The sequence below is a fragment of the Salmo trutta genome, chromosome 3, assembly GCF_901001165.1.
Source record: "Salmo trutta chromosome 3, fSalTru1.1, whole genome shotgun sequence".
Lineage (NCBI taxonomy): Eukaryota > Metazoa > Chordata > Actinopteri > Salmoniformes > Salmonidae > Salmo > Salmo trutta.
This window is the reverse complement of record NC_042959.1, coordinates 64,058,669-64,130,757: the sequence shown is the minus strand read 5'-3', so window position 1 is coordinate 64,130,757 and position 72,089 is coordinate 64,058,669. Positions and strand designations below refer to the sequence as shown.

The 72,089-nt window shown below is 43.7% G+C and overlaps 3 protein-coding genes, 1 long non-coding RNA gene and 1 pseudogene across 4 annotated transcripts; all 5 read left to right on the top strand.

Annotated features, from left to right (window-relative positions):
• Positions 1-233: 233 nt before the first annotated feature.
• LOC115183186 (apolipoprotein A-IV-like) lies at positions 234-1,650 on the top strand (annotated as a pseudogene).
• A 19,698-nt stretch (positions 1,651-21,348) lies between these two features.
• On the top strand, positions 21,349-25,002 carry LOC115183176 (apolipoprotein Eb). Its single transcript, XM_029744519.1, has 5 exons — positions 21,349-21,437; positions 22,007-22,072; positions 22,725-22,878; positions 23,280-23,567; positions 23,690-25,002. Exons 2-5 carry the CDS (start codon positions 22,030-22,032, stop codon positions 24,030-24,032), a joined length of 828 nt encoding a protein of 275 aa, XP_029600379.1. The 5' UTR covers positions 21,349-21,437; positions 22,007-22,029; the 3' UTR covers positions 24,033-25,002.
• Positions 25,003-46,981: 21,979 nt separating this feature from the next.
• LOC115183152 (uncharacterized) lies at positions 46,982-50,228 on the top strand. Its single transcript, XR_003873972.1, has 3 exons — positions 46,982-47,114; positions 47,590-47,652; positions 49,624-50,228. It is a non-coding gene; the product is annotated as an uncharacterized LOC115183152 (long non-coding RNA).
• A 1,780-nt stretch (positions 50,229-52,008) lies between these two features.
• LOC115183141 (apolipoprotein C-II) lies at positions 52,009-54,144 on the top strand. The gene is made up of 4 exons (XM_029744472.1): positions 52,009-52,159; positions 53,012-53,074; positions 53,364-53,565; positions 53,655-54,144. Exons 2-4 carry the CDS (start codon positions 53,026-53,028, stop codon positions 53,740-53,742), a joined length of 339 nt encoding a protein of 112 aa, XP_029600332.1. The 5' UTR covers positions 52,009-52,159; positions 53,012-53,025; the 3' UTR covers positions 53,743-54,144.
• A 1,539-nt stretch (positions 54,145-55,683) lies between these two features.
• LOC115165039 (trypsinogen-like protein 3) lies at positions 55,684-57,455 on the top strand. Its single transcript, XM_029718070.1, has 5 exons — positions 55,684-55,786; positions 56,208-56,382; positions 56,518-56,774; positions 56,885-57,018; positions 57,234-57,455. The coding sequence occupies exons 1-5, from the start codon at positions 55,744-55,746 to the stop codon at positions 57,417-57,419; spliced, it is 795 nt and encodes a 264-aa protein (XP_029573930.1). The 5' UTR covers positions 55,684-55,743; the 3' UTR covers positions 57,420-57,455.
• The last annotated feature ends 14,634 nt before the right edge of the window (positions 57,456-72,089 follow it).

The following is a 72,089-nucleotide window of genomic DNA, read 5'->3' as shown; positions in this document are numbered from 1 at the left end:
GAGGCACTGGCTCTTGGACTTTGTGTTCCTTACTGCCCTGCTCACTGTATATACAGGCCAGGACACGGCTGAAACTAGTCACTGCAGACTGGACTCAGAGATACACCAACACACTCATACACAAAGACGGTAAACTGGATTCTACAAGTCCATGATATTATTTGATAGGATTCTATATTGGTTTTTATCTGGTGGATTACAATGTTTTAAGTGATTGTTGCTTTATTTCACAGAATCTGATTGAGAGTCATGAAGGTCATTGTGGTCCTCGCTCTGGCTGTATTCACTGGTGAGTGGGATACAAGAATATTTCAGATTATAAGTGAAATTTATAGAGCTGAAGTACAGCAACATAATACATCCCATCAATCTACCAAATTAATTTTAAGTCAATAGTCAATAATAACAACCATAGCAGAGGGAGTATAATTTTCTAGATACCTTAATGCCGCCAACAGGCTGCCATGCATAACTAGTTGTTTCACCACAACAAACTCTTCTGCTACACCCCAACAGGCTGCCACGCTAACCTGTTCTACGCTGATGAGCCTAAGCCACAGCTGGAGCAGCTTACAGATGCCTTCTGGGACTACGTCACCAAGGCAACGCAAACGGCCGACGACACCGTCCAGATGATCAGGAAGTCTCAGCTGGGACAGGATGTCAAGTAAGTAATGTGATCTGTGATGTAGTTGTCATAACGTGTGGAATGTCTATAGTCGAATCGCTCATATTACTAGGATGGGGACCTGAACTGACCCCCCTCTCCTCTCCTCTTCTGCAGTGACCGTATCACAGAGAGTGCTGATGTGGCCAGCCAATACGCCATCTCCCTGCAGGAGCAGCTTCCCCCTGCAGCCAAGGACCTGATGACCAAGATTACCCAGGAAGCTGAGGTGCTGAGAGAGCATCTGGAGCAGGACCTGGGCAGCGTCAAGGGGAAACTGGAGCCCTACGCGGAGGAGATCAAGACACAAGTCCAGCAGAGAGTGGAGCAGCTGAAATAGGATCTGGCCCCTTACGCAGAGTCCCTGGACTCCGAGGCCCTGAGGGCCACCCTGCTCCAGAAGAGTGAGGAGCTGAAGGGGAGTCTGGAGCAGAGTGTGAAGGAGATGCAGTCCCAGCTGGGTCCCTACACAGATGAGCTGAAGCAGAAAGTGGACCTGCGCCTGCAGGACTTCCAGAAGAGTGTGGCCCCCCTGGCCGAGAACCTCCAGAGCCAGCTGACCACCAGAGCTCAGATGGTGCAGCAGAGCCTAGCCCCCTATGCTGAGGACCTGAAGGACAAGCTGGACCCCTACGCCCAGGACCTGAAGGCCCAGCTTACTGCCCTCTACCAGGCCTTCACCAACACCAACTAAATCACAAACACTTTCCTCCAACGGACTACTCTTGCCCTTTTGAAGACTGTATTCTCCCTTCAAAGCCTTAGAACATGCCACCATTGCCAATAGAATGAGGGAGAGTTTACAAAGATGAACTTGGTAATGCAGATGAGGTCCATTCTGTATTTTGTATGAACTGAATTGGCTCTGATGAGTCAATGACATCTTTGTATTTTGTTTGTTTGTTATCTGAAGGTTGGTCATTGACTGTGCCATATTGGTGTTGTATTCTTAATTTATAGAAATAAAAAGCAAAACTAAACATTACTTAAATGTATTGTGTCTGATGTATCATGTCTACGATGCTAATTTAAATAATTTAAGCTGCTTCCCCAAAGTATAATGTGGTGATAAGGGTATGAGGTGGAAAGTCATATTAGGACATACAAATAATACATTGTCCAATAAGACTGGTTGCATGTAGATTTTTGTCATTTAGCAGACACTCTTATCCAGAGCAACTTACAGTTGTGAATGCATACATTTCATGCATTTTTTTTTTTTGTACTGGCCCCCCATGGGAATCAAACCCACAACCCTGGCATTGCACACACCATGCTCTACCAACTGAGCCACAGGGAAGACTGTATGCCACTGATCCAGTCATCTCTACTCAAAATACGCATATGCCCCTGCTGGTTAAAAAGAGGTACAAGTATAGCCTCAGATACCAGAAATAAATGTGTATCACAGCATAAACAAATCTTGAAGATGTTTAAATATTACATTTACCTTTTAGTCATTTAGCAGACGCTCTTATCCAGAGCGATTTACAATTAGTGCATTCATCTTAAGATAGCTAGGTGGGACAATCACATATCTCAGTCATAGTAAGTACATTTCTTCTCATTAAAGAAGCTAAATATCTTACTCAAAGGGAGAGTAAAAGCTATTAGGATTATAGACTGCAGTGTTTGTCTTCAAAGTGGAAGCCATAATTACAACCTCTGTGTTGTAAAAATTGTGTTGTTTGCTCTATAACCTGTTAGTTCATATGCCTTGACACCGTGATATACAATATAGGCCTAAGGCCGAGACAATAGAACACACAATGGCAGAATAAATTCAACCACACCTTTGTTTCATCACAAAACCGGAGAGCCACATATGTCCGGTGTAGTCCACAAAACATATTACCTTAAATAAACAGTTACATGACCTACAGCATGGTCAATCAAGTTAATATTTCGGACATTTTCGAACTACTGAACAACTATTGATTTAGAACAGCGGAGAGTTACTGCAGGTCCCAGAGAAAACAGGAACTGCCTCCACTATTCCAGCACCACTTCAACATTTCAACATCATCAAATCACCTATGCTTACAGTTTTTTCCAATTGCTAACACACTAAAATGACATGTACAGCACAATTATTTAAACTGACACACAGAGAGCAAAACCTCTTCTCAAGTCTCCAAAAGTCTAAACACATTTTCTGCTTTACACACATTTTGCAATTCAAAATGGCACTTTTTAAATCCACTGCACACGGTTCTCTGCATAAGACACAACAATCTGACATAAAGTCACGTTTGCCATTTCAAAACACTGCCATTCAAAATGACACTACATGAGATAATTGGCCAATACATGTGCCACCTGGCCAAACACCTCAATGGTTAATTGTTACCACTTCAATCAGGAAGTAAGCACTATGAAAAGACCACAGGTGAGCACCTTTTGTTTTACAACAACAATGGAAGCTGTTGCAGAGAGAGGAAGAGGAAGAGTGAGGGTGAGAATGAGAGGGGGAGGAAGAGTGAGAGGTAGGGGTAGAGCTGGTAGAGGTAGAGCTGGTAGAGGAGTTCATGGCCAAAGAAGACAACAACTTTCAAATGAAATCAGAGCCACCTTAGTTGATCATATCATCAACCATGGGCTGACAATGCGAGAGGCTGGACAGAATGTGCAGCCCAACTTGAGCTGTTTTACTGTCGCCTGTGTCATCCGGACATTTAGACTGGAGTACAGGTATGTAACCAAAATGTATTTCACACTATGTAGTACACCCCATGTCATATTGTATCAGTTGGGTGACACCTGTTTACTTCATGAATGGCTGATGTCATACACTAACTGCACAAATTTCCTGTAGAATTTACTCTACTGTGGGGGAAATATCTTTAGGCTGCATTGTCCAAGCCCTATATTTTTGTTTTTTTGTTTTTCTAAAGGACTGAGAGACACAACCATGGTGGAGGAAGGGGCCAAATGTTCACCGGGTTACAGGAAGCTGCCATTGTAAACTTGGTTTTGGAAAATAATGAAATCAGATTACGAGAAATTCAAAGCCACATCATCCAAGACAACACCATATTCAACAACATTCAACGAGTCAGTCTGTCCACATTGGCTCGCATTCTCAAGCGAAACCAAATCAGAATGAAACAACTTTATAAGGTGCCGTTTGAGAGAAACTCTCAAAGAAACAAAGAGGTCAGACGAGCATATGTGGATGTAAGTACAATATTGACTGCAGTACACTACACGCAACATTGTTTCCCAGTGTACTGGATAACACCATATTGACTGCTTTTGTTCTTTGTTTTCAGGGAGTACTGGAAATGGATGCTCATGCAATCCCACGAGTTCATCTTTATAGATGAGGCTGGGTTCAACCTAGCAAAGACCAGAAGAAGGGGGAGAAACGTCATTGGCCACAGAGCCTTTATAGATGTTCCTGGCCAACGTGGTGGGAACATCACAATGTGCACTGCCATCTCCAATACGCATGGTGTCCTCCACCGTCATGCCAACCTTGGACCATACAACACAGCCCATATTCTCACATTTCTGGACAGACTCCACAACATTCTCATACCACCAGAGTGTATGAATGATGCAGACCATCAAAGAACCCGGTACTTTGTAGTATGGGACAACGTGAGCTTTCATCGTGCAGCCCCAGCCCTTCTTCCCTCGATGTCTGGCAAGGGAAGATAATGCCTGTGATGTGGATGAGGCGTTGTGGCCAGACCCAGCTGTGTGGCAAGATGCTGCCTAATAATAACAAAATCACACAAAAATAATCAATGGAAATCCAATTTATCAACCCATGGAGGTCTGTATTTGGAGTCACACTCAAAATTAAAGTGGAAAACCACACTACAGGCTGATCCAACTTTGATGTAATGTCCTTAAAGAAGTCAAAATGAGGCTCAGTAGTGTGTGGCCTCCACGTGCCTGTATGAGGTGGCGGATGGTCTCCTGAAGGATCTCCTCCCAGACCTGGACTAAAGCATCCGCCAACTCCTGGACAGTCTGTGGTGCAACGTGGCGTTGGTGGATGGAACGAGACATGATGTCCCAGATGTGCTCAATTGGATTCAGGTCTGGGGAACGGGCGGGCCAGTCCATAGCATCAATGCCTTCCTCTTGCAGGAACTGCTGACACACTCCAGCCACATGAGGTCTAGCATTGTCTTGCATTAGGAGGAACCCAGGGCCAACCGCACCAGCATATGGTCTCACAAGGGGTCTGAGGATCTCATCTCGGTACCTAATGGCAGTCAGGCTACCTCTGGCGAGCACATGGAGGGCTGTGCATCCCCCCAAAGAAATGCCACCCCACACCATGACTGACCCACCGCCAAACCGGTCATGCTGGAGGATGTTGCAGGCAGCAGAACGTTCTCCACGGCGTCTCCAGACTCTGTCACGTCTGTCACATGTGCTCAGTATGAACCTGCTTTCATCTGTGAAGAGCACAGGGCGCCAGTGGCGAATTTACCAATCTTGGTGTTCTCTGGCAAATGCCAAACGGCCTGCACGGTGTTGGGCTGTAAGCACAACCCCCACCTGTGGACGTCGGGCCCTCATACCACCCTCATGGAGTCTGTTTCTGACCGTTTGAGCAGACACATGCACATTTGTGGCCTGCTGGAGGTCATTTTGCAGGGCTCTGGCAGTGCTCCTCCTTGCACAAAGGCGGAGGTAGCAGTCCTGCTGCTGGGTTGTTGCCCTCCTACGGCCTCCTCCACATCTCCTGATGTACTGGCCTGTCTCCTGGTAGCGCCTCCATGCTCTGGACACTATGCTGACAGACAAAGCAAACCTTCTTGCCACTGCTCGCATTGATGTGCCATCCTGGATGAGCTGCACTACCTGAGCCACTTGTGTGGGTTGTAGACTCCGTCTCATGCTACCACTAGAGTGAAAGCACCGCCAGCATTCAAAAGTGACCAAAACATCAGCCAGGAAGCATAGGAACTGAGAAGTGGTCTGTGGTCCCCACCTGCAGAACCACTCCTTTATTGGGGGTGTCTTGCTAATTGCCTGTAATTTCCACCTGTTGTCTATTCCATTTGCACAACAGCATTTGAAATTTATTGTCAATCAGTGTTGCTTCCTAAGTGGACAGTTTGATTTCACAGAAGTGTGATTGACTTGGAGTTACATTGTGTTGTTTAAGTGTTCCCTTTATTTTTTTGAGCAGTGTATATATTTTTTCTACACATTTTGTCTGCAATTTTCTTTTTCAGTTCACTGTTTTTTTGTGAGCATATTTTTGTTCAGTCCAATGTAAATATATATGTTGTGCATATGTTGCACTGACTTGTTTGGTGAAAAATAAAAAATAAAATGTTTCAACAGCATGTGTGTATCTGCAAATATTTCTGTGCATCTGAAGAATTTTTTACAATTTGAACTATTTTAGTATTATGGTAAAGCATAGTAAAGATGAGAGTGCTTTTCATTATGCCCAACAGTGTGTAGTTTGTTAGATAAAAATCTGGTAATATGAATGAAGTGTGTGCCATTTCGTGCAAACGTTTGATTTTGATAATGCTATATGTAGTTTTGGTTGCAGTGCCTCATTTTGCAGGATATATGAGGTATTTTGCAGTTTGGGTGTGTGGTTTTGTGAATTGTGTTAAGTATTTTGATAAAACCAGCCTAGTTTGCAAAATTGTGTTTTAGCAATTGGGAAAAACTGTAATCTAATACAGTTACAACTAAAAGATTCTCGGAACAATTTAGTCCAATCAACGTAAGCTAAATATCATGTGGCTGTCCATGGTACTGATTTCTGTGTGTGTAGAAAAAACATGCTGACTCACCCTACTTGAAGAGAAGCACCAATGTCATCCTCCTCTCTTTCATGTTGACGAAACAGTCTATGACTGTCATACAGTACACGCTTTTCGTTTTTATTGTCCTAGGCTACTGGGCTAAAATGCTTGCTCGCTAGCCTAACTTCCTTTCATGGGCAACGATTAGCCAGTTAGTTAACATTAGCCTACTACATCTCCTGAGTGGTGCAGCTGTCATCTCCTGAGTGGCACAGCGGTCTAAGGCAATGTAAGAGGCGTCACTACAGTCCCTGGTTCGATTCCAGGCTGTATCACATCCGGCCATGATTGGGAGTCCCATAGGGCGGTGCACAATTGGCCCAGTGTCATCCGGGTTTGGCCGGGGTAGGCCGTCATTGTAAATAAGTATTTCTTCTTAACTGACTTGACTAGTTAAATGAAGGTTAAAAAAAATGTCAAAAAATAAAAACATCTACTGTAGCTATATATTGAACTTCCATCCTGGCCAGGGGCACAATGTATGAATTAACGTTTGGATCCAAATCCCTATCTCCATCCATGGCTAATTTTGGATAAGGCCACCGGAGGACAACAATACAACGAGATGCAACAATTCAAGTTTTTTGTTTATTTTGATGTGATGTGGTTGGTGTGAATCCAAATCCAAACTGGCTTCAATAAACACTTTTTTTTGGTGCACCAGGACCATTCACAGTTGAGTTCACTCAGTTTAGCTCAAAATATATAAATTATTGTATATGTTATATTCTTTTTTATTGGTACATTTTGGGGGGAAGCCTGGCTTCCCTTGGCATCCATGAATACACCCTACTGGCAATAACTTGCTTTCTCCTTCAACATAGTTTTAGAATGAATTCCATCTAGTGGCAGTTCATTGTCAATTCAGGGAATTATAAAGCCCTGTGCAATGATGGTGATTTACTGACCTCTTCACAGAAATCAGAAAATAACCGCATATACAATGACCTGACAAACAGTCATGTACAGCTCTCTCTACCTCACCCCCCCTCCCTCTCTCCCTATCTCTCTGAATTACTTGTAAAAACAACACAGTCCTGTAACACTATCTGAAATCCTATCACACCCCACAATCCCAAACCCCCTCCAGAGGTGTGTATGGAGCATGTTCAGAGCTGTCTCTGCATGTCTGATGATGTACCTGTATCACCCATCCTCCCCCTCTCACCCCCCGGCTCTGCCAGGGCTCTCCCATGCTGCCTCACCCAGAGGTAAACAAAATTCCTTGGCTCTGCCCCAAACTGCCACTAGCACCAGTAACCGTTAATCCTGCTGGGTTAGCCATGTACTTCCTTTGTTCAACATCATTACACTATCAACCTAATATAAATGACCTGTCAAATGCGTTCTACTGGCCGAACTGTTAACCCTCCAAACACTGTTAGACAAGCATATTATTTGTTTACTGTTACCTGCATTGGGTAGCAGAACGTATGTCCATAAAACAACTCTGTGAGAACAGGGAACATGACAACTCAACATAAACCAAAAGTGGATGTTGATTTAGATCTTTGCCTGGTAGTAAGACTGTAAAACAAATATCTGAGATCTGCCTTATGCCACAGGGGTTCTGTAATGATAGACTAAATAAAGGGCCCGCATCTAAGCCTATAATGAACTGGCAAAAGGTCAATAGATAAGAAGAAGAGACAAGAGACAAGTACGGAAATAGTCCTTACAGTGTTCCTTATGTTCCTTGGAGCAGCATTTTTACATAGTGAACTGTGTTTGATTTATGGTCCTTGTTGTTTGCTAGTGAACAGACACTGTATTTCTATGTAAAAAGGACATTGGAGGTGAGGTCAACCTATTGTTCGGTGCAAGTTGCCACCAGTCAGCTACGTAAGCAAAATCAGTGAGTCAGAAGCAGATGACTGACCACACACACACGGAGAATAGAATCAAACCTAGTTTCAAAACTCGGCCCAGCTGAGCGTCCTTTGGCCCAGGCACAGCCAGTTGTGGTGACATCACAGACTCATGTGAAGTTAGAGGTGAGAGGTCTCACTCTGACCAGAGGTGACCAACTAACCACAGACCACAGTCCTCCAGCTCCCGTCACACCACTCCTGACTCCAAGATGAGCTGGCTGGGGTTATGAGAGTTCACTGCTAACCGACAACCTCTCACACACTGCCCTGGTAGACGCATATTACCACATCACCCATCCTTACAATGAGAGGGAACAAAGAAGTATATATTTTTAGGACAAGAGGAAGAGTCTTCTGTTACAAAACTCTGTAGAAGTCTGTCGGTATGTCTGTCTACAGCTACTTATACCGTACCATCATTCTTCTTATTCTCTCTCTCACTTCCCTCTCATTCTCTCTCCCTGTTTCTATGACCCCAATGTTCATGCCTTGAAAGCCATTACAAAAGCTCTACTGCACTACTTTTCATAACAGCTGTGCTGCTATCCCTGTCCCTTGTGGTCCCAGCTTTAGTAGGACATGTCTATCTGTCCCAGCAGGGAGAGCAGCAGTGGGTAGGGTATTGAGTTCAGCTCAGGCTGAGACATTTAAATAAAAAGAGTGAACCAAATTACAATCAAATCAAATTGTATTTGTCACATGCTTCATAAACAACAGGTGTAGTCTAACAGTGAAATGTGAAAAAAATAGAAAACATTCTAGAAAAATAATAACACAAGGAATAAATACACAATGAGTAACGATGTGCAAGGGTAGCAGGTAATTAAGGTAGATATGTACATATAGGTAGGGATGAAGTTAGTCAACAGGACAGATAATAAACAGTAGCAGCAGTGTATGTGATGAGTCAAAAGAGTTTAATGCAGATAACCTGGGTAGCTATTTGGTTAACTATTTAACTATTTAGCAGAGAGAACAGTCTATGACTTGGGTGGCTGAAGTCTTCGACAATTTCTAGGGCCTTCCTCTGACACTGCCTGGTATAGAGGTCCTGGATGGCAGGGAGATCGGCCCCAATGATATACTGGGGCGTCCGCACTACCCTCTGTATCGCCTTGGGGTCAGATGCCAAGCAGTTGCCATATCAAGCGGTGATGAAGCCAGTCAATATGCTCTCAATGGTGCAGCTGTACAACGTTTTGAGGATCTGAGGGCCCATGCCAAATCTTTTCAGCCTTGTGAGGGGGGAAAGGCTTTCTTTACAAATGTCTTGGTGTGTGTGGACCATGATAATTCCTTAGTAATGTGGACACCGAGGAACTAGAAGCTCTCGACCCGCTCCAATACGGCTCCATCGATGTGGATGGGGGCATGCTCGGCCTTCCATTTCCTGTAGCCCACGCTCAGCTACTTTGTCTTTCTGACATTGAGGAAGAGGTTGTTGTCCTGGCACCACACTGCCAGGTCACTGACCTCCTCCCTACAGGCTGTCTTATTGTCGTCGGTGATCAGGCTGTTGTGTCGTCTGCAAACTTAATGATGGTGTTGGAGTCTTGCGTGGCAATGCAGTCATGGGTGAACAGGGAGAACAGGAGGGGACTAAGCCTGCACTCCTGAGGGGCCCCCGTGTTGAGGGTCAGCATGGCAGATGTGATGTTGCCTACACTCACCACCTGGCGACGGCCCATCAGGAAGTCCAGGATCCAGATGAAGTTACAATAGAGATTCTGTCTTCTGTGGATCTCTTGGGGCGGTATGAGAATTGGAGTGGGTCCAGGGTGTCTGGGATTACAGTGTTGATGTGAGCCATGACCAGCCTTTCAAAGCATTTCATGGCTTACAGAAGTGAGTGCTACTGGGAAATAGTCAGACAGGTTACCTTGGCATTCTTGGGCATAGTGACTTTGGTGGTCCTGTGTGGCTCAGTTGGTAGAGCATGGTGTTTGCAATGCCAGGGTTGTGGGTTTGATTCCCACGGGGGACCAGTATGGAAGAAAAAAAACGTATGAAATGTATGCATTCACTACTGTAAGTCGCTCTGGATAAGAGCGTCTGCTAAATGACTAAAATGTAAATGTAAATTAAACGTGTAGGTATTAGATAATGGGTCAGAGAGAGATTACAAATGTCAGTGAAGATACTTGCCAGCTGTTCAGCGCATATTTTGAGTACATGTCCTGGTAATTCGTCTGACCCTTGTAAATGTTAACCGGTTTAAAAGGTCTTACTCACATTGGCTACGAGAGCGAGATCACACAGTAGTCCAGAACAGCTGGTGCTCTCATGCATGGTTCAGCGTTGCTTGCCTCGAAGCAGGCATAGAAGGAATTTAGCTGGTCTGGTAAGCTCGAGTCACTGGGCAGCTCGTGACTGGGTTTTCCTTTGTATCCAACAATCTTAGGAACCTGTAGGAACAACTATAAAAACCCAATTCAATGCTGTTCGCACATTAAATGTGGGAGAAAAATAACTAATAACAGAGGCCGGTCAGATATCACAAAAGGATTTGTGTGACAACAGATTGTGAAGATGTTTGAATTCAATTACTTCAGTAATCCTCTGACTGTGTGCTGAACAGGACTGGACTTGACATGCTGCTGAATGCCCACTTTTCCCATGTGACACACCCATACTGTGACATAGAGTAGAGGAAGCATGTGTAGTTCTATGCATCAAACTGAGAGACATTGTAAACACCTGATTGGTCATTTGATTTTATTTCGATTTTTTATCCAGTCAAGTAATGTGTAAACTAAGATGGTAAAATTGTTTTTAAAAATGTGTCCTCAAACTGCTTGTAGTCAGAAGAGAGCACATGCACTGCAGTGGCTGTACATCTCAAGATATGCTAGCTGGCTAGATAAATACACTACCGTTCAAAGGTTTGGGGTCACTTAGAAATGTCCATGTTTTTTTCCATTAAAATAACATCAAATTGATCAGAAATACAGTGTAGACATTGCTAATGTTCCAATTGACTATTGTAGCTGGAAACGGCAGATTTTTCATGGAATATCTACATAGGCGTACAGAGGCCCATTATCGGCAACCATCACTCCTGTGTTCCAATGGCATGTTGTGTTAGCTAATCCAAGTTTATCATTTTAAACGCTGTGTACAACGCTGTGTACTACTCCCTTCACAGAACAGCGCAAACTGACTCTAACCAGAGTAGAAAGAGGAGTGGGAGGCCACGGTGCACAACTGAGCGAGAGGACAAGCACATTAGAGTGTCTAGTTTGAGAAACAGACGCCTCACAAGTCCTCAACTGGCAGCTTCATAAAATACAGTGGCTTGTGAAAGTATTCACCCCCTTGACATTTTTCCTATTTTGTTGCCTTACAACCTGGAATTAAAATGGACTTTTAGGGTGGTTGTATCATTTGATATACACAACATGCCTACCACTTTCAAGTTGCAAAATATTATTTATTGCGAAACAAACAAGAAATAAGACAAAATAAATGAAAACTGGAGCGTGCAGACACTGGACAACTCTGCTTAGAAGGCCAGCATTCCGGAGTCGCCTCTTCACTGTTGATGTTCAGACTGGTGTTTTGCGGGTACTATTTAATGAAGCTGCCAGTTGAGAACTTGTGAGATGTCTGTTTCTCCACCAAGACACTCTAATGTACTTGTCCTCTTGCTCAGTTGTGCACCGGGGCCTCCCACTCCTCTTTCTACTCTGGTTAGTGCCAGTTTGTACGAGATCTTCAGTTTCTTGGCAATTTCTCGCATGGAATAGCCTTCATTTCAAAAGAAAGTCTTTGTTTCTGGACATTTTGAACCTGTAATCGACTAGTCTAAAGAAGGCCAGTTGTATTGCTTCTTTAATAAGAAAAACAGTTTTCAGAAGTGCTAACATAATTGCAAAAGGGTTTTCTAATGATCAATTAGCCTTTTAAAATGATAAACTTGGATTAGCTAACACAACATGCCATTGGAACACAGGAGTGATGGTTGCTGATAATGGGCCTCTGTACGCCTATGTAGATATTCCATAAAAACGGTGCCCTTTCCAGCTTCAATAGTCATTTAGAACATTAACAATGTCTACACTGTATTTCAGATCAATTTGATGTTATTTTAATGGACAAAATATTAGCTTTTCTTTCAAAAACAAGGACATTTCTAAGTGACCCCAAACTTTTGAACGTTAGTGTACATATCCATTCCGACCAATCAGTGAAGAGATAGAAGTTCACTCCTGGAGTTTATCTCATACTATCAGGCTCTGAACAAACCAATCAATTCCAGTTTGTGTTTCTTGGGAGAAGGCTTCTTGTGATTACCACACAGAGAGGAATGTCTAGTATTGACAGCAGAGGTAGCGTGCCTGCTGGACCATTCTCGGTAAAGGCCATCGGTACTGCTGGAATCTGTAGTGGTGCTGATAACAAGGCCTATATATGGCCAGCATTGCACATATATAGACTTTCATTTCCTGAGTATAACAATGACTCATCAGAAGATTACTCATTATGAAAGCTCTGTTGTTGTATCACTGGGGCTTTCCAGAACTCATTACAAGACCCAAGATGTTAACTTTCACCATACAACACCATCACACTTTTACTCAAGTAGCATTTTACTGGCTGACTCACTTATACTTGAGTGTCACGTCTACTCCCGCTCCCCCTCTCTGGCGCTCGACATTGCCGGTCTACTAACCACGGGTCCTGGCAACCCTTCATTACGCACACCTGGCAACCCTCATTATGCACACCTATGCCCCATCATGAGGCACAGCTGGACTCCATCACTCCCCTGATTACTTCCCCTTTATCGAGTACTCCTTTGTTATCCCACACCAGGCAATATTGTTTATGTTTCCATGTTAGATGCTTCTCTTGTATCGTTCCATGTTATTCGTCATTAAACTCACTAACTGCACTTGCTTTCTGACTACCTGTGTCTATGTTACAGAATATTGCCTCGGCGAACAAGGAGACCTACTTCGTCAACACCACGGTCACCTGGCGCAACTGGGGACGGCGATAGATGAGGTCTTCCGCGTTCTTCAACGTCTAGATCTTCCCCAAGGGGTGACACCCCCAACGAGCGAAGGATCCTCTGCCATGAATCGACCCAGTGAGCCAGCACCCCAGCCCATTCAACAGCCTGCCTAGGTCAGTGATGCCCGTTTGTCCCTTTCAGACAAATATGACAGGACTCCATCCAAATGTCATGTCATGTCTTCCTCCTCCAGTGCTCTCTCATCAAACGGGAGCCCCCACCACCAAGAGGTCCAAAGTTGCCACGGTTATTTCCCTGTTGACCGGCGGGCGTGGGAGAGAGGAGAGGAGGAGCTGTGTTCCTATGGGAGGTTCATGGCACTGTTCAGAGGAGTTTGATCATCCACCGGAGGACAGAGAGGTGGGTGAGTGCCTACTCCAACTATGGCAGGAGAACCAGACTGCTGCGGAGTACGCCCTCATCTTTTGTACGGTGGCAGCATCCAGCGGGTGGAATGAGCCGACACTCCGCACCTTAGTCAGAAGAGGATTGCGTGAGGAGGGCCAGACAGAGCTGGCATGCCGAGACAACACCCTCTCATTGGAAGCACTCATCACGATGGCCATCCATCTGGATAACCTCCTTCGGGAGCGTTGGCACTCCCATTGCCTCTCTCTCTTCTTCATTGACTGATCTGAGTCAGAGTCTGAACCCAAAGAGCTAGGGGCCACACGCCTCCCTGCGTCTGGAGACAGCTGAGGCTCTGTCCCTATTGTCCCTATTGTGGCCAGGAGGGACACCAGCTTACACAGTGTCCGCTACGTTCTAACCCAAGAGTCACTAGATCAAAGAGACGGTCCAGTGATCATCCGTCTCCTGGGGTAGGTGTGAGTATTCCATCTTCACTCTCCACCAAAACCTTTTTAGTACTAATTTCACTAGCTGGCTGTCCCTCATGTTTTGTTTCCACAGCTCTATGTGGACTCTGGTGCCGCTGGGATTTTTATTGACCAGGCCCTTGCCACCTCTCTGAACATAATGTCATACCCTCTCTCCTCTCAGTTTCCAGTTCAAGCGCTGGATAACCTACCACTTGGATCTGGCACAGTCACACACATCACAGCACCACTCACCATCACTGTGGGACCCCTGCACCAGGAAAGCCTCCCCTTCCTCATCATCCAGGCATCCGTATACAGTCGTCCTCGGCCTCCCTGGCCAAGGATGGTGGCTACGGCCTGGGCACCTGGATGCCGGAAGACCTGCTTTCCTTTACACTGTGGTTCCACGTCAGTTGAGAGTCCTGTGGTTGCCCTCCAGGCCGACATCCCGGAGGTTTACCAGGATCTCCGGGAGGTTTTCTCTAAGACTCGCGCCACCTGTCTCCCTCCTCATTGCCCCTGGGACTGTGCCATCGACCTGCTAACAGACTCTGCGCCTCCATCCAGGAAGCTCTCCTACAGGGCTTCATTCCCCCATCCACCTCCCCTGCATCAGCTGGTTTCTTCTTCGTGGCCAAGAAGCAGGGGGGTCTTCGTCCGTGTATTGAGGACAGAGGTCTCAATGCCATCAACATCAAGCACCGCTACCCCCTCCCGTTGGTGACGGCCGCCACTGAACAGCTCCGTGGGGCCCAGTTATTTTTTACCAAGCTGGACCTGCGGAGTGCCTACAATTTGATCTACATCCGGGAGGGGGATGAATGGAAGACGGACTTCAGCACAGTGTCTGGGCACTACGAGTACTTGGTGATGCCTTATGGTTTAGCCAATTCTCCGTCGGTGTTCCAGGCATTCGTGAACGAGGTGTTTCGGGACATCCTTGGGCGCCAGGTGGTTGTGTATATCGATGACATCCTGAACTACTCGGCCACCTTGGAGGAGTATACCGCCCACGTCAGGGTAGTCCTGGGATGCCTCCTGGAAAACCATCTGTACGTCAAAGCGGAGAAGTGCCAGTTCCATTGGGTCTCCTTTTTGGAATATAGGAACAGCCCGCAGGGAGTGGTTCTGGAGGAAAGGAAAGTAGATGCGGTCAGGTCATGGCCAGTCCCAAATACCATAAAGGGACTACAACAGTTTTTTGGTTTGCCAACTTTTACCACCGCTTCATCAGGAACTTCAGTGCCATCGCCTCTCCTCTCACCTCTCTCCTCAAAGGTGGTCCCCGTAAGTTGGTGTGGAATCCTACGGCTGATGAGGCCTTCCGCCTGTTGAAGGGGCATTTCACCTCTACCCCATTGCTGAAACACCCAAACCATATGCTGCCCGTCGTGGTGGAGGTGGACTCCTCAGAAGTGGGCGTGTGGGCCGTCCTGTCACAACATCAAGGTAATCCACAAAAACTGTATCCATGAGCATACTACTCTAAAACACTTTCCCCTGCATAGAGGAACTATGACGTCGGTGATCGGGAGCTCCTGGTGGTGAAGTTGGCAGTGGAGACACTGGCTGGAGGGCGCCACAAACCAAAGTTATTTGGGCCCTTGTCACGCCCTGACCTGAGAGAGCCTTTTTATGTCTCTATTTAGGTTGGTCAGGGTGTGATTTGGGTGGGCATTCTATGTCCTTTTTTCTATGCTTTGTATTTCTTTGTTTTGGCCTGGTATGGCTCTCAATCAGGGACAGCTGTACATCGTTGTCGCTGATTGGGAGTCATACTTAGGCAGCCTGTTTTCCTTTGGGGTTTGTGGGTAGTTAATTTCTGTTTAGTGTGTTAGGATACCTGACAGGACTGTTTGGCTGTCATTTGTTTTTTCTTTGTGAAGTGCCTTTTTCATCCAAAATAAAAGATGAACAAATTCCACGCTGCACCTTGGTCCTCTTCTTCCAAAGACAGCCGTTACAGAACTACCCACCTACAACGGACCAAGCAGCATGGTAAGGAGGAGCAGAGGGTTCAGGACTCCTGGACTTGGGAAGAGATACTGGACGGAAAGGGACCCTGGAGACAGGCTGGAGAATACCGCCGCCTGCCGGAGGAGATAGAGGCAGCGAAGGCAGAACGGCGTTTCTGGGAGGATCAGCTGGCACGGCAAGAGGAGGAGAGGCAGCCCCAAGATTTTTTTGGGGGGGGGGCACACGGGAAGGTCGGCGGTGCCGAGGATGGAACCAGAGCCAGTCGGGGTGAAGTTAGAGGGGAGAGAAGCAGAGACAGTGAAGGAGTTGATGGGGAGATTGGAGGAGAGAGATAGGAGAGAGCTGCTGTGTTGGTGCATGAGGCACGACATTCGCCCTACGGAGCGTGTCCTCGAATTCATGTCACCTGAGTCAGCTCTCCATACTCGTCTTGAGGTGCGTGCTAGCTGTCTGGTGAAGACTGTTCCAGCCCCACGCACCAGGCCTCCTGTCCACCTCCCCAGCCCTGCACGTCTTGTGCCTGCGCCCAGAGCCAAGCCTCCTGCATGTCTCCCCAGCCTGGTGAGTCCTGTGCCTGCTCCCAGAGCCAGGCCTCCTGCAAGTCTCCCCAGCCTGGTGCGTCCTGTGCCTGCTCCCAGAGCCAGGCCTCCTGCATATCTCCCCAGCCTGGTGGATCCTGTGCCTGCTCCCAGAGCCAGGCCTCCTGCATGTCTCCCCAGCCTGGTGCGTCCTGTGCCTGATCCCAGAGCCAGGCCTCCTGCATGTCTCCCCAGCCTGGTGGATCCTGTGCCTGCTCCCAGAGCCAGGCCTCCTGCATGTCTCCCCAGCCTGGTGAGTCCTGTGCCTGCTCCCAGAGCCAGGCCTCCTGCATGTCTCCCCAGCCTGGTGAGTCCTGTGCCTGCTCCCAGAGCCAGGCCTCCTGCAAGTCTCCCCAGCCTGGTGAGTCCTGTGCCTGCGCCCACAGCCAGGCCTCCTGCATGTCTCCCCATCCTGGTGAGTCCTGTGCCTGCGCCCAGAGCCAGGCCTGCTGCAAGTCCCACCAGTCCGGCGCAGCCAGAGTCGCCCGCCTGTCCTCCGGCGCAGCCAGAGTCACCCTCTAGTCCGGGGCCCGCGGCGAGGGACCCCGCTTTAGAGGCGCCACCAAAGTGAGGTGAGCCAGTGGTGGAGCGGGGTCTGCGTCCCGCTCCAGAGCCGCCACCGCGGAGAAATGCCCACCCAGACCCTCCCCTATAGGTTCAGGTTTTGCACCCGGAGTCCGCACCTTTGGGGGGGGGTACTGTCACGCCCTGACCTGAGAGAGACTTTTTTATGTCTCTATTTAGGTTGGTCAGGGTGTGATTTGTGTGGGCATTCTATGTCCTTTTTTCTATGCTTTGTATTTCTTTGTTTTGGCCTGGTATGGCTCTCAATCAGGGACAGCTGTACATTGTTGTCGCTGATTGGGAGTCATACTGTTTTCCTTTGGGGTTTGTGGGTAGTTAATTTCTGTTTAATGTGTTAGGATACCTGTCAGGACTGTTTGGCTGTCGTTTGTTTTTTATTTGTGAAGTGCCTTTTTCATCCAAAATAAAAGATGAACAAATTCCACGCTGCACCTTGGTCCTCTTCTTCCAAAGACAGCCGTTACAGCCCTTTTCTTTACTAGATTCAACTTCACCTTGTCATACCGCCCAGGTTCAAAGAACATCAATGCCGATGCCCTGTCCTGTCTCCACGATTCAGGAGAGGTCCCTGTCCTAAGTGGTCCCATCATACCGCCCTCCGGAATTGTTGCCCCCATTCTCTGAAACATAGACATGGACATCCACCAGGCTCTGGAGAGGGAACCCGCACCGGCTACCTGTCCTCCGGAGCACACCTACATTCCCACTGAGGCAAGGGATTGGCTTTTGACCTGGGCGCACACATTCCTTGCCACTGGACACCCACCAGCACCACTCAATCTATCTCTGTTAAGTACTGGTGGCCCACCTTGGTGCAGGACGTTGCCCGCAATGTCAACTCCGTATGTGCCCAAACCAAATCTCCCCGGAACGCTCCGCCAGAGAAACTCCACCCCTCCCTGTGGTTCAGCGGCCTTGGACACATCTGTCGATAGATTTTTGTCATTGATCTTCCCCTGTCTGATGGTTTCACCACTTTTATGGTTGTTGTGGACAGATTCTCCAAATCCTGCCGTTTTTATCGCTCTCTGGTCTCCCTATCGCTCTCCAGGTAGCTGGGGCACTGTTCCAGCAGGTCTTCCGGCACTATGGCCTTCTGGAAAATATTGTCTCCGATTTGTGGCTCCCAATTTACATCACGTGTATGGAAGGATTTCATGGAGAAGATGGGGGTCACGTTCAGCCTCACTTCGGGCCTCAATCTAACGTGTAGGTGGATGAACCAGGAGCTGGGGAGGTTCCTGAGGAGTTACTGGCAGGGGGAGTGGGCCCGACTCCTTCCTTGGGCTGAATACACTCAGAATTCATTGCAACACTCCTCTACCAGGCTGACTCCCTTCCAGTGTGTTCTGGGATATCAGCTGGCCCTGGCTCCGTGGACTCCGAGCCAGACCGAAGCTCCTGCAGTAGACATACGGTGGTAAGGCGCGCAGAAGAGGTATGGAATGATGCCTACGTGAGACTTCAGCACACCGTCAGAAAGAGCAGGCAGATCGCCACCGCAGTGAGGCTCCTGTGTTCCATCCTGGTGATCGCTTCTGGCTCTGCACCAGGAATCTCCCGCACCGCCTGCCCTGTAAGAAGCTGAGTCCCCGGTTTGTGGGACCGCTCAAGGTCCTCTGGAGGGTCAACGAGGTAACTTACAGGTTACAACTCCCCACTAACTACCGTATCTCATTATATTTTCATGTTTCCCTCAGGCCGGTGTTTCCTAGCCTCCTGGCTGATGCCGTCCCCCACGACACTCCCCCTCTCCGACGCTCGACGTTGCCAGTCAACTAACCACCGGTCCTGGCAACCTCATTACGCACACCTGGCAACCCTCATTACACACACCTGCGCCCCATCATGTGGCAAACCTGGACTCATCACTACCCTGATTACTTCCCCTTTATCTAGCGCTCCTTTGTTATCACCCACCAACCAATATTGTTTGTTTCCATGTTAGACGCTTCTCTTGTTTTATATCGTTCTTGGTCATTAAACTCACTAACTGCACTTGCTTCCTGACTCCCTGCGTCTACGTTACATTGAGTCATTTTCTATTAAAGTATGACAATTTGTTACTTTTTCCTCCACTGGTACACATATTGCCTTCTTTTGATCAATAAGAGTAATCTGCAAATGCAGACGGAATGACTATCCTCTCACAAATAACATCAGTTCTGACCTTTGCATGAATCCTAAGAATATAATTTGGGGGATGCTTATATTGGTCATGTTATAAACAAGTGTAATGGAATTCTTTGTTGCATATCCCAACTCCCCCGAGACACCACTCCATTGTACTGTGCCTCTGGAGCAATTAGGGTTAAGTGCCTTGCTCAAGGGCACAGCGAGATGTGTCACCTTGTTGGCTCTGGTATTCGAACCAGCGACTTCTCGGTTACTGCCCAAAGCTCTAACCTTGATGTCCAACAATACATAAACTGCGACTAGACCTAAGAAAAAGGAGATTTAGAGCTACATTTGAGTGTGTGAGTTGAACTCATATGGCTCAGTTGGAGTCAGCACTTTCTCTCTTTTTTTTGTCATTGTCTCAGTTCCTTACAGGCTATGAACAATAAAGCTAGCTCTATCAAATCCTTATCTTGAGAGTTATATTGAGGTTACATTTTCTACAGTATCTCCTTTTACCTCAAAAACATTTTCCTCATTGGACATGCCTATCCCAACTAACCGCAGTCCATTTATGTGATGTATGAACTGTCTTTGTTGCCCCTCACGGCACTCTCTCTACCGCCCACTCATAATCCTTCCTACTGCACCCTAGCTCTATCCCCAAGCCCTGACATGTCCCTGGGAACAGCAGTATCTCCCACTCCTATCTTGTTTTGCACTGATCCCTCTTACCCTGTGGAGTTATTGTTTTGAGGAAAAAACAGATGTTAACAGTTACAGTGCCTTCAGAAAGTATTCATACCCCTTGACTTATTCCACATCGACTGAGGTACTTTACAGATAATTGTAAGTGTGGGGAACATAGCTGTGTTTAACGTAATTTAAAAGTCATGTTAAACACTATTATTGCACGCCGAGTGAGTCCATGCAACTTATTATGTGACTTGTTAAGCACATTTTTACACCTGAACTTATTTAGGCTTGGCATAATAAAGGGGGTGAATACTTACTGACTCAAGATATTTCAGCTTTAAGTATTTTATTAATTTGTACAAATTTGGAAAAACATTATTCCACTTTTACATTATGGGGTATTGAGTGTATGCCAAAAAATGTAAATGTAATCAATTTTATATTCAGGCTGTAACACAACAAAATGTGGGGAAAGTAAAGGGGTGTGAATACTTTCTGAAGGCACTGTAAATGACTGATCCTAGTTGGATTGTGAATAGTGAACAGTATTATTCATGTCATTCTGATAGAAGATGTTCCATGGGTCATGGGTTCAACATCATTCATGTAGACTACTTACCCAGTCTGGCCATTATGGAGACAGTGCCTTTCAAATGCATTTAATTGGTGACCATCATGCATTCAAATAGCCCTGTGTAAATGAATGAAGACTGGTAAGTGGAGAGGGGCCATACAGTGGCAGGGGGTAGTCAGTTGATACTGTAGTTCCATGATTAAAAATAAACTGATTCAAATACATTGAAGACCATTGGAGTTGCCTGACAAGGATAGCCTATTTACAGATTCCTGGCGCCAGCAGTAGATTATTGTTGGCCAAAGAATTGTTCTCTGAGACATTTAACATTTAATTGTATTTCCACAACGGATTACATAAAACACACACAAAGACACAAAGACACAAAGACACAAAGACACAAAGACACAAAGAAAACTGAATGAGCCACAATCACATCTAAGAGTTCTTTAAACGAGTTTCCTTGTTTCAAATAGCCTACAGTTTTTTTCATAGAAGCACAAACAATTTTCGTTGACGTACATCATAAACTATATATTGCACAATCACCATATAGCCAACAACAACGGAAAAAGATGAGAACTTCGAACGCGAAGTGGCACATCGCGTGGAACGAACCATGAGCTGAGCCACACATCATCACATGCGCGCTCTCCAGCTACAGGCGCGCGGCCGTCCCAGGACCGTATAAAACTCCCGGCGAACTTTTCCCTAGAGTACGGAAAGAACTGGATTTCTTAGGTGAGTGAGGAAGGGGGACAACTGATGGGCACCATATAGCCTACAAACGCGCTTTAGTCATGAGTGAAATACCTTATTTTTAGTAGAAATATAAAGCATCTGTTAAAGTAGACTAGATTTGATACCGAGATAGAGGCTACTTATAAATGATTGCATTAGGTTAGGCTACTGTCACATTAGGCAATGAAAAGCAAGTTTAGTAATATTGTTACTGTAGTGTGCAGATTAACCAGACCAAATGTATGGTAAAACTGTTAAAAAGAGATGCATTGTAGTGGAAACTACAATACCTTATTAGTTTATAGCGTAATGACTGGATTTAAAGTTTAATCTAAAACGTTTAATTGCATAGAACTAGTTTACTTGCTATTCTAGAAGAGCTCAGTGAGTACAGTTATGGACATTTAGCGTCCATGAAAGGTTATGTTTCCTATTTATTCTATTGGCTCACAGTAGTATTCTACTGTATAAAAAAAATATTCTGCCAAATATTCCAATGTATTACCATTGTATCTTTGTATATTGTTGTATTTGTTTTCTATAGCTTTGGTCTATGTCTGTTTTCATAGGTGTATCTGTCTGTCAATCAATCATGAAGGCTGTGGCTTTAATCCTTGCTCTGGCAGTCATCTCTGGTAAACCTGGGTTTACACTGTTCGCTTTTGACACTGTTATCAACATATACAGTGCCTTCCGAAAGTATTCATACCCCTTCGATTTCTTCACATTTTATTGTGTTAGAAAGTGGGATTAAATGGATTTAATTGTAATTCATTACAATTAACGACTAAATTTTTTAATCATCTTTTTAAAAAAAATTGAATTTTTTCTTCCACTTTGACATTACAGAGTATTTTGAGTAGATTGATGACAAAAAAAATAAGAAAATTAAATACATTTTAATGCCACATTGTAACACAATAAAATGTGAAGAAATCCAGTGCAAGGCACTGTATATACAGTATATATATTTAGTATTAGTCAACTGTATATACAGTATATATATTCAGTATTAGTCAACTGTATATACAGTATATATATTTAGTATTAGTCAACTGTATATACAGTATATATATTTAGTATTAGTCAACTGTATGTGCATGAATGCATTTACTGACTCCTTGCTGAAATCAGTCTTTAAGATCAACTCTTACAATACTGTAACACTTGTATAATTAGGCTTCATACTGTACCAAGGCTCCACACTCATTACCAGACTGGATTTAACCCCCCTGATGGTGTATATTATGGAAACCTCACTTCAGAGCTCTCTGTGTCCCCCTGCAGGCTGCCATGCCCGCGCCGTGCGCCAGGCAGAGGCCCACCAGAACCACTGGGAGGAGAACGTTGAGCGCTTCTGGACCTACGTGTCTGAGATCAACAGCAGAGCCGACGGACTGGTGGAGAACCTCAAGGCCTCCCAGCTCAGCAGAGAACTCGAGTGAGTGGCGCATTGTAATACTATTTCATTCTGAAGTGATATAGGCTCATATACTTTGCTTCATCGCTCTCCATTCTAACCTTGTGCTGTGTGACTGTCTCTGACCATGCCTCCCTGCTTTCCCCTCTGTCCCCCATCCTCCCCCCTGTGTCCCTGACCATGCCTCCCCTCTGTACCCTGTGTCCCCCTATGTCCCTGACCATGCCTCCCCTCTTTCTCCTCTCTCCCTCGTCCTCCCCCCTGTACCCCTGTGTCCCCTTACGTCACTGGCCATGTCTCCCTCTACCCACTTTATGACCATCTCTAACCATGTCTCCCTCTACCCACTTTATGACCATCTCTAACCATGCCTCCCTCTACCCACTTTATGACCATCTCTAACCATGCCTCCCTCTCCGCAGCACCCTGATCACTGACACCATGGCTGAGCTGACCGTGTACAAGGAGGACATCCAGACCAAGTTGGGGCCCTACTCCCAGGACACAGCCGCCCTGCTGGGCCAGGACCTGCAGCTTCTGACCACCAAGCTCCAGACCGACATGGTTGATGCCAAGGAGCGCAGCACACAGTACCTGGGAGAGCTCAAGACCATGATGGAGCAGAATGCTGATGATGTCCACAACCGTGCCAACACCTACACCCGCAAACTGAAGAAACGCCTTAACAAGGACACCGAGGAGATCCGCAAGTGAGTATAGTTGTCAACAGTTAATGTACTATAAAAGCTTGCTTTCCAACATAGAATTTCTAAATACAGTTTTAATATGTCTTCCAAGTGATGCAAACCCCCTCTGCCTCTCCCTCCCCCAGGACCGTGGCCACCTACCTGGGTGAGATCCAGTCCCGTACCTCCCAGAACATGGATCTCGTGAAGGAGCGTGTGGAGCCCTTCGTGAGTCAGGCCCACGACACCGCTGGCCAGAGGCTGGGCAGCTTCACTGACCTTCTGAAGAACCAGGCCCAGGACCTGAGCCAGCAGGTCTCCACCCAGGCCGAAGGCATGCGCGAGCAGCTGGAGGCCACCGCCGAGGACCTGCGCACCACCCTGGAGGGCAAGATCGATGAGCTCAGCAGCCTGATTGCCCCCTACGCCGCCAAGATCCGTGAGCAGCTCCAGACCGCCATGGACAAGGTCAAGGAGACCACCGTCTAAATGGACCCAGGGGAGGGAGGGGTTTGGAGGACCGGTGTCCCGCCACTACACCCCTGTTTAAGTAGGGGTGGGGGTGGTGAAGCACTGTGCCACCATTCACCTAGCTACCACAGAGAGGAGGAGGGAGTTAAGTGTTACTGATGCTGTTTTCACTGTGTTGGCACTGTGTGTTTTGGTTGAGGGGGGTTGATAGAGAGAGAGGGGTGAGGATGACAGAGCTTTGAAGTGGTCTTGAGCAGGCAAACACAGTCCTTTATGTCTGTTCAGGCCTCAGAAAGGCATTTACTGTTTAAATCACTCACTGTATTATCTCCTTATCTCAGAACACAAGAGCCACACTCAATACTGCCTTTCTTAAACACACAAGAGGCCATTGTTTTTAACCTGCTTCGCTTGTCTTCTTCATTATAAGTGCTCTAGATGTCTCCTCCAAATTGTTCTACTAATTTGCATCAGGTTTCTAAGGCTGCTATATGGGATACAAGGGGGGTTGAAACAGTATCTAACAATCGTGAGCCAAATTGTCTCCGGCCCATTCAAGCGCTGTCCCTGTCCTTCATTTCAATAACTGCACTGAACTAAGACTGGGCTTATCTCCAGCACTAGCATCAGTCTGTCCAGAAAAAGAGGAGAAGAACCACTCCGTTCCTTGCTTGTCTATGATGCTGTATCTACACCTGCTCTGTAGGCTCTGTATTTGTTGTGATTCATATGGAAGTGTATTTACTATGACTGTGATATGACGCAAATATGACAATGAAACTAAAAGGTATATTTCACAGGGTCCATATACTACCTGTCTGTATTATTTCAGTTTGGCCAGAGTGTCTCTGCCACTTCACAATGTAACACGCCCTGCTCCTCACCATAGCACACTGTTGGTCTGGCTGTCTGGCTGACTGGCTGTCTGGCTGTCTGGCTGACTGCAGTGTGCTACCCAGCGCTGCGTAAATAAAATATGTAAAGAGTTGCTCAATTGTCAGTGTGCTCTTTTCTTGTCAAACCTTTATCAACTTTTTTCAACTTTGACATTTATTTTGAGATACAATGACAAATGAGGTAGTTAATATAGCTGAATAGATGGATCGTTATCTTACAATCTATGGTTGATGAACACACAAAATCAAGACATTCCTATGCTTATAAATTCCCTCTATTATGCATCATGTTCTGATAACAATGATAAGCTGAACCAGGTTAGTTACAGCTGGGGTTGGAGAGAAAACATATAGGAGGGTAGCTTTCCGGGAACAGGGTTGGAGACCCCTGACATACAGTAATTCAGTGCTGGTCTTTATAAACCACAAACAATGTAAGTTGAAATGAGATCTACGTTAGGTTATAATGTCACGTAACATCACATCTGGAGGCTCCAGAAATAGGTTGGACAGAATGTCCTCGTCATGTCATGCTCTATCTTCTTTTCTATCATCTTTTCCCATCCCCAGATCCCATGTCTTTAACCCCGAAACACCAACCCTAAACCCCTGTAGGCAGTTCTATACGTTTATAGGGATAACACAAGGGACATGTCTGATGATTTTCAGTAAGGCCTTTTTTCAGGGTACCTATCCTTCTCTCTAACCCACATCCCCCTTTCACCTTTTCTTTTAGGACCCTCCCCCATCACCCATACACCCCTCTCAACACACACTGTCAATTCATCTCCTAATCTGTACAGATGGTGCTTGATTGACCAAACACTAAAGGGCCTTTCCGCCCCCTCCTGCCCTGCAGGCCTTTCTTTCCCTTTTGTCCCCTTTCCTCCCTCCTTCCGTACCTCCCTCCCTCTCTCCCTGCCTCCCCGGTCCTGGCTTGTCGGGATCTGCTCTCACATTCCTTTCTCGTTATCAAAGCAGGTTTCAAGAGCCATGTTTGTGTTTTCATCTACTATGTTTATAGCTATTCCACCCTCTTCTCCTGTCTAAGATACACAGATGTGCACGGCGGTACACACACACACACACACACACACACACACACACACACACACACACACATAGGTACACAAATGCTATGATAATTGCTTTTGATGGATCTACAGTTAGTTTTCATGTTTTCATTGCAATTTGATTTGTAATAATGTTGACCCTGCTACTATCTTAGACCCAGTCTGTGTTGCAAAATAGATTTTATCCAAGAGATTTTAGGTTTAACCTGGATAAATCAGGTTTAAAAGAACAACAGAAACACACAGTAATAGTAATGCATTCTGGCAGACCAAACAAAACATGGATTTTTTTTGTGTGTGTTGTTAACAGAAAGTGTGAGTCACAAAGTTTGCCTCTGAAGCGTAGGATAGTGGCCAGCAAGTAAACATTTACGCTGGAAGTGTCACGACTTCCTCCGAAGTTGGTCCCTCTCCTTGTTCGGGCGACGTTCGGCGGTCGACGTCACTGGTCTTTTAGCCATCGCCGATCCACCTTTCATTTTCCATTTGTTTTGTCTTGTCTTCCCACACACCTGGTTTCAATTCCATCATTACATGTTATGTATTTAACCCTCTGTTCCCCCCATGGCCTTGTCCGGAATTGTTTATTGTAGTGCTTGTGCACGTTATGCTGGTGTGTGACGGGTTTTACCCATTAATCATTTGTACTGTTTACGGTGGTTTTATTTATTAAACTGCACCGTTGTAAATCAGTTTTGCTCTCCTGTGCCTGACTTCTCTGCCGCCAGTACGCACCCCTTACAGGAAGCCAGGCAGTGAAGGCCACCACTTATCCCTCTTCTCTGCTTCACCAATCCCCTACTGCAAAAAGCACTTACAGTTGAAGTCGGAAGTTTACATACACCTTATCCAAACACATTTAAACTCAGTTTTTCACAATTCCTGACATTTAATTCCCTGTCTTAGGTCAGTTAGGATCACCATTTCATTTTAAGAATGTGAAATGTCAGAATAATAGTAAAGAGAATTATTTATTTCAGCTTTAATTTATTTTATCACATTCCCAGTGGGTCAGAAGTTTACATACACTCAATTAGTATTTGGTAACATTGCCTTTAAATTGTTTAACTTTGGTCAAACGTTTCGGGTAGCCTTCCACAAGCTTCCCACAATAAGTTGGGTGAATTTTGTCCCATTCCTCCTGACAGAGCTGGTGTAACAGAATATGGTTTGTAGGCCTCCTTGCACGCACACGCTTTTTCAGTTCTGACCACACATTTTCTATGGGATGGAGGTCAGGGTGTTGTGATGGCCACTTAAATATCTTGACTTTGTTGTCCTTAAGCCATTTTTCCACAACTTTGGAAGTATGCTTGGGGTCATTGTCCATTTGGAAGAACCATTTGCGACCAAGCTTTAACTTCCTGACTGATATCTTGAGATGTTGCTTCAATATATCCACATAATTGTGGATAAATTTTCATCCTCATGATGCCATCTATTTTGTGAAGTCCACCAGTCCCTCCTGCAGCAAAGCACCCCCACAACTTGATGCTGCCTCCCCCGCGCTTCACGGTTGGGATAGTATTCTTCGGCTTGCAAGCCTCCCCCTTTTTCCTCCAAACATAACGATGATCATTATGGCCAAACAGTTCTATTTTTGTTTCATCCGACCACAGGACATTTCTCCAACAAGTATGATCTTTGTCCCCATGTGCAGTTGCAAACTGTAGTCTGGCTTTTTTATGGGTGGTTTTGGAGCAGTGGCTTCTTCCGTGCTGAGCAGCCTTTCAGGTTATGTCGATATGGGACTCGTTTTACTGTGGATATAAATACTTTTGTACCTGTTTCCTCCAACATCTTCACAAGGTCCTTTGCTGCTGTTCTTGGATTGATTAACACACCAAAGTACGTTAATCTCTAGGAGACAGAACGCATCTCCTTTCTGAGTGATATGACGGCTACGTGGTCCCATGGTGTTTATACTTGCGTACTATTGTTTGTACAGATGAACATGGTACCTTCAGGCGTTTGGAAATTGCTCTACTTTTGATTTTCCCATGGTGTCAAGCAAAGAGGCACTGAGTTTGAAGGTAGGCCTTGAAATACATCCACAGGTACACCTCCAATTGACTCAAATGATGTCAATTAGCCTATCAGAAACTTCTAAAGCCATGACATAATTTTCTGGAATTTTCCAAGCTGTTCAAAGGCACAGTCAACTTAGTGTATGTAAACTTCTGACCCACTGGAATTGTGATACAGTGAATTATAAGTGAAATAATCTGTCTGTAAAGAATTGTTGGAAAAATGACTTGTGTCATGCACAAAGTAGATATCCTAACAGACTTACCAAAACTATAGTTTGTTAACAAGAAATTTGTGGAGTGGTTGAAAAACGAGTTTTAATGATTCCAACCTAAGTGTATGTAAACTTACGACTTCTACTGTACACCTACAGTACTTTAGTGTTGTTATTCATGGTAGTTTTAATAAACTAAACAAAGATCATATTCACTGTATACAATAGCACTATGGGCATCTTTATTTTTGAAGTTGAAGCACCGTTTCATGATTAAGTCTATAAATATAAACACAAGCTTCTTGATGATCTACATTAAAATGTGCTCACACAGGAAAAAACGGTAGAAAAAATACTCCATGTAAGCAATAACTGTGTCTCGTTAGGGTTGAGTGGGGACTCAACCCTAACCATAAAAAGTAGCATACCATTTCAAGTATGTGTCCTTGTTTTCAATGAGAAGACAAGAAGAGCAACAATGACTACAATGACCTCTCCCCTACATCAGGTCACACTCCTAATAACAACCTCTGTGTTGAAGTGCATTGTTACTGAGTCACAGTTTGTTTCTGTTCCTCCTTGACTGGAAGGCCGTGTTTGGGTGAAGTGTCCTACACTATAGTAAACCCTGGATGTATTTGTAGTGGTCTGGCCAAGGAGAAAACAGGAAAACCACAAGCATTCTGCCAGTCAGTACTTTTTCTCACGTATTATACTGCAGCTCCTGGGTGTCTCTGGCTCCGGCTGAAGCAACAAAGGGCTCCAGCTAGCAAATGTTGGCATAGCAAAACCGACAGTAACCCCCGACAACTCCCCCACAGAGATTTTACCTCTTACTACCCTTCCTCCCCCCCCTTCCCCCATCTTGGTGCTGGAACACAAACCATTCACCACAGGAGCCCTTTGGCAAAAGAAGGGGGGAAAAACAGTCTTTTATCAGGCGGCTTGTTATTGCAATTTGTGAGCGAGCGAGACATGCACGTTCACGCCTCATGCATCACACAAAGACTCACACTCTGCCACAGGTGAGGAATGGCTACTGTGTGATTAAGAGGTGCAAGACAATGGTCATCTGTGCATCATAATAGTGTTTCATATAGCTACAGCCATCAGCACCAAAGGGGCACCCTGCTGTGGGCAGCAGAGGGCTGGGTGTAAAGAGGGAAGTGCTGCAATGAGGAAAACATACATACCCCTCCAGCACTAATGAGAGGTAACTATAGTTCAGCAAACTGTAGTCCACTACCACGGAATGCTCCAACAAAGAGAATGACCTTCTAGACTTACTATTTTAAGAATAGTGCAAATAAAGCCATAAGACTTTGCCAGACTTTGTAGTTCTTGGACTTGAAGTTACGTATAGGCTATTCCAGTACAGTAGAGGTTTGTTGACCCCAGCTTCTCTCTGTTGGAGACAGCACGGAGGAGCACTAATATAATGGACTTGTATCAGATTTACATAACAGGGGACAAATATGATACTGTGCATGCTGTATCCCATGATAACACTGATAACACAGATCTGTGTGTGAGGTCAGTGAAGGGTAATGGCACTGAAAGTAGATCAGAGGGGAAGAAGCGCACATGTTAAAGGCCTGATTTTTATATTTTATATTATGACATTGATAGGTGTCAACAAGGATTTCATCACACAGCTTTCATCTATTCAGAGAAGTCAGAACAGGGATGACTTCAAGGAAGGGAGGAGGGAAGGATGGAATGGGGCCCAAATACTTGCCTTGCCAAAAGACTAAGGGCTGGATTCAATCTGTATCGCAGAAGATCTGCTTTAAAATGCAAAGGTCATTGAATGCAGTCAACGCAACGATGGGAACACTGCCTTTAATTATCAGTCGCAGATCTTCAGTGCTATGGATTGAATAGAGCCCTAAATGGACTGGTCTGGTGGACTCAGAGACAGATCTGCACTGAGCACCAGAGTCAATGCAGTGCTGTTTAGTGATGCCACTGCAGAACTGTATCAATATCTTACCTCAGTAGTATAAGTATCTTGTGACCTAGTTTAATGGTCATAGTCCACTTTAGGTCTGTATCTCTGTGCATTCACAGTCTGATGATTTACAATGGATATTTTATGACGAATAAATATCACATTATAAAACCTAAGGCAGGTTGAAAAACCCCCCAGATCAGACTGTGAATGACAGATCCAGTCAAATAAATACATTCCCACAAAATCTGATTAAATACGTGATAATGTGTGGTTTGAAACAAGACAGGACATGGACCATACCTCAGCTGGGCTCTCCGAAAAAGGGAGATGGGGGAGGGTTGGTTAATCTGGAGGAGAAGGTGGGAGTAGGCCACTCTTGGCGCGTGCTTCATTGTGCGATGCAGGGTCACCATAGGTCAGAAGTGGTGACTACTGATTATGTCAGCGTCCTGGGATATATAGAGGGACTCCGTCAGTCTGTCAGACACATTCGGGTTATTTTCTCTCTGAGACAGGAAAACAGGTAAGATGAACCTACTTTTCACTGGCATTTCAAGAGACTTCTTTTCATTGTTATTACTTGAAATGTCTATCTTTGTATGTTTTTGTTCTTATCTGAGCAAACACATAGGCCGGTATATCTGCAACTTTTGTTCATCAGTTTATTTACTCAAAATAAATGCACGAGAATGCCGCCATGCAGTTGTTTATTTTATACCCCAACCTTTCCATAAATCTATACCAGTCTCTCAAAATCTGTTTGCGGCGTTGTGGCGACATCTAGGTGTAGTTTTTACAAGCGGGAAAGACATCCAGCCTACCTTCTGTTTATGAGCGCCATCCAATGCTCAGGACAGATATTAATAGAAACAATTGTTATGTTAGTTTACTAATTTAATCAAATGCAGGTCGAGTTTAATCTAAAATGTAAGGCTATCAAAGTTTTTTTTTCTTGCTCATGTCAAGTCACCAACCGAAGTTGTGTGTAAGCTAGAGAACGCAAAGGGAGCTGTCCACTGTTCTGACCGCACTAATATAACAGCTGTTGATCATTTATTACAACAATAACAATTGTTTAGGATGGCTTACATTTCACTTGTTTAGCATAGCTCCTGATGAATCCCTGACGGCATAATTCTACGATTTAGTTTTAACTCATAACTAACTCATATCATGCAAACCTTTTTATGATGGAGGGTATTAAAGGCAGGGTGTTGTTACTAAATTTGTCCTTCCCTTGCAGCCCACAGTCAAGATGAAACTGTCCATTGCCATTGCCGTGTTGATGCTTGTGTTCGCTGCACACACAGGTATGAAGCCCTACCCTATTAGACAGCCATTACGCTCTCACTCTATCTAATCATTTCATTCACCTCCCTCAATACTGGTGTCAATACTAATGCATTATCACTGGTGACACATATGTGATGTTTCTCTCTCACACAAACACACAAACGCATGCATACACACATGCACATGTACATGTATGTACACAAACACACAGCCTCACACACACACAAATACACTTGATACTAGTTTATACATATATATGTATGTATATGTATGTATATATGTATGAAATGTATGCATTCACTACTGTAAGTCGCTCTGGATAAGAGCGTCTGCGAAATGACTAAAATGTAAAATGTAAATGTATACAAATCCATTACTACTGAATGCGTAAGTCTGACCTCAAATACACATCAATACAAATGTATTATTATGAACACACATGTACCATATCTATCTCTCTCTCTCTCTCTCTCTCTCTCTCTCTCTCCACCTTTCTCTCTTCATGATGAAACCATCAGTCTACTAATTTTCCTGACTATTTCCCCTTCTCTGTTCATAGTTCTAACACTCTCCCCTTCTGTTCATAGTTCTAACACTCTCCCCTTCTGTTCATAGTTCTAACACTCTCCCCTTCTGTTCATAGTTCTAACACTCTCCCCTTCTGTTCATAGTTCTAACACTCTCCCCTTCTGTTCATAGTTCTAACACTCTCCCCTTCTGTTCATAGTTCTAACACTCTCCCCTTCTGTTCATAGTTCTAACACTCTCCCCTTCTGTTCATAGTTCTAACACTCTCCCCTTCTGTTCATAGTTCTAACACTCTCCCCTTCTGTTCATAGTTCTAACACTCTCCCCTTCTGTTCATAGTTCTAACACTCTCCCCTTCTGTTCATAGTTCAAACACTCTCCCCTTCTGTTCATAGTTCTAACACTCTCCCCTTCTGTTCATAGTTCTAACACTCTCCCCTTCTGTTCATAGTTCTAACACTCTCCCCTTCTGTTCATAGTTCTAACACTCTCCCCTTCTGTTCATAGTTCTAACACTCTCCCCTTCTGTTCATAGTTCTAACACTCTCCCCTTCTGTTCATAATTCTAACACTCTCCCCTTCTGTTCATAGTTCTAACACTCTCCCCTTCTGTTCATAGTTCTAACACTCTCCCCTTCTGTTCATAGTTCTAACACTCTCCCCTTCTGTTCATAGTTCTAACACTCTCCCCTTCTGTCATAGTTCTAACACTCTCCCCTTCTGTTCATAGTTCTAACACTCTCCCCTTCTGTTCATAGTTCTAACACTCTCCCCTTCTGTTCATAATTCTAACACTCTCCCCTTCTGTTCATAATTCTAACACTCTCCCCTTCTGTTCATAGTTCTAACACTCTCCCCTTCTGTTCATAATTCTAACACTCTCCCCTTCTGTTCATAATTCTAACACTCTCCCCTTCTGTTCATAATTCTAACACTCTCCCCTTCTGTTCATAATTCTAACACTCTCCCCTTCTGTTCATAGTTCTAACACTCTCCCCTTCTGTTCATAGTTCTAACACTCTCCCCTTCTGTTCATAGTTCTAACACTCTCCCCTTCTGTTCATAATTCTAACACTCTCCCCTTCTGTTCATAATTCTAACACTCTCCCCTTCTGTTCATAGTTCTAACCCTGCCTCCTTTCTCTCTCTCTACAGAGGCTCAGGAGGCTGAGAAGACCATTGAGGAGCGTTTCACCACCTTCGGCAATCAGATGAAGGAACTAACTGATGACCTAACCGTCAAGACCAAGGACATGTTTGAAAAGATCGGGGACAGCGAGTTCGCCATCAAGACCAAGTACACGCACACACACACCCCCCAAAACATAACCCAACATGAAATGAATTGGAGATCTACATTAGTACTCTGAAATAATTAAAGACTGAAATGACTCACTGTGTGTCTGTCTCTCCGTCTCCAGGAACTGGTTCACTGAGCAGTTGGACAAGATGAAGACCAAGGTCGACGAGACCTTCCCCAAGCAGTAGTAAGCCTGTACACCTCAGACCCTGCCTGTCTAAGACCCCCCACGCCCCCATCACGCTTCTTGCTCTGTCTTGCCTGGTGATGCAGTTGCCGTGACGCTGACACCAAGGTTATATTCCCCCTCTGTGAAGAGACTGATGTCATCTCTGTGTAATTGTTATGGCTTGCTTTAATAAACATGGCTTGCTTTAATAACCTGAACAATAAAGATACCTTTGTGATAAAACTATATTTGTGGGTTGTTATATTATGCATTTGATTTGCTACAGTAAGAAGTCAACCTGTTCATTTTTAAAGAGGCCAATGAGTCCAGGCAATGACAAGTTAGAAGTTATTCTGAACAATGAGTTTGATTGGCAATGATTTTTATTTGACAAGTGTCTCTTCAACTAATATATGGGGGGCACATCAATCAATCAAATGTATTTATAAAACCCTTTTTACATCAGCCGATGTCACAAAGTGCTGTACAGAAACCCAGCCTAAAACCCCAAACAGCAAGCAATGCAGATGTAGAAGCACGGTTTTATAAGGATATAAAGACATGAAGACCTGTACACATAATACAGACAGTATGCATAACATGTATAAAAAAATGCACAAAGACCAAACATTCAATTCGTCTCTGTTTATGATGCATTGTGGGATAGGTGTATGATGTTAATGTGGTCAACGTGAATGGTCAGCTGACCTGTATGTCACATGGGTTAAAAACACCATGGTGGCCAGAAAAAGAATCAGTGCATTCTGACTGAAAGATACTATACTTAAAAGCAGTCTGCAACACATGTAATTTCACATTTTGCCCAGACACTTCTCTAACTGAGATTCAGCAGTAAGACAAGTGTCTGCCAATGGCCACTTTCTTCCATTCAACATATTGGTTGTGTGCAGCCTTGAAAGTATCTCCATGAACAATGTTCAATCTCTTGAAACGTCATGTTCCTGTGCTAAGATATGCTTCCCCTTAAAAACATACAAACTTGTGTCACAATCACAAATGGACTCTGGATTTATGCTGTTATTGAGCTCTCCTTGACAATGAACGCTCTGTAATGCAATACAACAGACATACTTTGATGCTCTGGATATAATGTATCACTCTGGATATCCACACATCAATAGCTTTACTGAGAGATACTAACCCGGTCAAATCATTCTGCAGAATGAATTAATAGCAGAGTGTTCTGTGAGAGATAGTGGTCTATCCATCTATGTCAATAGCAGACACCAAAGGGCAATTGGGAGCACTACACTTGCTGCTGGTCCTCCATTTCACAAGGTCCGGGCTAAAGTCACTGTTTATCCTGAGTTAATGATTACTATGCTGTCCCTGTTTACTGGAATCTGCTCCTGTGTTTGACCAGAGGTCAAGGGTCAGACGGTAGGGGGGTTAGAGGGGGTCCAGAGGGCAAGAGGGTTGTGCACCCCACCAGGGAATACTCATATTTTCACCATATTTGAAACCCCACCTCTTTAAGGAATACCTAGGATAGGATAAAGTAATCCTTCTAACCCCCCCCCCCCCTAAAATATTTAGATGCACTATTGTAAAGTGGTTGTTCCACTGGATATCATAAGGTGAATGCACCAATTTGTAAGTCGCTCTGGATAAGAGTGTCTGCTTAAATGACTTAAATGTAAATGTAGAATTTTCTGGTGGAGTGTCATGATAGTGTGCAGCGTTAATCTGCTCTCTGTACCCTCTTCTCACAACAACCAACTATTGTGCTGTGTCAGTCGACAGGACCAGAGGTCAAGAGGTGAATGGACAAAGGGCATCTATGGAAGAAATCTACAAGATTTGAAAATGACATCCACAGTTGGTCATGTATCAGTGTGACATTCAGCATTATGCCTGAAACTGATGTGTTGCAGAGAGAGAGAGAGAGAGAGAGAGAGAGAGAGAGAGAGAGAGAGAGAGAGAGAGAGAGAGAGAGAGAGAGAGAGAGAGAGAGAGATTTTGAAGTGGACTTCTGCTGACTGAGACATTAGGACTAGTCCAAAACAGTACTCTATTTCATTGACCTGCTGTCTTTTTAATAAATATACCCGGAGTACAGAGATATCAAGACTTTTCCTGGTCTGAATACTTACTGGCCAACATGTCCACTCGTCTTTAATAAAGGAACTTTGGGCAGCTATCCAGAAAATGTTGAAATTGAAAAGATTATGAGAGATTAATGTGACCTTTTGGAAAATGATGAAAGAATGAAAGTTTAACATGAGAGGCTTTTTTAAATGTGTTGTTAGGAGTTAGTGTTCCTTTTTTAAATGTGTTGCTAGGAGTTAGTGTTCCTTTTTTAAATGTGTTGCTAGGAGTTAGTGTTCCTTTTGGGCACAAGTTGATACTGCAGCAGCTGACACAAGTCATTTATCTTATTTCAAGATATTTTTCAAGATATTTTGTGTTAACTATTTTTTTTTTATCTGCCGATGATGTTAGATAATTTAGCTTGGTAAAAAATATATATATAATCTAAAGGGAATTATCATGAAATATAAGATATTTCGGCTTGCTTACGTTTCAGTTTTTGCAGTATACCCTGAAAAATATTTTCTCAGAACTTAAATAAATAAAGAGTATCGAACCACTGGACTACCTACGACCGACTCACTGATCATCTAAGCCAATCCAATCAGTCCACCACTTCCCACCCAAAAAGAGACCATCGGTCAGTGGTCACCAAAACAAGAACGTACACATGTAACCAAGTAAAAGCGCTGTGAGAAGTCCCCTAATTCAAATAAAGTGACTTGATTCCACCAAACAGATTGGACAGTACTGAGAACAAACACTAAGGTAAAACGCTCCCTAAAATGCTCTTTCACTTACTTTGAATTGTGTATCAACCAGCTGTTTTTATACTGGGGGCCAGCTGTTATGAGTAATACTGTTGATTACAGAAATATATATATACATATCAGTGATATATCATTTGAATGTATGATTAGTTTTGTTTGGGGTAATGAAAAATGTAATGTACTGTTTATTGAATAATTTCATTGTATGTAATATCAATTTTCTAAGTGAGATGTGTATTTTAGCCAAGTCTTCCCTCTCATTCTGTTTCTATGACAGATGCAAGGGAAACTGATGCTAGCTGCTCTCGTCTTGCTCATTCAAGGTGTGGCCATGCATTTCTTTTGTTTTACTGTCTATCTAGTCTATCCTCCATTGAACTGTTGACACGGACTGGTAGTCTGTTACCTACTGTAACCTACTGTAACCTCTCTCCTCCATAGCATATGTGTCCATAGCGGCCCAGACGCCAGCCCCAGGGGACTCTGACTCTGAGGGGGTTCTGCACCGGGCAACAGAGGCATACAGGTACAAACAGACACACAGTCACCATGGCCGACCATGCCGTTTTAAGGATAAAGGTCAACGGAGTGCACTCACTGGATGCTGCTTCCAACTGATTTATTCTTGTGTGTGTGTCTTACAGGGCAGCCAAAGTTAAAGCCCAGACAATAAGAGAGGTGGTGCAGGCCTTTGCTGGTGCGTACTACGAAGACCACATCAAACCAGTGGCTGATCCCTACATGGACTGGGTCTCAGCCTCCACCAGTTCCTTCTGGGACAGAGTCAAGGAGAAGATGGACCAGTACAGACCCATCTAATGGCACCTGAATCTAAGGCAGACAAACACCCACCCAGCTCACTGCCAGCACATATACTCATGCAAGGTGGTACTAGGACTGATTCTATGTTTATATGCACTAGGGATTACAACTAGGACATTTGTGTTACAATGTTTTAGAAGAGCGCGTGAACAATGCTGTATGATTTGGCCGGTGAATGAGGACACCCATTTACTGGTGTTTCACTAACCTCAGCACAAGGGTTGTGATAGTTTTAAAACTGCCATAGAGTGTATTAGTAATCATACCGTTATGGCTCACATATTGCATCTGAGTGAGTCAATTTACTATTGTGAACCACCAAAATGAATTAAAACTAAATAAAATAAAAACATTTAATTGTACCATTATAGTGTTGTGCCTTTTCTTAAACTTTCCCTTGACACGGTCTACACTCCTCGCATTCATCAATCTCTGAACTGAATGAAGTACAAAGCTGAGAGAGACTGAGAATAGATTTTAGAATGGCAGAGAGAGGAAGAGAGAAAGCAACAGGGAATGACAGAGGGAGAGAAAGAATGAGTCAGAAAGAAAGAGACAGACGGACAGACAGACAGAGACATCAGTGATGGGAGTGACATCTACAGACTGTGCTGAAATCGGAGTGTTATCTAGGTGAGAGTTGACAGTTGAGATACAAGGTTCAGCAGGTGTGTCTGGTTGGAGAGGAGATGTGTGTGACCTGCAGGCCGTTTCTCTCGGGTCTCTCTGTGTGGACTGCAGACATCGATCCTGGAACACCGTCAACACACTCAGGGTCCTGTTTTACTCAGTCAAAACCATAATCTGGCTAACTGGGATACATGAAACACGTTCAAATAGACAGTGAGAATGGACCTTAGCCTGAATAAGCCATTGAGATGATTTTTGTTAGACATTGTGAAGAGTGTTTTGTTGTTGTGTTCGTGAATTCTGAATGTGTGCAAGAATACAGATTTTCAATGAGTTACATAGAGGCAGTCAAACATACTGGTTTATGCTGCAGAAAATGTTGACAAATAAATTATGGAAAACTTTCAGACACAGTTATAATGCTTAACAAGATCCTTCATTCAAACAAAAATCTATTTCATGCACTGATATGCAAACGTTTTTGAGGAGAATTTAGGCTTTCCTACATATGCAGAATAGGGCATTGCAGCATAACTAGATTTCAGAAACCAATCCAAGTGATAATCTGGATGCATTGCATCACCTGTCTCAAGTGCAATGGACTTTGTGTAGGCGAACGAGTGTGTGGATGTTTGTCCTATAGGTGCAGTGGGTTCTGGTGTGTCTGGTGCGTGGGTGTGTGTGCGTGCGAGCGTGCGTGTGTTCGTGTAGGTGTTTGTGTGCGTGCGTACCTGTGTGCATACTCATTAGATGACGTTTGTTTACTCTCCTCACTATATCATGGTGTCTACTTGTCCAGATTGCTTTACAGACAACTCAGCCACCAAAGGAGACTGTAATTTAATTCACTGGGATCTGTACACAGACTACAACAGGTTGTCTTTTTCTCTCTCTCTTCTCATCTTTTATACATATATTATTTCAATGCTCTAGTATCTCTAAAAATAGAAATGTATTAATGTATAAATTATTTATTTTCTCATGTATTTTAAGATGCATCTTCTTTTCCTATCAGTTATAAACAGCTCAACAGTTTCATTGATGCCTGATCAGAATGGTGTGATTTCTAGTCTAATAAATAGACAGGCATTGCATTTAACTTAATCTAAATAATGCATATAAATTCCTAATGTGTTTGTCTTTTTCTTTCAGAAATGAACGTAAAATTGGCATTAGCCTTAGTGCTTGCACTCCAAGGTAAGACCTAGAACCCGCAACACACACCCTGCAGAACTCAAACCAGATTTGTGTTTTTTCATCAGAAATGAATGCTTATAGGTACCTTCATGTGCGTGTAAAAGTGTTTACTGTTCTCAGATGATTAATTCATAGATTTTAGATGTGTATGAAAATGTTAGTTTTTTGGCAAAAACGCTGTTTATCCAGTGTTTAGCTGGAATGGAGGGTTCGTATCCTGTATATTTTACTGTGATATGTGATCGTCTCACCTAGTTAGCTTAAGATGGATAAGAGCATCTGCTAAATGACAAAAATGTAAAATATAAAGGTTTTACATACAGATCTCATATTACTGTGTTGAATATTTTTTTGTAAAAAAAGAATTACCGTATATTGATGTCACAAATGTATCATTTGTACAGTTCTTTATAGAAAATGTAGCTATTTGGCACATTTGACTGTAAAACCTAGCAGTAATACAACTTCTTTCTGTGAGAGAGGCGGATATATAGCATTTTGCTAAAAAAACGTGATTGTCTCTGAAATGAAACCCTCGTGATATTTTAAACAAAGACATGGCTGTCATTGAACAACCCCATGCCATGATTACATAGTGACAAGAACTATCTCTTCCATAATGTCTTTAAACAATAAAGGCAAATGTACCAACATTTATGAAAATGGATATATATCGTTCATTCCAGCCATTTATACAATAGAAGGTAATAGCTACCTTTGACCTGCAGCTGTGAACATGTCAGTGACAGTGAGAAAATTTGTCAGCAACAGGAATGCATAGCACAGTTAGTTGTATGTTTATCTGAGAGGTGATAGGCTTTGAACTGTGATGGACTTGTGGAGGTGGTAGACCGACCACGTTGAGCAGTGACTGCTACACAATCTGCAGGGATAAGAGAGACCTCAGATGTCAGGTTGAAATAGATTATTTCAGCCGAGTTTACTCATCATGAGAGCGATCAAACCAAGTGACCGAACTACCTCCATTACACAGACACTAAATCAAACTTACTCACACAAACTGCCTGATTATGCGAAGCATTTTAGTATATAAGGGCTATTTTGTGGCTATAGTTAGTCCAGTGGTTTTAGATACTCTATAACAGTAGTCAATCAAGTCAATCAAGTGCAATGAATGAATAAAAACAATCTCTTCCCTGTCTCCCCTCCAGTCTCTGTGTGCCTGTGTGAAGTACCAGAGCCAGACAAGGAGCTGGTGGAGAAGTATGAGGCCATGAAGTCTGTGTTCTACAAGAGGCTGATGAACGCCTACAGCAAGGTGCAGGCTGCTGTGGGGCCTATGACTGAGAGCCTGGGCCAGGGCCAGGGCCAGGCTGCCAAAGACTACATCGAGGAGCTGCAGGGCAACCCCAAATTCCTGAGCGCTGTCAAGATCGGATCGTGAGTGCCCCACCATGACACAATCAAGTTAACTTGCATTGAGTCAGTCTGTCGATGTCCTTCTGTTGTCCTGCTTGTTTGTCTGTCTATCCGTCTGTCTGATTTACTGTCGGTGCTTCTGTCTATCTGTCCATAACTTTGAAATAGGATTTCAAATGATTATAGGATCTTAGATGCTTGCCCTGCATGCCTATCAACATGTTACCTAGATATTTTATAATTCTTTACTAAACGTTAACCACTGGACACATCAGAACTTAAAATACAATTGAAGGTATTTCAATTACATTTCACTACATTTCAAAACAAGTATTCAGATCATCTTTATTTTAAAAAACAAGTAGTTGGAAATACACTTGGAAAGTATTTGAAATTACTGAAATACACTGGCTCAGACACACTCCCATGCATTTAACCCAGGTATTTGAAATACTTTCAAATACAATTTGGAAGACTATTTGTTTTAGTTTTCTCAAATAACCATTCAAATACTCAAATAAAAGTACTTGTTTTGGGCTGTGTATTTCAGAATACTCAAACACACAGAGATAAAAATAAAAATACTAAAATACACGTCTTTGAACCCAAGTCTGGGACACATAGGATGACTGTTAACCTATGACACACTGACATCTCCTCCTGTCTCTGTGTGTATGTTGTCCAGTGGTCTGGCCCAGGAAGCAGCACCCTTGGTGGACAAGGCCCGTATGGCCGGCCTTGGTCTGTACGGACACTATGTGCGCCCCCATGTCGGCACCTACCTGGACGAGGCCATCACCTCCATCAAGGTTTACCTCGACAAAGTCCTGCCTGCCGAGGATTGAGCCCTAGATAGCCTCCGTCGCATCGGACCACCCCACACGCTTGTACCTATCCACACAGGGCTCCGCTTTAGCTGTGCTTCTGATACATGTATTAAATGCTAGAGGGGGGAAATACCTGAAGGTGATTGAGAAAAGAAATGCACAATGCAAAACACATCCCCTCCCGTTTTCTATGTCAACACTTTCCTAGACATGACTGTTCAAGGGAAACAAAGGTCAAAGCATGGTAGATAGGAAGATTGACATCTCGCAAGAGCTTTAACATTCATTCAACATTGTGCATGTATATAACTACGTGTTTGATACTCTAACAGGAGTTTGTGTGTGTGTGTGTGTGTGTGTGTGTGTGTGTGTTTGTGCTCAATAAAGATCTGAAAGTTGAAACTCTCGACTGATACTTGTGCAACATGTTTAATTAGGGTATTTGGTGCAGAAACAATTTTAGTCATTCATATGAATAATAATATCATGAACCAGATTTTTCTTTAAATACCACAAGTGAGAAATGTTGATCAAACTGCTAAATTGTTTAATTATAAAGAAGTTATGGATAGCACTTTATTTTAGGGTAAAGAAATGATGTACTTATTATTATTATTCATTATTTAAGAGTTACTTGGTAAAATGTTAAATACACAATAACAATCTATAAAAACATATGTTTCTTTGGAATTCATTAAAACAAGCACCATTTGGTACCAAGTGGTTAAAGCTGCATTCTGATATTTTAACACACACAACAAAACTGTAGCCCGTCACTTGTTTTGATTGAGAACAGAACAGGACAGAACAGAGGAGAGCAGAACAGAACAGGCCAGAACAGATGAGAACAGGACAGAACATGACAGAACAGAGGAGAACTATACAGAACATGACAGAACAGATGAGAACAGGACAGATGAGAACAGGACAGATGTCAACAGGACAGAACAGATGAGAACAGGACAGATGAGAAAAGGACAGATGTGAACAGGACAGACGAGAACAGGAAAGATGTCAACAGGACAGAAGAGATGAGTACAGGACATATGAGAACAGGACAGAACATGACAGGACAGATAAGAAAAGGACAGATGTCAACAGGACAGAACAGAAGAGAACAGGACATATGATAACAGGACAGAACATGACAGGACAGATGAGAACAGGACATATGAGAACAGGACAGACACAACAGGACAGAACAGATGTGAACAGGACAGATGAAAACAGGATAGAACATGACAGAACAGAGAAGAACAGGACAGATGTGAACAGGACAGATGAAAACAGGACAGAGGAGAACAGGACAGAGGAGAACAGGACAGATGAGAATACCCATACTAACATACTGTATACTACAAACTTTGAGATTTTTCTAAAAAACATTTTTTTTTATGTCAAAGTGATTTACAAATGTTCCCTCAGTTTACCAGCACTACCATGCCTACCAGAGACTTGTGTGCCAATGTGTGATCCATACAGACAGTATGGTTGGGCGATTTTAAGATTGCCGCTTCTATCGACGATATTTGACAACCATTGACGATGGTGACGACATCGTAATGTCACAAACAATTAGCATATTTGAATTTGACTGCACCTCCAGAGTCTGGCAGCTGACAGCAGCCCTGTGGAGTGAGCACACAGCAGGGGGACATGCCAAATGACCCATTCCCTATTTGCCATAGCAAAATACATTTCAATACATATGCAGTAGTTAGACTATTAACATAATGCAAGAGACCAATGTAGATACACACAATACCCCATAATGTCAAAGTGGAATTAGGTTTTTAGACATTTTTACAAATGAATAAAAAATTAAAATCTGAAATATCTTAAGCATTCAACCCCTTTGTTATGGCAAGCCAAAATAAGTTCAGGAGTAAATTGTGTAGGCCAATGAAACAACATCTAATTTAATACATTTCAAATTCAGGCTGTAACATAACAAAACGTGGAAAAAGTCAAGGGGTGTGAATACTTTCTGAAGGCAATGTATAGGCCTGACGGAGTTCGATCTCAGAAGGTTGACTAGAGAGAGAACAAACAATTAGAAGATAGACTAATCAAATATATCATTGAAACAAACCTGGTACGTTTCTGCTTTACTTTACCAAAGTATAGGCAAAATAAATTGTTCGGTCAGAAAATCCCTCCTTGCAAACCAAACAGCCAGTAATATAGGTCTACACATAGGCCACTGTCAATAAAAGTTTCAGTAAATGTTACTTTGATAAAGTTCAACTTGTAAACTATCGAACTGTAAAAATACTAAATATACAATCAGATAAAACAAATTAATATTTATAACATTCTTTATAACACTTAAAAACGAATAAAAAATGAATAGGCCTATCAGGATATGCATTTTGCCTATAGAACTGTACAAATCCTAAACATAGGCCTAAAAGTTAGAAAATATATAAAGTATCCTAAACAAAATAAATATACAAATGACCTAAATGAATGCAAAAAAAACTGTGTAAATAAGTCATTCAAGGTTTGACAGAATATTTTTGCTTATCCTATAGGCTATGTCTTTCGAACAAAATGAGTCTTGATTTGAATTTAGGCTACAATATAAAATTACATTTAAAAAAAGTACAATGAGGAACCATCAGGTCTAGTGTTTTTTCTTACCATGTCTTAGGCCTACGTAAAGGTTTCTGGTAAGGAACACCATTATGTTCACCCAGAACAGCGAACTCAGCAAAATGATGGACTTGTAAATGTTGACAGAGGTTTGTCCATACTTTGCCCTGATTATCTTTTTGCATATTCTGCAAGTGACCGGTCAGGTCTGCTGGCTCACCTTAATAATTCGGCCTGAAACCGAAGAACTGCCAAACAGGCAAAGCATGGTGGTGGAGCCTGGTGGGGGCAGCTTAATGCTGTGGGGATGTTTTTCATCGTTAGGGACTGGGAAACTGGTCAGAATTGAAGGAATGATGGATGGCGCTAAATACAGGGAAATTCTTGAGGGAAACCTGTTTCAGTCTTCCAGAGATTTGAGACTGGGACGGAGGTTCACCTTCCAGCAGGACAATGGCCCTAAGCATACTGCTAAAGCAACACTCGAGTGGTTTAAGGGGAAACATTTAAATGTCTTGGAATGTCCTAGTCAAAGGCCAGACCTCAACCCAATTCAGAATCTGTGGTATGACTTAAAGATTGCTGTACACCAGCGGAACCCATCCAACTTGAAGGAGCTGGAGCAGTGTTGCCTTGAAGAATGGCCAGAAATTCCAGTGGCTAGATGTGCCAAGCTTATAGAGACATACCCCAAGAGACTTGCAGCTGTAATTGCTGCAAAAGGTGGCTCTACAAAGTATTGACTTTGGGGGGGGATGCACGCTCAAGTTTTCATTTATTTTGTCTTATTTCTTGTTTGTTTCACAATAAAAAATATTTTGCAACTTGAAAGTGGTAGGCATGTTGTGTAAATCAAATGATACAAACCCCCAAAAAATCTATTTTAACTCCAGGTTGTAAGGCAACAAAATAGGAAAAATGACAAGGGGGTTAATACTTTCGCAAGCCACTGTATGTGTACATTTATTTTGCAACGCTCGCACACGTGACGCGTCCGGTTTAGGCATGGTGTAATTAACAGGTATGTGTTGTTAAAAGTTAACTTGTGATATTTCTTTCCTTCTTAATGTATTTGAGCCAATCAGTTGTGTTGTGACAAGGTAGCAGCAGCATAGCCTAGTGGTAGAGTGTTGGACTAGTAACTAGAACGGTTGCAAGATCAAGTCCCTGAGCTGACAAGGTACAAATCTGTTGTTCTGCCCCTGAACAAGACAGTTAACCCACTGTTCCTAAGCCATCATTGAAAATAAGATTGTGTTCTTAACTAACTTGCCTAGTTAAATAAAGGTGAAATAAATAAGGTAGGTGTGGTATACAGAAGATAGCCCTATTTGGTAAAAGACCAAGTCCATATCATGGCAAGAAAAGCTTAAATAAGCAATGAGAAATGACAGTCCATCATTACTTTAAGACAAGAATTTTGAAAGTTTCCTCAAGTGCAGTCGCAAAAACCATCAAGCACTATGATGAAACTGGCTCTCATGAGGACCGTCACAGGAAAGGAAGACCCAGCGTTACCTCTGCTGCAGAGGATACGTTCATTAGAGTTATCAGCCTCAGAAATTGCAGCCCAAATAAATGCTTCATAGAGTTCAAGTAATGGACACTGAAATGTATTTTCAATAACAAAAAAATATTTTTTACAGCTGTTTGAAGCTGGTGGACCAAAACTGAAAGTAAAAGGCTCAAGCGCAAGTCTCCGCCATGGGATGAGGGGAAGGGAGATTTTTTTTAATGTAGCCTAGTGCTGTTGCAATTCATCTAGCACTAGGCTGCATTCAAAACAAATCTCCCTTTGAAACATTATCATTCTACTATTACTGCAGATATATTATGGAGATTTTCTGAAATTACAATGCAAATATTAAATAGTAAATCCTATGTGTATCACCTTTAAGTTGCTGTATAAAATATCTGACATTGTATTCAAATTTGAACTTTGTTGTGCTTTTAAATCGTTGAATGCACAGTGATAACACATTTAGGTGACAACAAAACCAAAAATCTCACATAGATTTTCCGTCGGAATTTGGTTGTGTTTTTAGATTGTTGAAATCATAGTGATAACACATTGGGAATTCAGCAAACTTTTGGCTGTCTTTTAGTCGGTGAAAATAGGTTGTAATCTCATTGATTAACGAAATGATGTGGGGATAGCATCTCCATTTTGACCCACTCTCTCTCGCTCTCTTCATCAACACCTGAACGGAGGTGTGAACTTTGACTTTGACTCAGAGTCAACACACCCCCACTCATATATACACTACCATTCAAAAGTTTGGGGTCACTTAGAAATGTCCTTGTTTTTTAAAGAAAAGCTACTTTTTTGTCCATTAAAATAACATCAAATTGATACAGTGTAGACATTGTTAATGTTGTAAATGACTATTGTAGCTGGAAATGGCAGATTTTTTATGGAATAACTACATAGATGTACAGAGGCCAATTATTAGCAACCATATCTCAGACTGGCCAATAAAAATAAAAGATTAAGATGGGCAAAAGAACACAGACACTGGACAGAGGAACTCTGCTTAGAAGACCAGCATCCCGGAGTCACCTCTTCACTGATGACGTTGAGATTGGTGTTTTGCGGGTACTATTTAATGAAGCTGCCAGTTGAGGACTTGTGAGGTGTCTGTTTCTCAAACTAGACACTCTAATGTACTTGTCCTCTTGCTCAGTTGTGCACCCGGGGCCTCCCACTCCTCTTTCTATTCTGGTTAGAGCCAGTTTGCCCTGTTCTGTGAAAATAGTAGTACACAGCGTTGTACGAGATCTTCAGTTTCTTGGCAATTTCTAGCATGGAATAGCCTTAATTTCTCAGAACAAGAATAGACTGACGAGTTTCAGAAGAAAGATCTTTGTTTCTGGACATTTTGAGCCTGTAATCAAACCCACAAATGCTGATGCTCCAGATACTCAGCTAGTCTAAAGAAGGCCAGTTTTATTGCTTCTTTAATCAGAACAACAGTTTTCAGCTGTGCTAACATAATTGCAAAAGGGTTTTCTAATGATCAATTAGCCTTTTAAAATGATAAACTTGGATTAGCTAACACAACGTGCCATTGGAACACAGGAATGATGGTTGCTGATAATGGGCCTCTGTAGATCTATGTAGATATTCCATAAAAAATCTGCCGTTTCCAGCCACAATAGTCATTTACAACATTAACAATGTCTACACTGTATTTCAGAACAATTTGATGTTATTTTAATGGACCAAAATAAATTGCTTTTCTTTCAAAAACATGGACATTTCTATTTGACCCCAAACTTTTGAACAGTAGTGTACATACAGATTAGCTCACTGCTTCCTCTCAGCTACTGCCTGCTATTCATTCCTGTCACCCAGTACGGAGAGGAGAAACAGTGAGAACAGCCATAGTCATTGGTTATCCATCTGCTGATACACCATCTTTTTGTTCCCCATATTTTGGTTCACTATGTTTTGGTGGACCATCTTCTAGTTCACCATCTTTTGGTTCACCATGTTTTGGTTCACCATCTTCTTTAGGTTCTGACACCTGCATGGAGAAAAAGAAACACCTCTTACTAGTGTAGCTACTTCAGGGTGCACGTCATGATAATACCACTGTTATAAGGTGTTGTGTTGTCTTATTTGATGCATATTACACGTGTCTGTGTCTCCAGACTGTTGGACAAAACGCTCTCTGGGAGAGATCAAGTCGAGGGTCTTGAGAGGGGTTCCAACTGAAAAGAGTAACTAACGAAATGATGACATGTCTATATGTGGTCTGCTGCATCATAGTGGGACAGAGACCCAGAAAGACCAGTTGATGTATGGTTTATCTGACCCTCACCAAGATGTTTTCTTTGCCCACAGATCTGAGTGACATCATGAACAAGATTCTGGTCATCACCGTGTTTGTAGCACTTCTGCGCCTCAGTAAGTACAGTCGTGACCAAAAGTTCTGAGAATGACACAAATATTAATTTTCACAAATTCTGCTGCCTCAGTTTGTATGATAGCAATTTGCATATACTCCAGAATGTTATGAAGAGTGATCAGATTAATTGCAATTAATTGCAAAGTCCCTCTTTGCCATGCAAATGAACTGAATCCCCCCAAAACATTTCCACTGCATTTCAGCCCTGCCACAAAAGGACCAGCTGACATCATGTCAGTGATTTTCTCGTTAACACAGGTGTGAGTGTTGACGAGGACAAGGCTGGAGATCACTCTGTCATGCTGATTGAGTTTGAATAACAGACTAGAAGCTTCAAAAGGAGGGTGGTGCTTGGAGTCATTGTTCTTCCTCTGTCTATCATGGTTATCTGCAAGGAAATACGTGCCTTCATCATTGCTTTGCACAAAAAGAGCTTCACAGGCATGGATATTGCTGCCAGCAAGATTGCACCTAAATCAACCATTTATTGGATCATCAAGAACTTCAAGGAGAGCGGTTCAATTGTTGTGAAGAAGGCTTCAGGGCGCCCAAGAAAGTCCAGCAAGCGCCAGGACCGTCTCCTAAAGTTGATTCAGCTGCGGGATCGGGGTACCACCAGTACAGAGCTTGCTCAGGAATGGCAGCAGGCAGATGTGAGTGCATTTGCACACACAGTGAGGCGAAGACTTTTGGAGGATGGCCTGGTGTCAAGAAGGGCAGCAAAGAAGCCACTTCTCTCCAGGAAAAACATCAGGGACAGACTGATATTCTGCAAAAGGTACAAGGATTGGACTGCTGAGGACTGGGGTAAAGTAATTTTCTCTGATGAATCCCCTTTCCGATTGTTTGAGGCATCCGGGGAAAAGCTTGTCCGGAGAAGACAAGGTGAGCGCTGCCATCAGTCCTGTGTCATTCCAACAGTAAAGCATCCTGAGACCATTCATGTGTGGGGTTGCTTCTCAGCCAAGGGAGTGGGCTCACTCACAATTTTGCCTAAGAACACAGCCATGAATTAAGAATGGTACCAACACATCCTCCGATGGCAACTTCTCCCAACCATCCAGGAACAGTTTGGTGACAAACAATGCCATTTCCAGCATGATGGAGCACCTTGCAATAAGGCAAAAGTGATAACTAAGTGGCTCGGGGAACAAAACATCGATATTTTGGGTCCATGGCCAGGAAACTCCCCAGACCTTAATCCCATTGAGAACTTGTGGTCAATCCTCAAGAGGCGGGTGGACAAACAAAAACCCACAAATTCTGACAAACTCCAAGCATTGATTATGCAAGAACGGCCTGCCATCAGTCAGGATGTGGCCCAGAAGTTGATTGACAGCATGCCAGGGCGGATTGCAGAGGTCTTGAAAAAGAAGGGTCAACACTGCAAATATTGACTCTTTGCATCAACTTCATGTAATTGTCAATAAAAGCCTTTGACACTTATGAAATGCTTGTAAGTATACTTCAGTATTCCATAGTAACATCTGACAAAAATATCTAAAGACACTGAGGCAGCAGACTTTGTGAAAATTAATTTTTGTGTCATTCTCAAACTTTTGGCCACGACTGTACACAGTCAAGATCCTGATTGACAGACTGGTGTTCCAGGTTGTCTTTTTTGCAGTCTCACTGTGCATCCCAGAAGGTTTCTATGTCATATTAGTGTGGTTCCTGAAACGTAAAAACTTCTCCAGTCTGAAAAAAATACCACCTGGAGCGGCACCATCGACTGAGTGACAGACTGACCAACCAACCATTTTGAGCCGGCTAAATGTAGACTTTCACACACACACTTTGAATCTCTAACCCTCCCCTCTCAGGGCATCCGTTTGCCGAGGCAAGCTGAGGAAGGTGAGACTCCGGAAGAGGTAGCTGAGGAGTGTGAGGCTGAGGAGGCCGTGGTTGAGGAACCGGCCCTGGTGGCTGATGTTGCTAATTTCTTTTCTATGTGTCTGTGTGTCCATCAGGAATGCCTACATTGACACCACCATGGCGGTGAGCACCTACTCTGGCATCCTGCAGGAGCAGGTTTACCACATCTTACACCAACAGTAAATATAATTCATTGCTTCCCTCTGCATCTTCAAAGTCCCTTGGTGAGGAGACTGTCGTAGCTGTGGGCCCGTACTCTCTTTAGGATCACCTCAGACTGCACACAGAACCATACCATTATGAATGAAGAAAAGAGCCCTAATGTTTCACCACAGGAAACCCAGTTGGGCAGAAACACATGTCAAACTATAGTGGCACCCAGTGGTGCAGTGGACTCAAATGACTCTGACGTCAGACTTCAGGAACATCTGGAACAGTTGGAAATACTGTGTTATTTTATATCAACAAAGTATCTTGAAATAAAAACATGAATAGCAGGAAAACAGTAGACGCTATGTGTTTCTTGAGGGCCATGATTCATTTGTATGAGTCTGTTTGACCAGTTTGTTCAGTTTTGAATTATTAGACAGAGTTGTGTAATGTAGGATATGTTCATGCATATCTCCCAGATTTGTGTGATGAACATTACAGACCAGTACAGAATAGTACAGAACAGAACAGTCCAGAACAGAATAGTACATAACAGTCCAGAACAAAACAGTCCAGACCAAAACAGAACAGTCCAGAACAGAATAGTACAGTCCAAAACAGTCCAGAACAGAAAAGTCCATAACCGAACAGAACAGTCCAGAACAGTACAGAATAGCAGAGTAGAGTACAGAGGAGGGATAGAACAATATGTTTCCTGAACTGGGCAACTGAGTCACACAAGTCCAACACGTTTTCCCCACTACCAGAGAGAAATACAGCAGACATACAGTGTGGGTGGTCGATCACAAAGTGCAAATATTACATGCCTGCTGTTACTGCCCTGTTTCACTGCACCCTCTTGCCAGGTCGCTATGTAGCTGAATATGTTCTTCATAACCTAATTGGCTAAATAAAGGGCCTAAATTAATAATTAAATAAATAACACATATACACCAATTAAAATATGTTTAATGAGTTCGATCTTCAATCTCACTCCAAAAGCTAATTCTGTGCCAAACAGATTGGATGATGATCAAGGGCACAACCCTCCCTATTCGACCAATGCTCAGTGAGAAGGGATATGGTCAGGAAGTTTTTGCTTTAGTGCTACAGATAATCTAAGAAAATGTGCATTACTCTGTCCTTGTCCGTACCCTTGCTATGTCAACTAATTTATTGATACCTTCTATTCAGTCAACGCTTTTCATTTTTACACTGCAGATCTCAAAGTGACAAATGTCAAGACATTAGATGCATACCAGCCTGTCCCTTCAGTTTATCACCACCACCACCTACCAGAGATCTGGTCATATTGACAGGGCACAAAACAACCTGTCATAGTGACAGGACACAAAACAACCTGACGTGTGACAGGGAATCAGGTGACTAGAGTGTTTACACAGCACTAAATTTAGTAAACAAAGAAGAAGAAAAAAAAAAAGCTTTCCATATTAAGGCAAAGTTCAGTATTTCACAACTTAATTAACGTTGAGTTTGTAGTGTCTGTTAAAAGAAAACTGAAGCATGGATTACAGTTTCTCCTGGCCCATAGAACCTTTCAGGGTGAGAAAACATCTAATATGAAGTTGGAAATAAATACTGAACTCCCCCGTTATACCAATCAAGTCTAACATGGGAAAGGTAACGTAATACTGGAAATGTACAATCATACTTTATTGTAAAATCACTTGACCTCACACACACAGCCAGGACAGGTTATGAGGAGGATTTTTTGAGCTAAAAGATCATGGCAGATTCATCATAATACACATGAAGATTTGAATGATACAGTTTAAACAGCCCACAGCTACAGCACTGGGCTTCACATTAGATATTCAGTGATAACAGATCATGCTGCCCCACCATTAACTTTCACATTGACCGATAGTTTACCAGCACCACTTGGTGAATCTTTGTCTTAGTTTACCAGCACCATTTGAGTGCAGTGGGGTCTGTGCTAACCTGTAGTAACCAGACCGACGGACGTGTCAATGGTGATCTAGACTTAGGACTGTGTGCTTAGGCATGGGAGGGGGTAGGTGGAAGGGGGTGGTGGTGGTAGGGGGTTGTAATATGAACTCTACTGACTTAATAAAGACCAATAAAAATCAACCAAAGTCTCCAATCAAAACCAATCAGCAAGCAGGATAACTTGTCCTGTTACATTTCAGTACAGCTATCTGGATTGGCAAATACACAGAATCCCCTACACTAAACTCAAATGATACTAAATCAACAAATGATGAACATGTTACTGTCATAGCATCTCCATCTTTGACCCTGTCTGCCCTCTCTCTCACTTTCTTTATCACATACACAAACACCTGAACAGTGGGTGTTTATCTCAGAGGAGTGCACTTTGGCTCGGAGAACGACAAGTCAACACATCCCCACTCATATATATATACAGGCTAGCTCACCGCAGCCTCTCAGCTACTGCCTGCTATTCATTCCTGTCACCCAGTACGGAGAGGAGAAACAGTGAGTACAGCCATGTTCGTTTGGTTCACCCTGTTTTGGTTCACCATATTATGGTTTGCCATTTTTTAGTTCAACATGTTTTAGTTCACCATCTTCTTTAGGTTCTCACACCTGCATGGAGAAAAAGAAAACACCTCTTACTAGTGTAGCTACTTCACGTCATGATAATACCACTGTTATAAGGTGTTGTAGATGGGTATTACACGTCTGTCTCCAGACTGTTGGACAAAACGCTCTCTGGGAGAGATCAAGTAGAGAGTATTGAGAGGGGTTCCAACTGAACGGAATAACTAAATAAATTATAGCATGTCTATACAGATGTAGGACCTTAATTTGATCCCCCTGTTGTTACAGGACAACAGGGGCAGAGCAGGAAATGCAAACTTGTAGTATATTCAAGATTTAAAAAGGCTTCGAAAGTTTGCAATTTAACATTTCAGACTTGATTTGCTAACTAAAAATGTATCAACCCCCTACAAAAATGGCCATTAATTATAATAATATTAGAATTATTATTTCCTGTTTCTCCAGGATTATTTTCCTGCTGTGAGAAACTGGTCAAAGTAAGATCCTGCATCTGTATGTGGTCTGCTGCATCATAGCGTGACACAAACCCAGAAAAATTATAGTTTCATTGTCATTAAAAACATTGCTAACCCCAGAATAGCCTTACCTTAGTCATTGGAAACATGTTAAAAGACATGTTTGAGATAAAATAGAAGAGATTAGATGAGCCTGAAATGAGATAAGGCTAAGAGCAGAGCTGAAAAGGAAGAGGAAATTATGCCAACTAGTGGACAAGTTGATGAATGGTTTGTCTGACCCTCACCAAGATGTTTGCTTTGCACACAGATCTGAGTGACATCATGAACAAGCTTCTGGTCATCACTGTGCTTGTCACTCTTCTGGGCCTCAGTAAGTACACAGTCAAGACCCTAACTGACTAACTGACTGACATACTGGTGGTGTTCCAGGTTGTCTTTTATGCAGTCTCACTGTGCATCCCAGAAGGTTGCTTTATCATAATAGCATTTTGCTACACCCACAATAACATCTGCTAATTTTGTGTATGCGACCAATAACATTTGATTTGATTTGAAACGTTAAACACTCCAGATAAGAGCACCTCAAGCGAAAATATTGACTGACTGACAGACTGACCAACCAACCATTTGACCCTCTAACCCTAACCCTCCCCTTCCAGGTGCTCAGGGCCTCCGTCTGCCTAGGCAAGCTGAGGAGGGTACGCCTGAGGAACCAGTCGCAGATGTTGAAGAGGCTGATGGAGAACAGGGAACCCTGGAAAGGCTGACCAGCGCCGCCAAGAGCTACTACCAAACATCCATCAGCACCGCCTCTAGCTGGCTGGGCAGCATCGATGGCCTGAAGCTGAAGGAGAAGGCCACGTAAGACACACACACACACAAGAACGGAACAGCAGGTCAAGATAGCAGGCTGACAGTTAATGCACTGTCCATGTGTCTGTGTCCATCAGGAATGTCCTCAGTGACACCACCGTGGCAGCGATGACTTACGCTGGCATCCTGCAGGACCAGGTCTACCACATCTTTTACCAAGCGTAAAGACATTTCCTTGTTTCCCTCTGTGTCCCCAACGTCCTCAAAATGCTGTGGGCCCCTACTCTGTCATCCTGGAGCCTCCAATCAGCTTCACCAGACCTCCAACCCTCGTGACGTCCCCACGGAGTCTGTGTAGATTGAAATACAGTATTATTTAATGTCAACATTTTAAGTTTCAGTCATTTAGCAGACGCTCTTATCCAGAACAACCTACAATTAGTGCATTCATCTTAAGATAACTAGGTGAGACAACCACATATCACAGTCGTAGGAAGTAATTGTTTTACAATAAAGTAGCTATCAGCAAAGTCAGTGAAAGTAGGAAAATACTTTTTTAAATGTTTTTTTTAATGTCAACGTATCTTGAAATAAAAACATGCGTTTGTATAAAACCAGTAAACCCTATGTGTTTCTTGAGGGGCATCATTCATGAGTCAGTACGATCATTGTACTTAGTGTTTTATTATCAGACAAAGTTGAGAGAGGTAGGATATGTTCATGCATATCTCCCACAGGTTTGTGACGTCAATATGGTTGTGTGTACATCATGTCTCAGAGTTCACAATATGAACAATATGGAGTCTCACAATGCCTACTTTACATAACTATCACCTAACACTGAGTCAACTGCCTCTCCTCTGAATAAAAGAAGCAGGGTATATATAGGATTCCTGTGACTGTTTCTGACAGACACGTTCTCAACCAGAGCTTGAGATTGTAAATTAGTGGAAATAAAGGGTGTCCTCTGGGTTTCTGATCTCAGAAAGGTTCGAAGTGAGCTATTCGTGATCCTTTTGAAGCTGCAATGATAACAGACAGAAATAATACATTTTTACCTCAAATATGATCATGTTCACTGAAGATGTAAGAGCCTGGGGCTACAAGAGCACAGAGAAGAACATCTTGAACTGTTAGTTCATCTTTTCATAGGGTTGTGATATACTAGCAGGGATATGGCCAATCTGATGGAGCCTCAGTCTAAGATTCATTCAAACTGACTCAAAATGTATTCAAACTAAATACCTCAAATCCCTGAGTAGGCTTCTTCTGAGTACCTACGTTTCCCCATCTTGATTTCCCAATTCTCTCCCAACTTTATCTGTCTCACAAGGCCACATTGCTACTTTCGCTTAGTAATCAAACCACAGTTAATGAATAGCTTCACTTGATATTACAAAATGAGGGCACTGCACATTGATACAAGGGGTTACGTAATGGTAGAGCACACTGAGTACTTTCATCACAGTGAAATATTAACTCTAAATGCTCGGAATGATATGAGTAGCCTTATCTCTCTTGTTTATTTGTTTTTTCCCCAATGGTGACAGTAAAAGGACATAGCACCTGTACTACAAAGAACAACACATGCGTCTCATACAAAAGGGCCAACATGTGTTTGAAATGAAAGGGCCTTAAGTTTTTTGTTCTGTTTGTTTGTTTTTGCTTTGATGTTTGTTGTTTTAATAATGTAAAAAATATATACTGTATATTTGTACTTATGTCAAAAATTGTAAATTGTATGCTCTTACACAGATGTAGGATCTTAATTTGATCACCTTGCTGCAGGAGAGCTTGTTGTGTATTTGAGGTTTAAAAAGGCTCCTGAAGTATTTAATCTCCACCTAGAAATTTCAGACTTGATTTTCCCAGATTTTCCCTGTATCAACCCTTACAAAAATGTCCATTGATTATAATGCACATAATAATTCACATGTTCTGTTGCTGCAGGATTGTTTTCTTGCTTTAGAAAACTGGCTGAAAGTAAGATCCTACATCTGTATGTACAATAAAAAAAATGATATTACAAACAAATCTGTAATTGACTGAATGGGGGCCTATAGTCGCACCATACCTATCCAGTCACAGACATGAGAGAAGTGCCAGGAAAACAAAGCACAGGTGCAGCCCAGGCAGTCAACTCCCAGAGATCTAAAGGCTAGAGGCACAGATACACAGGTATAAAAGAACCACAGACTAAACCCAGTCTCATACAGAGACCAAGACATGATGAAGCTTCTACTGCTGACCTTGGCTTTGGGGTGTGCAGGTAAGACCGTAATACACAGTATCTACAGTATCATGAGACAGTTATGCAATGCAAGAGCATGAAGAATGATACCTTCTTTTAGAGACAGGTTAGGGAGGGAGATATACGGCAGCGTAGCCTAGTGGTTAGAGCGTTGGACTAGTAACCGAAAGGTTGCAAGATCAAATCCCTGAGCTGACAAGGTACAAATCTGTCGTTCTGAACAAGGCAGTTAACCCACTGTTCCTAGGCTGTCATTGAAAATAAGAATTTGTTCCTAACTGACTTGCCTAGTTAAATAAAGGTAAAATACACTGAGTGTACTGAACATTATGCTCTTTCCATGACATAGACTGACCAGGTGAATCTCAATATTAGGAAGGTGTTCTTAATGTTTTGTACACTCATCTATACTATGACCATTTCTCTCTCTCTTATTTAGCGGGTGTTCCAGTGGAGGAGGATGGGGCGTTGTTGCAGGAAGTTTGCCAACCCCACTCCAGACCCTGGCAGGTCTACCTGTGGAACACTGAGGTGGGCTGGTATGGGGAAGAAAGGTGTAGTGGTGCCCTCATCAACGAGTGGTGGGTGCTTACCGCCTGGAACTGCTTTGTCGAGTAGGTATTCCCCCTTTTTTCTTTCTTGAAATCAGTGTAAAATGCATGCAGCCCATATGTTCACCGAAAACGATCTACTCTCCTCTCCTCTCCTCTCCTCCTCCTCCTCCTCCTCCTCCTCCTCCTCCTCCTCAGACCTGGCCACACTATGGTTTCTCTGGGGGAGCATGACCTGACAGTGGAGGAAGGGACAGAGCAACACATCCGGGTGGCCAGATATGTGCAGCACGAGCCGTACGCACGAGGCCCCTCACACAGCCTGGCAATGGTGAAGCTGGCAGAGCCTGCACGGTTCACTCAGCATGTCATGCCCGTAGCCCTACCCACACGCTGCACTCAGCTCCACGAGAAGTGTCTGGTCAGCGGCTGGGGCTCCACCGTCCCGGGACAGGGTGAGTGGACCATAAAGCCAGGGGAGGGCTACATGCCTCAACCCAAATTAATGGAATAGATAAGCACCAAATAAACTCCCATGAGTCCCTATGTCTGTCCCTCCATACAGACGAGCCCAAACTAATCCTGAAGTGTGAAACACAGCGGGTCATTGATGACAAGATGTGCCAGATAGCCTTTCCTCTTTATTGGATTGAACACGCTTTCTGTGCTAAAACCATCATCTCAACCGACAACTGCCTGGTCAGTACATCAACAGAACAGTGCTTTGCAAACATTTCTATTTTTATCTCTGGCTGTTGCATTGGAAATGTGTAAGAGAATATTATGATCAACGAGCTAATTAAGATTTTCCTTTGTACTTTAATTTCACTGTGCCACCATACTCTGAGAGTTCTCTATGTGTACTTTTAACCTCTCTCTCTCTTTCTCCTTCTCTTTCCCTTTCTCTTTCTCAGTCTGACCAGGGCAGTACTGTGGTGTGTGGGGGTGAGCTACAGGGGTTGTTCTGGTCCGGTTCTTCTGACGTTGGTTTGTACACCCGCCTGTGCTTGTACCTTGACTGGATGAGTGACATCATGAACACCCCTGATCCTACACCTGAACCTGTGTGGACCACCGCAGCAGCAGCTACAATATGGTGATTGAAAAGAAAAACAATAAAGTGATATGTACTGAAATGTTCTGTTCACCTGCCCCGTTGATTCTATCATATCCGGCATGTGTTGTTTTAATTCCCCAGCAGAGGGCAACATAGACTAATAATACTGGCCTATCACAAACCTCTGAGAGATTTCTTGGCTATAACATGTCACATATTAACACATACATATTTTACCATGTAGAAAAAATACTAAAGTCTGCAGGAAGTTAAATTTCTCAGTTACTTAGTTTACTTCTCCAAGCAATTGGAATTGGACACCCCAAAGTGTCTTTCCTGAAGATAAATCCTCCTACCATGCAGTTTGTCCTGGGATATGTAGTTCTTTTGATCACCAGCAGATGGCAATGTAGACTAATAACAGTCCATTTGAGCACTAAAGCGCCACACAATCAATGTAAAGAGAGACACCGAATGAAAAAAGGAGATAGAGGATTGAGAGAGAGTTGTGCCCACTGACACTCAGTCTAACACTGGAGCCCCTTCACCATCTGTTCTCCACACTTTCCCCCTCCTTTCCCCTCTTTCCTCCATGTTCCCCCTTTCAGTTTACTCCTCCTTCCCCCACACTTTCCCCCTCCTTTCCCCTCTTCCTCCATGTTCCCCATTTCAGGTTACTCCTCCTTCCCCCACCCTTTCCCCCACCCTTTCCCTCACCCTTTCCTCTAGGTTTCAGAGATCTCTGACTCTTTCCATGTTTTTGGTCTCTCCTGTACTCCATTCCACTCTGCTCCGTCGCTAATACACTGTGGTTAAACAACCTATAGAAGCATCTCTTACTCTGTTTACAGTACAATATACTGCCCTTCTGTCTGTATCCATGTGCCCACTCCCCCTCTCACGCCCCCACACTCATTTACCCTCTATTCTTCCCTCCTTTCCATCCATCATACTATAAATTCTCCCAATTAGTCTGTCCTCTCTTCCTCCCTCACTCCTTTCAGTGCTGTTGGTAAGCATTGTTCCTGCACTAGCTAAACAGAGAGATGTTTATAGTAAAGATAAGGTAATATGTAATATGAGCAGATATACTCTGAGTGTACAAAACATTAAGAACACTTTCCTAGTATTGAGTTGCAGCATCTTTTGCCCTCAGAACAGCCTAAATTTGTCAGGGCGTGGACACTACAAGGTGTCGCAAGTGTTTGACAGGGATGCTGGCCCATGTTGACTCCAATGCTTCCTACAATTGTGTCAAGTTGACTGGATGTCCTTTGGGTGGTGGACCATTCTTCATACACACAGGAAAATGTTGAGTGTGAAAAACCTAGCAGCATTGCACTTCTTGAGATACTCAAACTGATGCGCCTGGCCTCTACTACCATATCCTGTTCAAAGGGATTTCAATCTTTTGTCTTGCCCATTCACCCTTTGAATGGCACACATACACAATCCATTTCTTAATTGTCTCAAGGCTTAAAAATCCTTATTTTACCAGACTCCTCCTCTTCATCTACACTGATTAATCAATCTCCCTCTCCCTGGCAAACTGTTCCTATCGCTCATCAGAGGCTTACATTCCCAACATTCTCCTATGACACCTAACAAACTCATGGTCCTGGAAGAAGAAGGAGAGGAAGTCACAGAGAGAGAGAGAGAGAGAGAGAGAGAGAGAGAGAGAGAGAGAGAGAGAGAGCGAGAGAGATAGAGAGTGAGAGAGAGCGAGAGAGAGAAGAGAGAGAGAAGAGAGAGAGAGAGAGCGAGAGAGAGAAGAGAGAGAGAGAGAGAGAGAGAGAGAGAGAGAGAGCGAGAGAGAGAGCGAGAGAGAGAGAGAGAGAGAGAGAGAGCGAGAGAGATAGAGAGAGAGAGATAGAGAGAGAGAGCGAGAGAGATAGAGAGTGAGAGAGAGAGGGGGGGGTTAAAAGTAGACACAGAGAAGGCTCAGAGTATGGTGGCATAGATAAATGAACGAAGGACTCAACACTGCGATAAGAAAAATCACAGTAATGTCATAGTGACTCTATACGTGGTATTTACTCTGTGTGACTCGCTATGTGCCGACATGTGTGCCTCAGTGTGTATCTCACACCCATTAACTGAAACCAGTGTGTCTGTGTAAAGGCTTTACTCATTTATAAGAGACAATGGAGCATAAAAACTCAATCTCTCCAAATCTGTCCCCATTGCCTAGTAGAGACACGGGACTCATCAGTGGGGAAAATGACTTTCAAGTGCTCTAATGATACCGACCTAATAGCTAACAGCAAACAGAGAAAGGGGGAGGTGTGTGTGTGTGTGTGTGTGTGTGTGTGTGTGTGTGTGTGTGTGTGTGTGTGTGGGTGTGTGTGTGGGGGGGGGGGGGGATAATACATCTAATGGAGGAATTAACTAAGTAAATTAACTCTGATTAATAACCTCTGTTTCTGTCTCTCCCTCTCTCTCTCACCATCATGGTTAGAGAGTGCAGGAAGTGAGTGCTCCAGCCCATCTCATCATCCCTCTAATGTAGCCCCCTCCACCTGCTTTTAATCAGAGGGAGTGATGGAGAACCCTGACTGGATATGTCTGTGGTAAATAGTGTACAGTATGTGTGGGATAGTGCACCTGTGAGTGAGTGAGTGAGTGAGTGAGTGAGTGAGTGAGTGAGTGAGTGAGTGAGTGAGAGATATGGTACATGTGTGTTCATAATAATACATTTGTATTGATGTGTATTTGAGGTCAGACTTACGCATTCAGTAGTAATGGATTTGTATAGACTAGTATCAAGTGTATTTGTGAGGCTGTGTGTGTATGAGTGCATGTGTGTATGCATGCGTGTGTGTGTTTGTGTGAGAGAGAAACATCACACGGGTATTGCCAGTGATAATGCATTAGTATTGATGGCAGTGTGTTGGGGAGATCACAGATATGGCTGTGGTGCTAGAGCTCAGAGAGAGAGAGAGAGAGAGAACATCCCTACAAAGACTGAAACCCCATGGGGAGGCCATTCCCCGTCCTACTGCAATCATCCCACACTGGGATAAACACTTACACCCCTCTGTTGCCAGGACTACACAATTCTCTTTATTTCTGTAAAATTTGAATTGTCTATTTTCCTGTTTTTTTCCAATCTGGCTGTGTGACAGTGTGTGTAGCTATACTGCTAAGAGGAATACTGTACCTGGGGCCACACGTTCCCACAGGGAGACTAAAAACAACAGAACAGTACAACAGCAGCATAACAAACAGGCGGTGTTGTGAACACCTGGCCATGAGCCCAGCATTGTACCCAGTCTCCCTGTGTGCATGCATGGCAGGGCAGTATAGGAGGCAGACACAGACCAGCAGTGCCAGGGTAGAGGAGGGGGGAGTTAATCATGTACAGCACATAAACACACTCAGAGGTCATGCTTCATCTTCCAGACACACTGCAGGTCCTGGTGTGTGAGACTCCCCAGATGCAGCGGAAGAGCCAGGACCAGGGCCAGGACCAGGGCCAGGACCAGACATCCACCATCAACTAAAGTAGACAGGTCTGATAAGGCTAATGGCAGCAGAGGCTCAGAGGATAGTTACAGGAGAAATACCAGTACCTTCAATCCCCATCACCAGTATGTGTGTGTGTGTTGTGTGTTGTGTTGTGTGTGTGTGTGACGCCGTGATCCACCTCTGACTGTTTTACTGAGTGTTTTACTGACTATTTTACTGGGTGAGAGAGTTGGCAGCTAGGCAACAGAGAGTATTAGAATAAGGGCTCGATTGAATCCGTATCGCCGAAGTTCAGCGCTATAGCACGATTTAAATTGAAAGTTAATTTCTGATTGAGCTGACACATGCAGCGTTTAGCGTGAATGTAGTCTCCGCTGACACAGGGAACTTGGATTTTATATTTCTATTGTGCTGTAGCCAGATCTTCGGCACAACAGATTGAATGGAGCCCTAAAACACAGGGCTCAGAAGCCCCTCATTACAGCTGTGCTGAACAAGCCCCAAGGAATGTCAGCCATTTCGTTTCCCTACACATTTTACTGGCCATGTCCGAACAAACATACTAATGATCACATGCTGACAGTGTAGGAGTGTGCCTTAGAGTAATTGACTGTGTATGTGTGAGAGTGCGTGTGAATACCAACACAAAATCATTAAAGTATGATTCTGTGTGTATGTGCGTACGTGTGTGTGTGTGTCTGTCTCTCTGTGTAATAGCTCTCCAGACACCTGCTCTGCAGGTGGGGGGGAGCCTGCAGCGTGTACAGGAGCTCACAGAGGTACACACAATACAGCTGCTCCTGTTCCTCCAGGCCTCCATCTCTCCCTCTCTCTCCAGCTCCTCCCTTCCACCTCTCACTTCTCTTCTCTAGCGCTAACGGACTAGCTGACTCAGACACCCGGGGGGGGGGGGGGGCCTTCATCGCTCTTCGACCTGTTTAAGGTGAGCCCTGTGTGGGATGCCCCGGTCATGGCCTGCCTTTACCCTGGATGTATATGTGTTGCATGTGTAACGGAGTTTACAGAGCGTGGCGTAAACTCACTCCACAGCTAGCTTGAAATGTCGCCGAGCTATACAAGCTATCCAATTGGTACCTTTTGGGTAGCTCAAATGGTTGAAGCGTTGTCATGGAGCGCGGTCAGGTGTGTTGTGAAGCAGAGGACCAGTTGTTGGAGCCCAGTATGAGGAAGTTGGACAGTGGGGGAAGCTCAGTTGTCAGCAGCAAACTGACCTGTTAAACATGCTTACAGCTTAATGCTATGGATCCACTTTCCTTCTCAAAGGGGAGTGCTTGTTGGCTTGCTTGTCAGTACATGTCAGTGATGAAGGTCTGGTAGCTGGAGTGCATGTCTTTACAGGCTGCATTCATGTCTAATTGATCTTCAATGGACACCGCATCAGCTTGGCTGGATGCACAGATGAACCATCACTACTACCCATACACAAACACACACCACTACTGACACGTATACACACCAACTGAAAACACACACCACTACTGACACGTATACACACCAACACAAACACACACTACTACTGACACGTATACACACCAACACAAACACACACCACTGCTGACACGTATACACACCAACAGAAAACACACACCACTACTGACACGTATACACACCAACAGAAAACACACACCACTACTGACACGTATACACACCAACAGAAAACACACACCACTACTGACACGTATACACACCAACAGAAACACACACCAACAGAAAACACACACCACTACTGACACGTATACACACCAACAGAAACACACACCAACAGAAAACACACACCACTACTGACACGTATACACACCAACAGAAAACACACACCAACAGAAAACACACACCACTACTGACACGTATACACACCAACAGAAAACACACACCACTACTGACACGTATACACACCAACAGAAAACACACACCACTACTGACACGTATACACACCAACAGAAACACACACCAACAGAAAACACACACCACTGCTGACACGTATACACACCAACAGAAAACACACACCACTACTGACACATATACACACCAACAGAAAACACACACCAACAGAAAACACACACCACTACTGACACGTATACACACCAACAGAAAACACACACCACTACTGACACATATACACACCAACAGAAACACACACCACTACTGACACGTATACACACCAACAGAAACACACACCAACAGAAAACACACACCACTACTGACACGTATACACACCAACAGAAAACACACACCACTACTGACACGTATACACACCAACAGAAACACACACCACTACTGACACGTGTACACACCAACACAAACACACACCACTACTGACACGTATACACACCAACAGAAAACACACCACTACTGACACGTATACACACCAACAGAAAACACACACCACTACTGACACGTATACACACCAACAGAAACACACACCACTACTGACACGTATACACACCAACAGAAACACACACCACTACTGACACATATACACACCAACAGAAAACACACACCACTACTGACACATATACACACCAACAGAAACACACACCACTACTGACACATATACACACCAACAGAAAACACACACCAGTACTGACACGTATACACACCAACAGAAAACACACACCACTACTGACACGTATACACACGAACAGAAACACACACCACTACTGAATTTCTAAGCAAACAGCTGGAGGCAGGGCTTTCTCCTATAGAGCTCCATTTTTATGGAATGGTCTGCCTACCCATATGAGAGACGCAGACTCGGGCTCAACCTTTAAGTCTTTATTGAAGACTCATCTCTTCAGGAGGTCCTATGATTGAGTGTAGTCTGGCCCAGGAGTGTGAAGGTGATTGGAAAGGCACTGGAGCAACAAACCGCCCTTGCTGTCTCTGCCTGGCCGGTTCCCTTCTCTCCACTGGGATTCTCTGCCTCTAACCCTATTACAGGGGCTGAGTCACTGGCTTACTGGTGCTCTTCCATACCGTCCCTAGGAGGGGTGCATGACTTGAGTGGGTTGAGTCACTGACGTGATCTTCCTGTCCGGGTTGGCGCCCCACCTTGGGTTGTGCCGTGGCGGAGATCTTTGTGGGCTATACTCGGCCTTGTCTCAGGATGGTAAGTTGGTGTTTGAAGATATCCCTCTAGTAGTGTGGGGGCTGTGCTTTGGCAAAGTGGGTGGGGTTATATCCTGCTTGTTTGGCCCTGTCCGGGGGTGTCTCCCGACCCCTCCTGTCTCAGCCTCCAGTATTTATGCTGCAGTAGTTAATGTGTCGGGGGGCTAGGGTCAGTCTGTTATATCTGGAGTATTTCTCCTGTTTTATCAGGTGTCCTGTGTGAATTTAAGTATGCTCTCTAATTCTCTCTCTCTTTCTTTCTTTCTTTCTTTTTTTCTTTCTTTCTTTCGGAGGACCTGAGCCCTAGGACCATGCCTCAGGAATACCTGGCCTGATGACTCCTTGCTGTCCCCAGTCCACCTGGCCGTGCTGCTGCTCCAGTTTCAACTGTTCTGCCTGCAGCTATGGAACCCTGACCTGTTCACCAGACGTGCTACCTGTCCCAGACCTGCTGTTTTCAACTCTCTAGAGACAGCAGGAGCGGTAGAGATACTCTGAATGATCGGCTATGAAAAGCCAACTGACATTTACTCCTGAGGTGCTGACCTGTTGCACCCTCGACAACCACTGTGATTATTATTATTTGACCCTGCTGGTTATCTATGAACATTTGACATCTTGGCCATGTTCTGTTATAATCTCCACCCAGCACAGCCAGAAGAGGACTGGCCACCCCTCATAGCCTGGTTCCTCTCTATGTTTCTTCCTAGGTTCTGGCCTTTCTAGGGAGTTTTTCCTAGCCACCATGCTTCTACACCTGCATTGCTTGCTGTTTGGGGTTTTAGGCTGGGTTTCTGTACAGCACTTTGAGATATCAGCTGATGTAAGAAGGGCTTTATAAATATATATATATATTTTGTTGTTGTTGTTGATACGTATACACACCAACAGAAAACACACACCACTACTGACACGTATACACACCAACAGAAAACACACACCACTACTGACACGTATACACACCAACAGAAAACACACACCACTACTGACACGTATACACACCAACAGAAACACACACCACTACTGACACGTATACACACCAACAGAAACACACACCACTACTGACACGTATACACACCAACAGAAAACACACCACTACTGACACGTGTACACACCAACAGAAAACACACACCACTCCTGACACGTATACACACCAACAGAAAACACACACCACTACTGACACGTATACACACCAACAGAAACACACACCACTACTGACACGTATACACACCAACAGAAAACACACCACTACTGACACGTGTACACACCAACAGAAAACACACACCACTACTGACACGTATACACACCAACAGAAAACACACACCACTACTGACACGTATACACACCAACAGAAAACACACCACTACTGACACGTATACACACCAACAGAAAACACACACCACTACTGACACGTATACACACCAACAGAAAACACACACCACTACTGACACGTATACACACCAACAGAAACACACACCACTACTGACACGTATACACACCAACAGAAAACACACCACTACTGACACGTGTACACACCAACAGAAAACACACACCACTCCTGACACGTATACACACCAACAGAAAACACACACCACTACTGACACGTATACACACCAACAGAAAACACACCACTACTGACACGTATACACACCAACAGAAAACACACCACTACTGACACGTGTACACACCAACAGAAAACACACACCACTACTGACACGTATACACACCAACAGAAACACACACCACTACTGACACGTATACACACCAACAGAAAACACACCACTACTGACACGTATACACACCAACAGAAAACACACACCACTACTGACACGTATACACACCAACAGAAAACACACACCCACTACTGACACGTATACACACCAACAGAAACACACACCACTACTGACACGTATACACACCAACAGAAAACACACCACTACTGACACGTGCACACACCAACAGAAAACACACACACTCAAAATCAGGTCACACAGGATATGAAACCTTGGAGGTGAAGGAGATACGAGAAAATTTACTGCCCTTCATTTCATTATTTTTATTTGTTTCTCCCTTCCCTTCCTCCTCTTCTCCCTCCCTCCCTCCCTCTCTCTTTATTTATTGAACTCAGCTATTTGCAACAGAGTAGACAGCAGACTCAATGCTAATTTATGACATCCTTAAACAAGACAGCTTCTTTATCCATTGGATGGCCAATCACTCTTCTCCTTCATTTCCTCTCATGACAGTTCCTGATTCTTCTGTCGATTTCCATAACTTCTCCCTCCATCTATCCCTCCCTCATCCATAACCTTCTCTGTCCCGTTCTCTCTCTCCTCCATCCCCTTCACCCTCCTTCTGTCTCTCTATCATTCTATATATCCCTAGTCATCTCCGTCTCTAGATTGTTCTGGCAGTGGTGTCTCAGCACAGTGTGTATGTGTGCGTGTGTGTGTGTGTGTGTTTGTGTGGACTGGCCGTTAGCCAACCGTTACTGAGACGCTGTAGCGGCTAGGCTATGAGCTAGGGACAGTGGCTGTCATTTCTCAATAGGCTGATGGTAAATGGCTAAATCAGATTAGCGCCACTGTAGCTAAACTCAGTCCGTATTAGAGCCTTAGGGTCAGGGTAGGCATGGTTACACAGATGATACACAATAACATTGGTGACAATACTGAAGCAAAAAGCACTTGAGGTGGACACACATTGTAAACCACAGTAAATAGAAAAAAAGCTAATTCAATTTGATTGATTGGCTCTCTCTCATACACACACACACACACACACACACACACACACACACACACACACACACACACACACACACACACACACACACACACACACACACACACACACACACACACACACACACACACACCACACACACACACACACACACACACACACACACACACACATTTTAGAGCCTCATCTCAGTCCTTCCCCCCTCATTCTCTCTCTTAATGTTCTAAACGCAAATCCTTCCCATTCTGCAGGTCAGTGTAATTTCCTAATGGATGCTTGGCAGATGGAAGAAGGGACAACATCCCTGCTGATAGAACCAGAGAGCCAGAAGCCTACAGTACAACGGCAACCTGCCAGAGCTTACAGAATCCAGCCGAGTCGGCCTATACCTCTACATTAACAGTGAACACACACAGAGACCCACAGAAATGAAACACACACACAGATTGTGGGAGTGTGGTTGTTTTTTCTTGGGTTTTCAGTTGTTATAAATTCTACACAGTTCAATAAGAAGACACAAGAACACAGTACAGAGCTCACAACAGAACAGCGTACCACCAAATATACAGTATACCAGGAAGAGAAAAAAGCACTCACATATGTATAACAAGACAAGAATCCGAATTCAAACCTTTTTCTTTTCTCTCAGAACCAGCGACAAGCCACAACTCAGTAGTTCTGAAGTACAACAATCCCCCTTTTCTTTAAAGAAAAGAAAACACTTTTTTTTATATATCACTTTATATTTTTTGGACAAATAAAACCAAGCGTTCCAAAGTTGAAGGTATGCACCTGTTGGTCCCCCCCTAACTTCACAGTAGTCAGAACAGTCATTAAGTTATGGAAATATAGATTTCTTAAATCAGTAGACATATAAACACCATTGGAAAAAACAAATGATTCCTAGAAAAAGCGATAGTGGTTATAGTGACCTGTTCACAAGGCAGTTTTTTCCAGTGTATACCAATGATAGAGGACACTGCAACCAGCTATCATATATCTTTGTGCTGCCAATACAGGTAGTATCAAAAAGTGTGTGAGGCAGAGAGAGACAGACACCAAATACGCACCAAAACATTGGAACACCCCCACTAGGACACTCAATAACTCTTCAACTTATTTTGGTAAAACAATTAACATCACATATACCCTCTCCCCTCCCACCTCACCCCCACACTCTACCCCCTCTCCCCTCCCTCCTCACCCCCACACTCTACCCCCTCTTGCCTCCCTCCTCACCCCCACACTCTACCCCCTCTTGCCTCCCTCCTCACCCCCACACTCTAACCCCTCTCGCCTCCCTCTCTCCCCTCCCACCTCACCCCTACACTCTACCCCCTCTCCCCTCCCAAGCAAACTCATCCCCACACTCTACACCCTCCCACCTCATCCCCACACTCTACACACTCCCACCTCACCCCCACACTCTACACCCTCCCACCTCACCCCCACACTCTACACTCTCCCACCTCACCCCCACACTCTACACCTTCTCCCCTCCCACCTCACCCTCACACTCTATCCCCTCTCGCCTCCCCTGCTCCCCTCCCACCTCACCCCCACACTCTACCCCCTCTCACCTCCCCTGTTCCCCTCCCTCTCTCCCTCATCAAGCTGTGACTAACCTGTGTCTGTGACGTTCGTAGGTGAATCTGTGCTCACTGTGTTGCTAACCCATCCAGCCTGCAAAGCCAATCTGTGCTGAAGGAAATGCTAGTGCAGCTGGCAGAGATTTCAGATTGTCAACGGAGAACAAAAACGTTCCCCATTTTGCCAGATTACTCCAATTTTCCAGAGCTAGGGGATAATAATTGGGTGAGCTGAGCGTAACAGGGAGTGTTGTGTTTCTTAAAATGGCTTTGCTCAGAGAAGGACAGTAGGCTATGAAATATGGCGAGAGCTGTAGCAGGGTCAGGACTCTAACGACACAGTAAACACACATAGATTCATTCAGATTCACCTCACGTATACAGTAAGCCTCCATTTGATTGACAGGTTATACAGTATTCCGTTTGCAGAGACAGAGCAACAAAAAGAAGAAAACAAATGACCTGATACATAATATACATTTCGTCAACATTTTTAAACTAATTTGTACACCGAATAGCTTGTCATTTTTGTTGCTTTTTGGTTTGAGAAAAAATACATTTACACAGGAAGGGATCAGGAAGTTAGAAATTGTCTCGGCTGTTGCTAAGGTAACAGCTGAAAGGAATTTGAATAAATGAATAAACATTCTAGATTTGAAATGAAAAACTAAACAATGAATTGATACACAGGGACTAGAGTCTTCTATTTCATGTCATCCTGTAAAGAGAGGACTCTGGCCAGGACCAAAGCAAACAGGGAGATAGGGGTAAGTTCCTCCTTAGAACAGTCTAGAATTATATACAGTACTATAGGCTCTTATCAGAAGGCCGGAGTGGATTTATGTTGGAATGACTTTTGACTTGTATAAGTGGGCCTGGCTTGCCCTGGTCGACCAAAAAGGTTTGTCAGAAAGTACATCTGAAGTATTGTGCCTAATATGCTGCTGGTCATCGTCTTGGGCATAGAATATGATCCTTAAGTTTGATGTAACAGTAGGCACGGTCAATCTCTATGTTACGGGATAGAATTCAGAGTGACACAATAGGGATGAATAGAGTAGGATGACAGTTTGTGTTTTTCCCATGTCCACCAGAATGGGTTAGATGCAGATTCCACACAGAATAGATACATCCAGTTCTACACTGACTGAACGAAGAACAAAGCACAGCTCAGATACACAATGCAATATAGCACACACAAACACACACTCACACACACACACACTCCTGCAACACACAGTGACTTAATGGCATTTTCGGTTTGGATTGGGGTAGAAAAGAGTTACTGTGGCTAGAGTCACGTTGGACACGTTTACTGTACAGCTCTATTCTACACGCTCAACCAAGAGTTGTGATTGGTGGACAGGGATTACGCTCTGATAATGTCATGATGAAGTCAGTTGATGTCCAGTGATGTATTAGGTCTCATGTTTAAATACCCCCCCCCCCCACAGGTTACCCCCCATCCCTACAAAAACACCCTCCCATTCCACCGTCTTTTCTCCCTCAGTCCGATTTCTCCCTCTATCAAAAATAAAACAAGCCCTGCTGTCGTTTTTTATCCATCCCTTCATCCCTCGTTCTCTGTCTTCTTGTGTCAAATTGTCCTCTGTTCCTCACTGTGGAAGACAACACAAAGCACCAGTAAATCCTTTGAGTCAATACAACATCATGTGATATTATATAAGTCAGGGATCATCAACTAGATTCAACCACTGGCTGATTTTTTATTGAGCGGATGGTCGGGGGGCCGGAATGTAATTACAAATCATTTGTAGACTGCTTATTGACCTCAAGAAGACCAAACAGATATAATGTTTGACTAAAACATAATCCCTTCAAACCTTCCATACATTTGTATACAATCACGTGTCTCTCTATTATGCATGGGAAATACTTGGGAACAGACTTCTTCAATAAAAATTACTTAGAGCTGATTTCCTGGTGTTTTTCCAGTCTTTTTTGCCCCCCCCCAAAAAATAAAATATACAGTTGAAGTCGGAAGTTTACATACACCTTAGCCAAATACATTTAAACTCAGTTTTTCACAATTCCTGACATTTAATCCTAGTACAAAGTCCCTGTCTTAGGTCAGTTAGGATCACCACTTTATTTTAAGAATGTGAAATGTCAAAATAATAGTAGAGAGAATGATTTATTTCAGGTTTGATTTCTTTCATCACATTCCCAGTGGGTCAGAAGTTTACATACACTCAATTAGTATTTGGTAGCCTTGCCTTTAAAATTGTTTAACTTGGGTCAAACGTTTCAGGTAGCCTTCCACAATAAGTTGGGTGAATTTTGGCCCATTCCTCCTGACAGAGCTGGTGTAACTGAGTCAGGTTTGTCGGCCTCCTCGCTCGCTCACACTTTTTCAGTTCTGCCCACAAATGTTCTATAGGATTGAGGTCAGGGCTTTGTGATGGCCACTCCAATAGACTTTTTTGTCCTTAAACCATTTTGCCACAACTTTGGAAGTATGCTTGGGGTCATTGTCCATTTGGAAGACCCATTTTTTTATTTCACCTTTATTTAACCAGGTAGGCAAGTTGAGAACAAGTTCTCATTTACAATTGCGACCTGGCCAAGATAAAGCAAAGCAGTTTGACACATACAACAACACAGAGTTACACATGGAGTAAAACAAACATACAGTCAATAATACAGTAGAAAAATAAGTCTATATACAATGTGAGCAAATGAGGTGAGATAAGGGAGGTAAAGGCAAAAAAAGGCCATGGTTGCAAAGTAAATACAATATAGCAAGTAAAACACTGGAATGGTAGATTTGTAGTGGAAGAAAGTGCAAAGTAGAAATACAAATAATGGGGTGCAAAGGCACAAAATAAATAAATAAATACAGCAGGGGAAGAGGTAGTTGTTTGGGCTAAATTATAGATGGGCTATGAACAGGTGCAGTAATCTGTGAGCTGCTCTGACAGCTGGTGCTTAAAGCTAGTGAGGTAGATAAGCGTTTCCAGTTTCAGAGATTTTTGTAGTTCGTTCTAGTCATTGGCAGCAGAGAACTGGAAGGAGAGGTGGCCGAAGGAGGAATTGGCTTTGGGGGTGACCAGTGAGATATACCTGCTGGAGCGCGTGCTACAGGTGGGTGCTGCTATGGTGACCATCGAGCTGAGATAAGGGGGGACTTTACCTAGAAGGGTCTTGTAGATGACCTGGAGCCAGTGGGTTTGGTGACGAGTATGAAGCGAGGGCCAGCCAACGAGAGCATACAGGTCGCAGTGGTGGGTAGTATATGGGGCTTTGCAAGCTTTAACTTCCTGACTGATGTCTTGAGATGTTGCTTTAATATATCCACATCATTTTCCATCCTCATGATGCCATCTATTTTGTGAAGTGCACCAGTCCCTCCTGCAACAAAGCACCCCCACAACATGATGCTGCCACCCCCGTGCTTCACGGTTGGGATGGTGATCTTTGGCTTTGCAAGCCTCCCCCTTTTTCCTCCAAACATAACAATGGTCATTATGGCCAAACAGTTCTATTTGTTTCATCAGACCAGAAGACATTTCTCAAAAAAGTACGATCTTTGTTCCCATGTGCAGTTGCAATCCGTAGTCTGGCTTTTTTATGGCGGTTTATGAGCAGTGGCTTCATCCTTGCTGAGCGGCGTTTCAGGTGATGTCGATATAGGACTCGTTTTACTGTGGATATAGATACTTTTGTACCTGTTTCCTCAAGCATCTTCACAAGGTCCTTTGCTGTTGTTCTGGGATTGATTTGCACTTTTCGCACCAAAGTACGTTCATCTCTAGGAGACAGAA

What these genes read in the sequence shown, in the direction of transcription:
- LOC115165039 (XM_029718070.1), top strand. Translation starts at nt 55,744, where the DNA reads ATGATGAAGCTTCTACTGCTGACCTTGGCTTTGGGGTGTGCAG. An exon ending in CTCCACCGTCCCGGGACAGG is followed by an intron (nt 56,775 to 56,884) that starts GTGAGTGGACCA and finishes CCCTCCATACAG; the next exon opens with ACGAGCCCAAACTAATCCTG. An exon ending in TCTCAACCGACAACTGCCTG is followed by an intron (nt 57,019 to 57,233) that starts GTCAGTACATCA and finishes TCTCTTTCTCAG; the next exon opens with TCTGACCAGGGCAGTACTGT.
- LOC115183176 (XM_029744519.1), top strand. Translation starts at nt 22,030, where the DNA reads ATGAAGGCTGTGGCTTTAATCCTTGCTCTGGCAGTCATCTCTG. An exon ending in CAGCTCAGCAGAGAACTCGA is followed by an intron (nt 22,879 to 23,279) that starts GTGAGTGGCGCA and finishes CCCTCTCCGCAG; the next exon opens with CACCCTGATCACTGACACCA. An exon ending in GACACCGAGGAGATCCGCAA is followed by an intron (nt 23,568 to 23,689) that starts GTGAGTATAGTT and finishes TCCCTCCCCCAG; the next exon opens with GACCGTGGCCACCTACCTGG.
- LOC115183141 (XM_029744472.1), top strand. Translation starts at nt 53,026, where the DNA reads ATGAACAAGCTTCTGGTCATCACTGTGCTTGTCACTCTTCTGGGCCTC. An exon ending in TGTCACTCTTCTGGGCCTCA is followed by an intron (nt 53,075 to 53,363) that starts GTAAGTACACAG and finishes CTCCCCTTCCAG; the next exon opens with GTGCTCAGGGCCTCCGTCTG. An exon ending in AAGCTGAAGGAGAAGGCCAC is followed by an intron (nt 53,566 to 53,654) that starts GTAAGACACACA and finishes TGTGTCCATCAG; the next exon opens with GAATGTCCTCAGTGACACCA.